General features: G+C 46.2%; 7 pseudogenes; all 7 read right to left on the bottom strand.

Annotated features, from left to right (window-relative positions):
- Positions 1-6,428: 6,428 nt before the first annotated feature.
- LOC146500232 (trace amine-associated receptor 13c-like) lies at positions 6,429-8,258 on the bottom strand (annotated as a pseudogene).
- A 10,660-nt stretch (positions 8,259-18,918) lies between these two features.
- Positions 18,919-20,272, bottom strand: LOC146500231 (trace amine-associated receptor 13c-like; annotated as a pseudogene).
- A 938-nt stretch (positions 20,273-21,210) lies between these two features.
- Positions 21,211-22,597, bottom strand: LOC146500230 (trace amine-associated receptor 13c-like; annotated as a pseudogene).
- A 15,517-nt stretch (positions 22,598-38,114) lies between these two features.
- LOC146500229 (trace amine-associated receptor 13c-like) lies at positions 38,115-39,472 on the bottom strand (annotated as a pseudogene).
- Positions 39,473-40,410: 938 nt separating this feature from the next.
- Positions 40,411-41,683, bottom strand: LOC146500228 (trace amine-associated receptor 13c-like; annotated as a pseudogene).
- An 11,219-nt stretch (positions 41,684-52,902) lies between these two features.
- On the bottom strand, positions 52,903-54,258 carry LOC146500227 (trace amine-associated receptor 13c-like; annotated as a pseudogene).
- Positions 54,259-55,197: 939 nt separating this feature from the next.
- LOC146500226 (trace amine-associated receptor 13c-like) lies at positions 55,198-57,028 on the bottom strand (annotated as a pseudogene).
- Positions 57,029-65,263: the final 8,235 nt, after the last annotated feature.

The following is a 65,263-nucleotide window of genomic DNA, read 5'->3' as shown; positions in this document are numbered from 1 at the left end:
TCCTTTAAGCTTCTTTTTCGGGTGGGGACAAAGTGACAGGTCAAACTGTAAAATTTTGAGCCAGAGATTGGCCTGTCTGTCGTCCCAATTTTGTTAATCTATCCTTTTGCTGCTGTACTCAGGTTTCCAGGTTGAGAGAAATCCACCTGTATTAAGAGACTAAAACATTCATTTACTATTTTTCTTACAACATCCATTTGGTTCATCTGCCTAGATTTTACTCTCTCTTGGTGCATAGTTCACACAGTCAGGCAGTTGCCTTTTATGGGCATGCAAGTTTCCCGTCACTCACCCCCAGCAGCTGCAACGCCGTCTCTCCTATATCAAAACCCAGCCAAACATTAAACATTCACCGTAGTCATTCAAAACTTTATTTATAATATTATAATCAGCAACATCAGCGTTGTAATTACAGGCATGTATCATTGTTTGCAAATCATACTTATAAAACTCAATAACACGCTAAACAGGAAGTCCTCTGTGGGCTTCACAGCAGCCACCTCATTTGCATGTTCACACACTGTCTAAAAATAGCTCGCAGCGCTGCAGCGCGCTGTCGTCACACACAGCCTCGTTTCACACTCAACTCTCTATCTTATATTTACAAAGACGTCTTATATTTACAATCACTCTCAGGCCTTTTTTGTGATCAATTAACTTTTTTGTGATCAATTAACCAGTATCTGTCCAACAGTTTCTGGCCTCATCTCTAAAGTCCCTAACTCAATTTAAAAGTGTCCAACACCCAAGGTCCAACCTTTGCTGCCCAAAAAAGCGCAGATACCGTTCCAAACAGTAAGGAGACTCGAACTCCTAGCTTATTCCAGGATGCCCATACCCCACAGTCAAGCCAAACTGAACTAACCCTGTTCGCCGACAGGTCAAGGTCGCGTGTCCGCGGCCAGGAGGGAGCGTAACCTCCAGGCAATGCGCCTCTTAACAGTCCAACTGTCGTTCTTAAAAAATTTATAATAATTTGAAACAACAGTCAACACACTAAGACAAGAGTATGACTGAGGCCGGTCCAACCATGACCAATGGGGACTTTAATCCACTAAATAACCAATTCCCTATCCAACTAAATTCTCTCAGCAGTCCAACTGCTATTTATTTTCACTCAGCAGTCCAACTGCTATTTATTATCATTACTTCAGCTTCAATTCTCATGAGATTTTTTCATCAAAATCAAAACAGACACTCACCGGCAACTTTTACTGAATAGACATTTAATTTTATCGTCCAATTCAGCACACTTCGGATAAAACCAACAGGCCTGTGCCTACCTCTTTCATAAAGGCGCCTGTCCACTCAGTTCGATTGCCGGATAATGTCTGCCCGTCTGACCACCTCGGACCGTCCAAGCCTCCAAAACTTCCACCCCAATACCACAGTACGAGCCCCCAAAACTGTTACGGATTCAAATATTGGGGATGGATACAAGAGGAAAACCAAAATAACCACGCTGGTCCGGCCGGGTCAAGTCAAACGATGATTTAATGAACACACGCGTGGGAGATGGACACCATACAGCAGACAGCATCAGATCTCAAAATGGTGGAGCCTTGATCAAACTCTTATAGCCTCTAGTGGCCCCCACCTAATCATAAAAGCCTAAACATTCACATTCTTTCTCTCACACAGCGCCTAAGCTACGACCTTGGCTCCCTGTTTATCTGCTCCTGCTGAGATGGGGCAGTATGCTCTGTTCTCTTCTAACCAGACAAATAAGGCGATGACTTTCTGGAACAGTATTTCTTATAACTCAGCAGTATAATGCATCATAAAACAATATCATTCATTCACAATAAATCAACAGTCTAATGTAATGCAAATCAGTTTACCAAATGTAATAGTTATCACCTTCTTCTAATTCAGGAGAATAATGCAAACTAAAACTACATAATAATTCACAATCTTTAATTAGGGGTCTAACATTGCATAAAGTAATATTATAATCCGACAGTAGAAAGAACTAACGGCACTATAAAACAGAGACTCAGAAAATGTATGGAAGAAACAGGAAGACCATGGCCTGAATGTATAGGCCTAGTAAAAATGTGGATGAGACTAACGCAAGGATCTAAGAAACTCACACCATTTGAAATCATTCATGGCAGGCCATTTCCACTGCCCATAACAAGTGAACCTATCGCTAAATCTGTAAGAGAAACCACGCTGGCAGAGTGGATGACAAAACTGTTAGAAAATAAAGACATTGTTCTGAACAGTAAGCTGCCGTATGAATCCTCTCCAGTCTCTTGCAGGTTGAAGCCAGGCGATTGGATCCTGATAAGGGTGCTGCAAAGGAAGAACTGGAGCTCTCCCCGCTGGGAAGGCCCCTACCAGGTGTTATTAACAACACCCACAGCTTGTAAGATCGCAGAAAGACCCTCTTGGATCCACCAGAGCCACTGTAAGAAAGTGAGTGACAATCTAACCTAAGACGCCAGCACCCCGACTCCCTGGTGATCTATAAGTGGAGGGAGGGCTGATCAGGTAAATCCCACCCTCTACTTCTCCCCTGTAGTCTACTCACCAGAGGGGATTTGGTGTGCCAGGTCATCATGAAGCACTTTCTCATCATCATCCCGGCCCTGCTGCTCGCAGCATGGACCCTGATGCACCTAACAGGGGACCCCACGACCGCACTGCACAAGAGAGCATGGTCACATGACAACTCGCACTTAACTGACATGACGCAAGATCACATCCACCCATGGATGAACAACGCATGGTACCGGTATGTTCATGACGTCACTAAGGCAGGTAACAAAGACGGTGAATGCTACATCTGTTCCCACATGCCCACAACAGCACAACATGCCACACTGCATGGTAAACCTATGAACATGACTCAAGTAAAATGTGCAGCAAGCTTCGCTAGCATTGGCCACCAATATTCTGGAATCGTCCTAAACCACAGCAACCCCCTTGCCATAGGACTCCGCAAAGGCACATGTGACGAACTGTTTTGGATCAACTTCAATGTCACAAGCAGGAGCGCCTCAATGCATTTCCCTGTGTTCTTGGACAACCCAACAAAGTGGAACCATAGCACTTGCTACCGACAGACAAACGGAACCAGAGCCCTTGGAACCACCACAAACTGTGAAGGGACAGTTACACACAGAGACGGAGCTCCCGTAAAAAACAACTGTCCATCTAACGGCACATACTGGGTACAAGGAATGGCCTGGTTATGTGGACAACGCGCATATTTCGTACTACCACCTGGCTGGACAGGTACGTGCGCTCCTATATTTATATCAGATCACACCTTTAAGGTCTCTGTGGTAAACAACAGCATGTCCAGCAGAAGGCGAAAGAGAGACACTGGTGACATAAAACCACACGACCCAATCTGGGGAAGCAACGTTCCAGATGAATTCAAAATATGGACTACAGGACAGAAAGTTCTCCACGCCCTTTTCCCATGGATAGGGACTGGAAAACATACTTTAAGAATAGAGACATTAGAATATCGATTTGGGCTGTTCTTGAACGCATCCATGAAGATTAATAAAGGCCAGAATGACGAAATAAAAGCAATACGAATAGTGGTGATGCAACACAGAGTAGCCCTAGATATGCTTTTAGCCGAAAAAGGTGGTTTGTGTGTCCTTTTCAATAACACTTGCTGTACCTATATACCGGATAATGTGAACTCTGAAAACATGACAAGCGCTTTACGTGCACTCGAACAGCTTCAAAAAGCTCAAAACGCTGATTATGCTGTAACATCATCCACCTGGTTAGATTGGCTGTTCGGAGGTGGGTGGCGACAGAAAATTACTGCTATGCTGACAGTTGTTGGCATTTTTCTTTTACTAATTTGTGTATTTGTTTCATGCATAATCCCATATATCCGCTCAATGCTTTCTAAAATGATAAGCACATCACTTGCAGCCTATGTCGCAGTGCCAGAAGACGACGTTAACTATGACAATGATGATAGTGATGACTATGATGTAGACTCTGATACAAGTGTCTAAGTTGCCCATAAAAACCAGCAAATGCATTCTATGACGAACTAACTGAAAATACATGTTGTAAGAAGTTATGTTCTGATAAATGATATGTGTTTTGCTGTACAATTCAAATCTGCTAAAACAGGAGGGAATGTTAAAAGATTTTGAATTTTATTACCTTATCATCTTTATTCAACTGTGATAATTGCTTATGTTTAGCGTTATTTGAATTTCGCAGTAATGCCTGTACATAGCGTGTCAGCATTTCTTTAACTGGAACAAAGTGACCACATGAAGAAGTTGCTCAAGTTTAGACAACAACCACTACAAGATCGTTAATCAACTTGTTCATCTTTGTCTTGCAAGGCTGCACCCTGTGCAGCCTCGTATGCAATCACCAGATAAGAAGTTGTTTTTTCCTTAACTTGTACTCCACCCATGAGTAAGACAGTATATAATAAAGTGTGAGCAGATGCCTGGCGCGCATTCCTGCACGACTCTGTAGTTGACGGATCGTGCTCAGGAACCGCCCATGTACATGAATTAACTCTGAGTTTGTGATTCTTTGCTTCCTGAGGTTTTCTCTTAACAATCAGTTAAAGTCTTTATTGTGGAGTCTGACAGCAGTGGGGAGGAAAGACCTGCGAAATCTTTCCGTCCCACACCGTGGGTGCCACAGTCTCCCACTGAAGGAGCTGCTCAGTGCTGTCAGAGTTTCCTGTATGGGGTGGGAGATGTTGTCCAACAGGGATGACAGCTTAGCCGCCATTCTCCTGTCACTCACCACCTCCACTGGGTCCAGAGGGCATCCTAGAACAGAGCTGGCCCTTCGGATCAGCCTGTTCAGTCTCTTCCTGTCCCCAGGAGAGATGTTGCCGCCCCAGCAGACCACACCATAAAAGATAGCAGAGGCCACCACAGAGTCATAGAAGGTCTGCAGGAGTGGGCCCTCCACTCCAAACGACCGGAGTCTCCGCAGCAGGTACAGCCTGCTCTGCCCTTTCTTATAGAGGGCGTCTGAGTTATGAATCCAGTCCAATCTGTTGTTCAGATGAACACCAAGGTACCTGTAGCTGTCCACAGCCTCAATGTCCATACCTTGGATGTTCAGTGGTTGCAGTGGAGAATGCTTGTGCCTGCGGAAGTCTACCACCAGCTCCTTGGTTTTACTGGCGTTGATCTGGAGGTAGTTCAGCTGGCACCAGTTCACAAAGTCTTGAGTCAGTTCTCTGTACTCCTTGTCGTCCCCATCAATGATGAGGCCGACTTTTGCAGAGTCATCAGAGAACTTCTGCAGGAAGCCCTGGGTGGAGTTGTGGGAGAAGTCTGCAGTGTAGATGGTGAAGAGGAACGGAGCCAGAACCGTTCCCTGTGGGGCCCCCGTACTGCAGACGACCCTGTCCGACACACAGCCCTGAGTCCTAACATACTGTGGTCAGTCGGTGAGGTAGTCCAAAATCCAGGATATATATGACAATTGATTAGTATATTTGGTAATACTGAAGCTTAAAGAAACTTTGTTCAATTCTAAACTACCATTCGCTTTAATTTTCCACCAAAATCTCCGGCGTCTGACGTCAGTTACAACATGAGTCGCTTACCTTGTTCATCACTTCCGTCACTTACCTCTCCGTCAGTTTTTTCAGTTTGTGTTATTCTACTTGAATTAAATTTGTGTGTAGCACATTTTCACTTGAACATTTATTGTAACGCAATCCCTCAATAATTCAAATTCATATTAAAAGTTTCTGTTACTTTTTAAAAACTCTGCTGTCAATCACCATTTATTTCTTTTATGAAACGTATTTTATTAAATCACACATTTGGTAAGTCAGACTCTCAAATTAGTGTCTTCAGAGTGTTGCTTCAACCGCACACACATACACCCACACACACACTCTGATAATTTTCAATCACATAAAGCTGGATATTAAGACTTTTTTTTAGCATCTGTTAGCTGTGATGTAAAGGTACCAAAGGGGGCATTGCAGTCTCTTTCTACCCCAGGTCTCAAGATACACTCCACATAGGAGTCATCAGTCACACAGGGCTAAAGACTGGTTTGCAGCTGCCTGGTAACAAGGCAAACTTGAAAAGCTGGAATCTTCCCTCTGAGTAGCCACAGCAACATTTTGGTGATTAAAGCAATCATGTTGTGGTTTTTGTGACACTGTTTTCAACCAGTCTGACCCAGTGATAGCCGGCAACCAATCGGCAAATAGTATCAGAATGCACATTTTGTTGCTAGTGACAGGGGGTTGCCAGTGGGTTGTTAACCCTTTTCTAGGCCTCTATAATTGAAACCAGCACTATTTGACAACCAGTGTTGGGGTTATTACTCAAGAAATGTAATGTATGGCATATTACTTGTTAAATGTCGTAAAAATTTATGTAGTACATTACTGATAGAGAAAGTAATTTGGTATACCATTTGGTACATTAAGGGAAGATTTCTTTTTTCTACAGTATGCTGACCTCACAGGAGCCAGGCTGCAGTATCTGTAGAGTGACAACTAATTTCACAGCTTTTCTAAACCAGGGGTAGAACATAGCGTAAATCAAAGGATTTAGACAGGAGTTAAAATAATACAGATAGATCACAATGGATGCAGATGAGCTGTTGAACAACTCGTTTCCTAAAAGTGAAACAATGTAATATGGGCAGAAACCTAATAGAAACACAAGAACAAGAACACCCAGTGTCCTGGCTGCTTTTATCTCTGATTTCTTTGCTGTTAGAGTCACTGAGAGCTGCAGTGTGACAGCTGTAACATGAGAGCGCATGGCACGGGCCTGAGACACAGCCACAACAAATACTCTCATATAAAGAAATACGATGACAGTAACTGGAGCAATAAAAGTTAAAACAATATCAGTGGTTCCTACAATGTAGTCTATGACAAATACACATTCTCCATAACAGGAAGTATGTCGTTCTCGTTAAAGCAGGTCGTTCTTTATAAATAGTATGTTGTAAAAAACAGAGCAGAGCCAACACAGACAGACGCAGAGTTTCACTCTTCTCTCTGTGATTCTGGTTGGGTAATGCAGAGGGTCACAAATAGCCACATAGCGGTCGACTGATATCAGCACCATGTTGCCCACTGAGGCAGAGGCAATGATGTAGGATGCATAATTATACAGTGAACATGTGAGCTGACCAAGAAACCAACACGCTGTATTTCGCAGGATTTCTCCAGGCATAAACAGAAGACCAATGAGAAAGTCAGTGACAGCCAGAGAAAGGAGCAGGATGTTAGTGGGTGTGTGGAGCTGCCTAGAAAGACAGGAAGATATAATTTTTTAAAAAGTCAACAGAAAGAAACTATTCAAACAGGTATAACAAATCAGGTATAGACTTGTAAAGCCACAGCAGCAGGTAAAAAATATGAAACTCTGCCTGAAGTGGGAGACTGCAATGATGATGAGCAGGTTGAGAATCACAGTCAGCAGAGACATTGAGGACACAACAGTATAAATGAGCAAAACTTGAGACAGAGGAGTTGTAGGTTTCTTGCGGGAGATGTTGAAGAGTTGTGGAAAGCAGAGCTCTGCTCCATCCTGAGTATCCATCTCCACAGACCTGCACAGAGCTCCAGCTCTGGCAGAGTTATGACTAGAATTAGTCATATAACTGATCCCCACACCACATCCTCTCAACTCCTCCCCTCTTCTTTCTTTCAGTTTTTATTGGACATTGATTTCCCCCTTCGCTTCGTCTTGGCCAAAAGGTTCACTATTTTCTTCCTGTAGTCCTGCCTCTCTCTCTTTTCTACATTCCTTTTGGATATGTTGTACTTGTGTTTTTTTTATTGTGTCCTAATCTCTCTTTCTCTGTTCATTCTAGGTCAGAAATGGAAGTCTCAGTAATTTAATTCACTCAACTTGTCAATCGGTAGGCCCACAAAACCCCTATACAGGATGTCGATTTCAGCTCGCTGATTTAAAAAAAAGGGTCCTAATCCCTGATCCTATGAGTCTTGCCCAGTGGACAATGCAGAATTCTGATGCTGATGTGGGTGAGGGCACTCGCCCAGTACTGGCTACCTCGAAATCAGCCAGGTGTTTTCCATACTAACCCTGATAAGACGTAACCTGAGTAGCTTATTTAACATGGCACTTGTTATTTCTGGTATTATTTTAGTAGCTTGGAAGGAAGGGTAACCTATGGGAGCTATTTGCACTAATAAAAAAGAATCCTCATTGTTACAGCAATAAAGGATGAATGTGGAAACATACTTACCACCCCAAATTATATTAGTATTCAGTTCAGTCATTTTATGAAAATTTGTATACTTCTGAAGCCTGTAATGCAGCCTTAGTGGAAGATTTTTTTTTGTAATTTGGCTATGGACACTCTCATTTGGATAAATCCAAATTGAAGAATGACATTACGCCATCAGAAATAAAAGAGTGTGGTGAGGCCTGGTCGCCGGTGTCGTGCGGACGCACCTGCACAGCATCCGCTATCACGCCCGCCGTGTTTAAAACCACGGGGAAGCAGGGGTTGAGAGAGTTGTGGTGTGATGTTATGTGCGGCTGGCAGCTTGTGAGCTGCAGTATGAATGACTAAAGATGGCTCTGATTAACAATTTCTGGAGTGGTGGAGGAGTGAGAGGGTCCGTGCCCGCTGGAGGAGGGGGAGCTGCTACAGCTGGAGATGGAGGAGACACACGAGGGTCCTCTCCAACCGGGAGTGGTGGAGGAACTGTGTGGGAAAATGGTGGTCCCCATGTCAGGGGAGCCTTCTCGACCTGGGTCCGAGGTCGAGGCGCGAGTTGCTCCAGAGTGACAAATGCCGGCCCAGCCGCCTGAGCGGGAGCTCACGGCCGTCCCTGCAGGGTCGTGCCGGCTCGCCAGGTGGCCTCCGGACCAGCATTGTCGTCGCTGCTGGAGGCGGGGCCGGACTCCAGACCAGCGTTGCTGCCACCACGGGAGGCGTGGGCAGCCTACAGAAGGGACACGGCCCTGTCGCCATGTTGGAAGCTGGCTGGGGGGAGTAGGTTCGGCCAGATGGCTCCCCAGCCTCAATCGGGCGATGGGGGTGTGTGGTGAGGCTCTGATTAATGATTTCTGGACCCACCGTGTCTCATTCACACCACAATAAGGCTATCAAAAAATTTAAATATGGTATGGTCCGGTCCATATAGATTTCCCATCTAGCAAGAAACAGTTATAGGGTCTGCCGTCGTATCTTTACTGTAAACATACCACGGCAGACACAATGAGAAATGCAATAGTATTCATCACGCTACTTGCACGACGCTTCATACTTTTCAATTGGTAATAAGCTTCCCCTCCAGCTCATAAGCTATGGATAGAGGATATTATGTTCCATCTGAAGCTTGAACATTTGAAAAATACTTTTAACGACTCTCTTCAGAAATACAGTATAGACAGTACAGACTTGGCAGTGATTTCTTTTGTACTTTAAGACAGAATTCTTACGGCAGCTCTGCTTCTTTCTTATTTTCCTCTTTACTTCTCTTAACCTTTAACTTAGGTCTTAGTAATTAGATTCTGCTATCATGCACTACCATTTCGTGCGAGTTCTGGTCATTTTTTTCTGTCTTTTACCTGTGTTTGGAGACCTGGCGCATGGCTCCTTTGTTTATATTAGGGATCAGCTGTTAGCACTGTGCCCTGCAGCTGCAGCTGTGCTACTGGCGGACAGACCTGACATCCCCAGTGAGGTGAGGAGGAAGAAAAGGGGGTGTCGTGCCTGGAGGGAGCGTTGTCGCATCGGAGACGTTACAGACATCTCTCCCTTTTTTGATCATGGGAAATGTGAGATCACTCCCTAATAAGATGGAAGAGCTATAACGATGCCAACCTGGTCAGTCTCTCCCTCCCCCAGGAAGATCTGATCACAACATGGTGCACCTTGTTCCTGTATATGAGCCTTTAGTGTGCAGGGAGCGACCAATTGCCCGCACAGTGCAGAGATGGTCGGGCGCGAGAGCGCCAGAGCCGAAGGTCACAGCGTACCAGGGTCCTACCCTGGCCACAATTGGTATGCTGTCTGGACTGGCCTTGCACAGTGCAGAGATGGTCGGAGGAGAGCGAGGAGGCTTTTAAGGACTGTTTTGAGTCTACTGTGTGGGAGGTGCTTTGTGACAACCACGGGGAAGACATCGACAGCCTTGTGACCTGCCTTACAGGCTACATTAACTTCTGTGTGGATAACATCATACCCACCAGGACCATGCAGTGTTTCTCCAACAACAAACCTTGCATTACCCCAGAAATTAAAGCTGTCCTCAAGCAGAAGAGGAGGGCCTTCAAAGCTGGAGACAAGAAGGAGCTGAAAATGGTGCAGAGAGAGCTGATCAGGAATGGGAAGGACAGCTACAGGCAGAAGATGGAAAACAAGTTTCAGCAGAATAATGTTAGTGAAGTCTGGAGAGGCCTTAGAACCATCATTGGCCACACAGATCAAAACTCTCTGCCTGTGGGGGATATGAGGTGGGCAAATGAACTGAATCACTTTTTTAACAGATTTGATTAATCCAGGAGACAGTCTTCAACATCAGCTGAACACTCACCCACTGCAGCTGTTCCCCCTCTGACACCTCAGTCACTTCACACCTCCTCTACTCACCCTGCTCACTACTCCCCACCCCCCAACCACAGCATCCAGCACACGACTAGAGCCTGTCTCTTTCGACCATCCAAGTTAGGAGGGAACTGAGGAGGATCAGAGCCAGTAAGGCAGCGGGTCCAGATGGCATCGGCTCAAGGGTTATCAAGTCCTGCACAGATCGTATGTGTGGGATGATGGAGCACATCTTCAACCTGAGCTTGAGGCTGGGGAGAGCTCCACAGCTCTGGAGATCTTCTTATGTTGTACCAGTGCCAAAGACTCCACGTCCCAAGGACCTCAACAGCTACAGGCCAGTGGTTCTGACATCCCACCTGATGAAGATACTGGCAAGCTTCGACCTGGCACAGCTTCACATCAGTGGACCCGCTTCAGTTTGCCTACCAACCTGGCACTGGAGTCACTGATGATGCCGTCAATCACCTCCTACATCATTTCCTCTCTTACCTGGGGACCACTGGGAGCACTGTGAGATCATGTTCTTTGATTTCTCCAGTGCCTTTAACACCATTCTTCACACAGTTCTGAAGGGCAAGTTGGGGAACACAGGAGTGGACAATCACCTCACAACATGGATGGTGGACTACCTCCCCGACCGACCACATTATGTGAGAACTCAGGGCTGTGTGTCGGACAGGGTCCTCTCCAGTACAGGGGTCCCACAGGGAACATTTCTGGCTCCGTTCCTCTTCACCATCTACACTGCAGACTTCTCCCACAACTCCACCCAGTGCTTCCTGCAGAAGTTCTCTGATTACTCTGCAATAGTCGGCCTCATCACTGATGGGGATGAGAGGGAGTACAGAGAACTGACCCAAGACTTTGTGGTCTGGTACCAGCAGAACTACCTACAGATCAACACTAGTAAAACCAAGAAGCTGGTGGTAGACTTCCACAGGCACAAACATCCTCCACTGCAACTACTAAGCATCCAAGATATGGACATTGAGGCTGTGGATAGCTACAAGTACCTTGGTGTTCATCTGAAAAACAAACTGGACTAGACTCACAATTCAGATGCCCTCTACAGAAAAGGGCAGAGCAGGCTGTACCTGCTGCAGAGCCTGGCCCTCTTTACCCAGTGGAGGTGGTGAGAATGATGGCTAAGCTGTCATCCATGTTGGACAACATCTCCCACCCCATGCAGGAGACTCTGACAGCAGTGAGTAGCTCCTTCAGTGGCAGGCTGCAGCACTCATGATGTGGGACCTAGAGATTTCACAGGTGTTTCTTTCCAACCGCTGTCAGACTCTAAAACATGGTCTCTGTAGATGACCACACATGTGCAGACAGACACACACAAACATCCAATACACCATGATAGCTGTCAAAAGAAAATTGTACACGGTGTGATCAGCTTCATGAAATGTGTCTATTTTTTGGGTCATTAAGCAATCCACATGTCTACGTGACTTTTCACATAAACTCTTGTGTGATAAACTTATTTAGCAACTAACAGCTTCCTCTTTTCTAAGAACATACAGATTTAGAAAAGGGGAACCTCAGCTCTGAGTTCTTAGAATAACTTTGTTATCTTTGTACACACACAAGCTTGTATAAATAAAGAACGCAGACAGTGACAGAGCGCGAGTCCGTGAGTGTCTCCTGCAAATACGAGCGCTCTGTGACCGTCCTCGCGAGTAAAGACAACTGCAGTGTTTGTGTTTTCTAACTCAGGTGTCTTAGCTGAAGAATTGTGGGGTGATTCTTAGAAATCCCCTGTCAATAGCCTTCGCTCAGTCTCCCTTATATGCAATATTATGTGCAATATTTATGTGCTATACCGAGTGCAATTTTTTTCACTTTTTGATTGCAGCCATTTCCCAACTCTCTGTGAATGGTATCAGTGGGTTTTGGTCAGTGATTGTTGATCAACGGTCATGAGAATTTGCATAATTAAGATTAAGGAACTGACCTCCCAGCCCATTGTTCCTCAGTGGGCTGGTTTCAGTTATTATGCAATTGTACCGTTTATAAGATTGGGAAAACCTGCAGGCAGCTGAGACTGAAGAAGTCACTTGGATGAGTGATGAAACATTTCTCCCACAAAACGCTACGTCAAGATGAACAGAATCAACTTTTGGAAATTTACTTTCTTGGATAATTGAGGTAATACCTTACTATAACAGGGTATTTTATTTTATTTTGTTGGTACCTTATTCGATGGTATATAGTATTTTATTCTTGTATGTTATTCTTTTTTATCTTAATCTATTCTATTGTGTTTTTCTTAAAGTTTACGGCTCTTAAACTTGTACTCTCCCCCCTGCTTTTGAATCTTTTAAACCAATAAAAAGATGTAAATAACAATAAGAATAACACCAGACTTTTACCGTTATTGTTTTTACAAAAGTGGAAAAGTCCACAATGTAGGTTTTAATTGCAGGAAATTTTATTAAAGGAATTTAGTAAAGCTAAACCAAAACCAAATAATGAAAATCACAAAAAATATTGAACTCAATTAAACTTTACTCATCTTAGAAACTCTGAGTTTAATCTTATCTTTGGTGAGGAGAAGTTGAAGGAAAGATAATATAGCCAGGCCTACAGATGTGTTCATCCCTGTGTTCAAATCCGCTGGGTCTCACTGCTCTCATGACACACTCCACACGGGAGTCATCAGTAACACAGAACTGAAGACTGGTTTTTGCTGTGTGACGACCCACTGCACCCTGCCTTCCTTTTGGCTCATGTGTGTCTTGTTTGCAGGCATTGGAGAGGCAGAGTTCCCGTTTACAATCAGTGACACTGGCAACACCTGGGCCAGCGTGCCAGGAATCTATATAAAAAGCCTTTAGGGCATAGTTTGGGTTGGTCCTGAGACACCAGGTTGGATTCTAGCTGCGTTAGGCTTGGTTTTTGCTTTTGACACTATTACATGCATCATCTTCCACTCATCCATTCCTTCACACACTACTGATGGTACTGATTACACACACCACTGTTTGTTTTTGACAGTAGGGTTTCTTTTCTGTTTTATTTGTTTTAAAAGAATAAAGCAGCTTGGAATACATTCCTAGCCATGTCTGGGGTTTTCTTTGTCATGACTGTACGGCCTGGTTCGTGACAAGTGGGGGCTCGTCCATTTGCATTTGATTTGTTGGTTGCCGATTTGGATTAGGGTCCCAGTATGGTGGGTTTGTTGATTGATTTGTGTGGTGCCTCAGGTTAGTGTGGCATCAAGCAGGTGTGACCTCTTAGCAGTGATTGTAGGGTTCTCTGGGGTGGTAAGTGTTTTGTGGAGTCTCCCTTTGTAGGTGCAGCGGCGTGTTCCTTTTGGACTCGTTGTTTTGTTTTTGGTTTGTTTTTTTGTGTGATGTGCGGTTAGAGCATTTGTCTCAGGGACACTTCCAGGGCTGTCAGGTGAGTACCCAGCTTGCTGGGGGCCTAACCGGGTTACTGGGTTGAGTGTTTAAAGAGCCCATCGCTAATCTGCATGAAGACTAGGGTTATGGTGTAGGTAAGTTGGGGTAGGCAGGTTAGTATGGGGGAGATTTCCACTTTAGCGAGAAATGTTTGTCTTTAGGGGCACGATTTGACCTGGAGAACCACTGTTTTTTGTTTTTTTTCTCCTGATTGTGTTTTGTTTGTTTTTTTCTTCCTCCTCTTTCCTTTGCTGCGCTCTTTGAGCCTTGCAGCATCATGGCGGGTATAGAGGAGTTTGTTGCTGCACCTTGTGAGAATTTCCTGGATTGCTGTACTAAGGACCAGCTGTTGAAGGTTGCGGATGAGTATGATCTTGATTTGAGTGGGCTTGGGGATAAACATCGCAAAGATACTGTGAAATCTGCGGTTAAGTTACAGTTAGTTGAAAAGGGTGTTTTGGTGGCTGGGCAACAGAAAACTGGTCAGCCAGTAACTGTGCCGTTGAGTTTTTCCAGGAAACCTAACTATTCAGCAGCAAAAGGAGCTGATGTTATTGCAAATTTCTTTTGAAAAGGAAAAGCAACAGTTGGAGCCGGAGAAATAGAAGATGGACATGGAAAAAACAAATCTGGAGGCTGACAAGCACGTGGAGATTGAAAGGTTGCGATGGGAGACTGAGCAGGCAAAGACAGATTTGCAGAATACTCGTCTAACTTTGGTTAAAGAGGGTAAGCTTTCAGGGAACGTCTTGTTGGATGAAGGACGTTCATCTTTTTCATCTCCTGATATGGTGAGAAATTTGCGTCTCTTACCTAAGTTTAATGAGGAAGACCCTGATGTTTTTTTCTCATTGTTTGAACGTGTCGCAGAGGCAGGAAAGTGGTCAGATTCTGAACAGATTCTGCTTTTGCAGTGTGTGTTGTGTGGGAGGGCGCAAGAGGCATATGCGTCATTGGGCAGTGATGGTTTGACGTACAAGTCTGTTAAGGATGCTGTGTTGAAGGCGTATGAGTTGGTCCCTGAAGCTTATTGTCAACGGTTTAGGACATGGGAGAAGAAGGTTGCTCAGTCGCATTTGGAGTTTGTGAAGGAGATAACGAACCATTTTAACCGCTGGTGTGTGGCTTCTGGGGTCAATGATTTTGGGGGCTTGTGTGATTTAATAATTATGGAACAGTTTAAGAACACTCTGCCTTGGCAGGTGGCCACATATTTGACGGTATGCAGGGTTAAATCTGTTTTGGAGGCTGCCTGTTTGGCTGATGAATATGTTCTTGCTCATAAGAACCAGTATGAGTATTTTGGGAAGCCTGTGGAACATCAAAGTGGTGCTAAGTCACTTGATGTTTCTGTTAGGGTTCCAGTTCAGGTGTCCAGGACAGGTTCAAGCTCAGGCAGGGATGTGTGTAATTATTGTCAGGAGTCTGGTCATTGGAAGGTGAATTGTCCCGTACTCCTGGCGAGAAACCGCTCTGGGGGGGTGGGGTAAACAGGTGAATCCTATTGCACTAGCTGCAAGCATTCCTGTTCCTTTGGGTTTGGACAGAGGGTATGGTGAGAACATGGAATGTGACATGTTTGACGGGCCTAGGAAGTCTTTGATGTCTTTTGTCCGTGGTGGGTTTGTTACCCTGCCTGGGGTGGACACGAAAGTCTCAGTTAGGATCTTGAGAGACACTGGCGCTGTCAACTCTTATGCTGTGGGGTCCATTCTCCCATTTTCAGATGAGACGGCTACTGGGGATAAGATGCTTATGCGAGGAATGGGGATGATGGTGGTTCCGGTTCCGGTGAATAGGTTGAATATTGAGTGCGAATTGGTACATGGTGAGGTTTTAGTGGGGGTTAGGCCTGCATTGCGGGTGGAAGGGGTGGATATCATTCTAGGTAATGATTTGGCTGGAGGTTGTGTGTGGGGAAAGGTGTCATCAGCACCAGTAGTTACGGATTCGCCTTCTAGGTTAGATCGGTTGGATAGTGCCAGCAGTCGTCACTTCTCTTACCTGGCCTGTGCTGTTACACGGGCAATGAGTAAAGGTGAGTGTACAGAAGCCGCTGTTGAGGATGAACCTGTTTTACTGACTTTGCCAGCTTCGCCTCTGGATGTCCCCCGCAGTGAGTTGATGAGTGCGCAGAGGGCTGACCCAAACTTGGAACGGCAGTTGGAGTCTGTGTTGTCAGCTCCGGAGGTGAAAAGTGGGGCTGGTGGCTATTTTTTGCAGGATGGTGTTCTGGTGAGTAAGTGGGTGCCCCATGGGGAGGACTTTGTGGGGGATCCAGTGTTCCAGGTAGTAATTCCATCAAAGTATCGTGGTCAGGTGTTGAACCTAGCTCATGATAGGTCAGGGCACTTGGGTGTGCGTAAGACATATGATAGAGTTTTGCGTAATTTATTTTGGCCACATTTGAAGAAGGATGTATCATTACACATCAGAAACTGCAAAATTTGTCAGTTGGCTGGTAAGCCAAATCAGGTTGTTAAACCTGCTCCATTGCAGCCGATTCCTGCTTTTAGCCAGCCTTTCAAGTACCTGCTTATTGATTGCGTTGGGCCATTGCCACATGCCAAGTCTGGTAGTCAGTATGTTATATCGGTTATGTGCCAAAGCACCCAATATCCAGCAGCATACCCCTTGTGGACAATTACAGCTAAGCCGGTGATGAAGGCCTTGATGCAGTTTATTTCTGTTTGGCATCCCTAGGGTCGACCAGGGATCTAATTTCTCTTCCCGTTTGATGTGTTGAAAATGTTGGGGGTCAAACATAATCAGTCATCGGCCTATCATGCACAGAGTCAGGGAACATTTTGAACATTTTCACCAGACGCTCAAGTTCCTTCTGCGAGCATATTGTGTTGAGCTGGGGGGTGACTGGGAAGAGGGGCTTCCATGGTTGCTTTTAGCTGCACGGGAGGTGGTGCAGGAAAGTACTGGGTTTAGCCCAAATGACTTAGTGTTTGGCCATACTGTGAGGGGCCCACTGTCTCTGTTTAAGGATGGGTGGATGGAAGCAGACCCACCCATGAATATGATTGACTATGTGAATGGCTTTAGACACAGGTTATATGTTGCAGGTGAGCTGGCAAGAGGCACGTTGGCAATCCTGCTTTGGCAGTTAATGAAGTAAGTGTCATCACAAGGGAAGGTTCCGATGCAGATGTCGAACCGGATGAGGGGTTGTTGTCTGGGCACCTGAAGAATTCGGAAACCCTTGAGAACTTAGGGGGTGTCTTCTGGGGCATTTACCTAACACCCAGGCAGCTGAACTTGAAGGTCTTCTTATGAAGTATTCAGGTTTATGTGGTGATGTGCCTTCTCGTACAGACTGGGTGGAGTATGATATTGATGTAGGGGAGGTGCAGCCTATTCGGCAGCATTTCTATAGAGTTTCTCCTAAGCGTGAGTATCTGGATGCTGAGGTAGTGTACATGGTTAAGCATGACATCGCTGAGCCTTCTTCATCTAGTTGGGCGTCTCCGTGTTTGTTAGTACCTAAGAGTAGTAACACACCAAGGTTCTGTACTGACTTTCGAAAAGTTAACCGGGTTACCAAACCTGACTACTTTCCATTGCCTCATATAGAGGACTGTGTGGACCAAGTTGGTGCAGCCAAGTATGTCAGCAAGTTTGATCTGCTGAAAGGCTATTGGCAGGTTCCCCTGTCCAAGAGAGCGCAGGAAGTGGCAACATTTATTATTCCATCAGGGCTGTATTCTTAGAAAGTAATGCCGTTTGGGTTGAGGAATGCACCAGCCACATTTCAGCGTCTTATGAATCGTGTTGTGGCTGGGTTGGCGGGTTGCGCTGTATATTTAGATGACTTGGTCGTCTACAGTGACTCTTGGGCTTCTCATGTACAGAGAATTAGGGCTCTGTTTGACCGTTTGATGGAGGCAAACCTCACAGTAAATCTTGCGAAATGTGATTTTGCTCGGGCTACTGTAACTTACCTGGGTCGGGTGAAACCTGGCAACATGACTACAAAAAAACAACGCTGTGGTCCCTGAATCTAAAGAAAAGCCACACACTGAGCAGCAGGTATATTCTTGCCTCGATGTCCACCTTTTTTGTAGCGTTTGTGTTGCATATTAATTACGTCACAGGGCGCTCGGACGCGCTGCTATTATAATAACCACGCAGGTTAGGTTGTACTGGATTTTAATGTAAAACCAGTCAATCTGAGGCGATCAGTGGTTAGTCAATCCGAGGTAAGTACTAATGGAAAAAGGGGCTTATGTATGGAAGAGGTCAGGAGGGAGGTACAACAGTACAACTTTAGAAACATTTTGACAACATGGTGGATATGCCATGGTGTCATGGTTTTGTACTGTGTTGCAAAAAGTGGTGCTGGTGCTTTCATACCCTCCACAACATTTGAACCATTACATTGTTGCAATAGACAAAAACAGGCAAAACTATGAAAGCTATAGTGTTTACAGTTATTTTCTGCTGTTTTAACATAAAAAAGATACAATTATCCATTACTCGTTTCTTTTTTTGTAAGAAATATGACCGAAAACACAATTAGCTAGCAGCTAATTCCTGATGCCACAGTTGTATTCTGTTTCTGACGATATTTCAGGCAGTATGTGAAGAACACATTTGAACAGACAATGATATCATTTACAAAATGATATCATTGTCTGTTCAAAGGTGAAGAACACCTTTGAACAATGATCTTTTACAAAATGAAAAAAAGACATGAACCATGAAACAGTTTCTGAATATTGTGACCAATTAATGATTATATTTGAATAAAAAACAAACAAACGAGAAAAAAACACTTCCCTTTTATTTCTATGGCATTAATAGTGGCCTCAACAGGAGAATACAGCACCTTCCCTCTGTTTCCCTCTCTTAATTGCAGAATCAGACAAAAATACAGAATTATTTCAAAAATGATTACAGAAACTGTCATTGATCTGGATAAACATAAATATCCTGGATATGTAATAATTTCAAATTTTTAGAATATGCCTAGAAGGTGAACAATACACCTTATTCTCCTTGTTCTCTTAAAGAGACAGAAAGGGTTTTAACAACTGGTTGTTCAGTTTTTATCATAAACATCTTTTTGGAAAGATCTCTTTCTTCTACAGTATGCTGACCTCACAGGAGCCAGGCTGCAGTATCTGTAGAGTGACAACTAATTTCACAGCTTTTCTAAACCAGGGGTAGAACATAGCGTAAATCAAAGGATTTAGACAGGAGTTAAAATAATACACATAGAACACAATGGATGCAGATGAGCTGTTGATCAACTCGTTTCCTAAAAGTGAAACAATGTAATATGGGCAGAAACCTAATAGAAACACAAGAACAAGAACACCCAGTGTCCTGGCTGCTTTTATCTCTGATTTCTTTGCTGTTAGAGTCACTGAGAGCTGCAGTGTGACAGCTGTAACATGAGAGCGCATGGCACGGGCCTGAGACACAGCCACCACAAACACTCTCATATACAGAAATACGATGACAGTAACTGGAGCAATAAAAGTTAAAACAATATCAGTGGTTCCTACAATGTAGTCTATGACAAATACACATTCTCCATAACAGGAAGTATGTCGTTCTCGTTGAAGCAGGTCGTTCTTTATAAATAGTATGTTGTAAAAAAACAGAGCAGAGCCAACACAGACAGACGCAGAGTTTCACTCTTCTCTCTGTGATTCTGGTGGGGTAATGCAGAGGGTCACAAATAGCCACATAGCGGTCGACTGATATCAGCACCATAATGCCCACTGAGGCAGAGGTAATGATGTAGAATACATAACTAAACACTAAACATGTAAGCTGACCAAGAAACCAACAAGATGTGTCTCGTAGGATTTTGCCGGCATCATCAACAGACCAATGAGAAAGTCTGAGACAGCCAGAGAGAGGAGGAGGATGTTAGTGGGTGTGTGGAGCTGTCTGAAAGAAGAGAGAGAAACATCAACAAGTCATTATTTCTATACTAAAACAATCTAAACAAACAAAATTATTACAGCTGTCCTATCCGAAGTGTAGACAGTTGAAAGGGTAGAAGATAGAATCTATAGATTTGCACATTATTGTCCGATAATAGTCTACCCATAAGATATAAATTAACTTAAATTTAGTCGTAATTAGTAGTAGAGTTGTAGTAGTAGTAGCCACAGCAGAAGTTTAAAAAAAGTAAATCTCTGCCTGAAGTGGGAGACTGAGACAATGACGAGAAGGTTGAGAGCCACAGTTAGCAGAGAGACTGAAAACACCACAACGTAAAAGAGCAAAACTTGAGACAGAGATGTTTTAGGCTTCTTGCAGGAGGTGTTGAAGAGTTGTGGAAAGCAGAGCTCTGCTTCATTCTGGGTCTCCATCTTCACACACCTGCAGAGAGCTGCAGCTCTGGTCGGTGTTGTGACCAGAATTAGTAATATAACTGATCCCCACACTTTCTCTCAACTCCTCCCCCCTTCCCTTCGTCTTGGCCAATAGCTTCACTATTTTCTTCCTGTAGTCCTGCCTCTCTCTTTTCTACCCTCCTTTCAGGTGAACATTTATTGTAACGCAATCCCTCAATAATTCAAATTCATATTAAAAGTTTCTGTTACTTTTTAAAAACTCTGCTGTCAATCACCATTTATTTCTTTTATGAAACGTATTTTATTAAATCACACATTTGGTAAGTCAGACTCTCAAATTAGTGTCTTCAGAGTTTTGCTTCAACCGCACACACATACACCCACACACACACTCTGATAATTTTCAATCACATAAAGCTGGATATTAAGACTTTTTTTTAGCATCTGTTAGCTGTGATGTAAAGGTACCAAAGGGGGCATTGCAGTCTCTTTCTACCCCAGGTCTCAAGATACACTCCACATAGGAGTCATCAGTCACACAGGGCTAAAGACTGGTTTGCAGCTGCCTGGTAACAAGGCAACTTGAAAAGCTGGAATCTTCCCTCTGAGTAGCCACAGCAACATTTTGGTGATTAAAGCAATCATGTTGTGGTTTTTGTGACACTGTTTTCAACCAGTCTGACCCAGTGATAGCCGGCAACCAATCGGCAAATAGTATCAGAATGCACATTTTGTTGCTAGTGACAGGGGGTTGCCAGTGGGTTGTTAACCCTTTTCTAGGCCTCTATAATTGAAACCAGCACTATTTGACAACCAGTGTTGGGGTTATTACTCAAGAAATGTAATGTATGGCATATTACTTGTTAAATGTCGTAAAAATTTATGTAGTACATTACTGATAGAGAAAGTAATTTGGTATACCATTTGGTACATTAAGGGAAGATTTCTTTTTTCTACAGTATGCTGACCTCACAGGAGCCAGGCTGCAGTATCTGTAGAGTGACAACTAATTTCACAGCTTTTCTAAACCAGGGGTAGAACATAGCGTAAATCAAAGGATTTAGACAGGAGTTAAAATAATACAGATAGATCACAATGGATGCAGATGAGCTGTTGAACAACTCGTTTCCTAAAAGTGAAACAATGTAATATGGGCAGAAACCTAATAGAAACACAAGAACAAGAACACCCAGTGTCCTGGCTGCTTTTATCTCTGATTTCTTTGCTGTTAGAGTCACTGAGAGCTGCAGTGTGACAGCTGTAACATGAGAGCGCATGGCACGGGCCTGAGACACAGCCACAACAAATACTCTCATATAAAGAAATACGATGACAGTAACTGGAGCAATAAAAGTTAAAACAATATCAGTGGTTCCTACAATGTAGTCTATGACAAATACACATTCTCCATAACAGGAAGTATGTCGTTCTCGTTAAAGCAGGTCGTTCTTTATAAATAGTATGTTGTAAAAAACAGAGCAGAGCCAACACAGACAGACGCAGAGTTTCACTCTTCTCTCTGTGATTCTGGTTGGGTAATGCAGAGGGTCACAAATAGCCACATAGCGGTCGACTGATATCAGCACCATGTTGCCCACTGAGGCAGAGGCAATGATGTAGGATGCATAATTATACAGTGAACATGTGAGCTGACCAAGAAACCAACACGCTGTATTTCGCAGGATTTCTCCAGGCATAAACAGAAGACCAATGAGAAAGTCAGTGACAGCCAGAGAAAGGAGCAGGATGTTAGTGGGTGTGTGGAGCTGCCTAGAAAGACAGGAAGATATAATTTTTTAAAAAGTCAACAGAAAGAAACTATTCAAACAGGTATAACAAATCAGGTATAGACTTGTAAAGCCACAGCAGCAGGTAAAAAATATGAAACTCTGCCTGAAGTGGGAGACTGCAATGATGATGAGCAGGTTGAGAATCACAGTCAGCAGAGACATTGAGGACACAACAGTATAAATGAGCAAAACTTGAGACAGAGGAGTTGTAGGTTTCTTGCGGGAGATGTTGAAGAGTTGTGGAAAGCAGAGCTCTGCTCCATCCTGAGTATCCATCTCCACAGACCTGCACAGAGCTCCAGCTCTGGCAGAGTTATGACTAGAATTAGTCATATAACTGATCCCCACACCACATCCTCTCAACTCCTCCCCTCTTCTTTCTTTCAGTTTTTATTGGACATTGATTTCCCCCTTCGCTTCGTCTTGGCCAAAAGGTTCACTATTTTCTTCCTGTAGTCCTGCCTCTCTCTCTTTTCTACATTCCTTTTGGATATGTTGTACTTGTGTTTTTTTTATTGTGTCCTAATCTCTCTTTCTCTGTTCATTCTAGGTCAGAAATGGAAGTCTCAGTAATTTAATTCACTCAACTTGTCAATCGGTAGGCCCACAAACCCCTATACAGGATGTCGATTTCAGCTCGCTGATTTAAAAAAAAGGGTCCTAATCCCTGATCCTATGAGTCTTGCCCAGTGGACAATGCAGAATTCTGATGCTGATGTGGGTGAGGGCACTCGCCCAGTACTGGCTACCTCGAAATCAGCCAGGTGTTTTCCATACTAACCCTGATAAGACGTAACCTGAGTAGCTTATTTAACATGGCACTTGTTATTTCTGGTATTATTTTAGTAGCTTGGAAGGAAGGGTAACCTATGGGAGCTATTTGCACTAATAAAAAAGAATCCTCATTGTTACAGCAATAAAGGATGAATGTGGAAACATACTTACCACCCCAAATTATATTAGTATTCAGTTCAGTCATTTTATGAAAATTTGTATACTTCTGAAGCCTGTAATGCAGCCTTAGTGGAAGATTTTTTTTTGTAATTTGGCTATGGACACTCTCATTTGGATAAATCCAAATTGAAGAATGACATTACGCCATCAGAAATAAAAGAGTGTGGTGAGGCCTGGTCGCCGGTGTCGTGCGGACGCACCTGCACAGCATCCGCTATCACGCCCGCCGTGTTTAAAACCACGGGGAAGCAGGGGTTGAGAGAGTTGTGGTGTGATGTTATGTGCGGCTGGCAGCTTGTGAGCTGCAGTATGAATGACTAAAGATGGCTCTGATTAACAATTTCTGGAGTGGTGGAGGAGTGAGAGGGTCCGTGCCCGCTGGAGGAGGGGGAGCTGCTACAGCTGGAGATGGAGGAGACACACGAGGGTCCTCTCCAACCGGGAGTGGTGGAGGAACTGTGTGGGAAAATGGTGGTCCCCATGTCAGGGGAGCCTTCTCGACCTGGGTCCGAGGTCGAGGCGCGAGTTGCTCCAGAGTGACAAATGCCGGCCCAGCCGCCTGAGCGGGAGCTCACGGCCGTCCCTGCAGGGTCGTGCCGGCTCGCCAGGTGGCCTCCGGACCAGCATTGTCGTCGCTGCTGGAGGCGGGGCCGGACTCCAGACCAGCGTTGCTGCCACCACGGGAGGCGTGGGCAGCCTACAGAAGGGACACGGCCCTGTCGCCATGTTGGAAGCTGGCTGGGGGGAGTAGGTTCGGCCAGATGGCTCCCCAGCCTCAATCGGGCGATGGGGGTGTGTGGTGAGGCTCTGATTAATGATTTCTGGACCCACCGTGTCTCATTCACACCACAATAAGGCTATCAAAAAATTTAAATATGGTATGGTCCGGTCCATATAGATTTCCCATCTAGCAAGAAACAGTTATAGGGTCTGCCGTCGTATCTTTACTGTAAACATACCACGGCAGACACAATGAGAAATGCAATAGTATTCATCACGCTACTTGCACGACGCTTCATACTTTTCAATTGGTAATAAGCTTCCCCTCCAGCTCATAAGCTATGGATAGAGGATATTATGTTCCATCTGAAGCTTGAACATTTGAAAAATACTTTTAACGACTCTCTTCAGAAATACAGTATAGACAGTACAGACTTGGCAGTGATTTCTTTGTTACTTTAAGACAGAATTCTTACGGCAGCTCTGCTTCTTTCTTATTTTCCTCTTTACTTCTCTTAACCTTTAACTTAGGTCTTAGTAATTAGATTCTGCTATCATGCACTACCATTTCGTGCGAGTTCTGGTCATTTTTTTCTGTCTTTTACCTGTGTTTGGAGACCTGGCGCATGGCTCCTTTGTTTATATTAGGGATCAGCTGTTAGCACTGTGCCCTGCAGCTGCAGCTGTGCTACTGGCGGACAGACCTGACATCCCCAGTGAGGTGAGGAGGAAGAAAAGGGGGTGTCGTGCCTGGAGGGAGCGTTGTCGCATCGGAGACGTTACAGACATCTCTCCCTTTTTGATCATGGGAAATGTGAGATCACTCCCTAATAAGATGGAAGAGCTATAACGATGCCAACCTGGTCAGTCTCTCCCTCCCCCAGGAAGATCTGATCACAACATGGTGCACCTTGTTCCTGTATATGAGCCTTTAGTGTGCAGGGAGCGACCAATTGCCCGCACAGTGCAGAGATGGTCGGGCGCGAGAGCGCCAGAGCCGAAGGTCACAGCGTACCAGGGTCCTACCCTGGCCACAATTGGTATGCTGTCTGGACTGGCCTTGCACAGTGCAGAGATGGTCGGAGGAGAGCGAGGAGGCTTTTAAGGACTGTTTTGAGTCTACTGTGTGGGAGGTGCTTTGTGACAACCACGGGGAAGGACATCGACAGCCTGTGGACCTGCCTTACAGGCTACATTAACTTCTGTGTGGATAACATCATACCCACCAGGACCATGCAGTGTTTCTCCAACAACAAACCTTGCATTACCCCAGAAATTAAAGCTGTCCTCAAGCAGAAGAGGAGGGCCTTCAAAGCTGGAGACAAGAAGGAGCTGAAAATGGTGCAGAGAGAGCTGATCAGGAATGGGAAGGACAGCTACAGGCAGAAGATGGAAAACAAGTTTCAGCAGAATAATGTTAGTGAAGTCTGGAGAGGCCTTAGAACCATCATTGGCCACACAGATCAAAACTCTCTGCCTGTGGGGGATATGAGGTGGGCAAATGAACTGAATCACTTTTTTAACAGATTTGATTAATCCAGGAGACAGTCTTCAACATCAGCTGAACACTCACCCACTGCAGCTGTTCCCCCTCTGACACCTCAGTCACTTCACACCTCCTCTACTCACCCTGCTCCACTACTCCCCACCCCCCAACCACAGCATCCAGCACACGACTAGAGCCTGTCTCTTTCGACCATCCAAGTTAGGAGGGAACTGAGGAGGATCAGAGCCAGTAAGGCAGCGGGTCCAGATGGCATCGGCTCAAGGGTTATCAAGTCCTGCACAGATCGTATGTGTGGGATGATGGAGCACATCTTCAACCTGAGCTTGAGGCTGGGGAGAGCTCCACAGCTCTGGAGATCTTCTTATGTTGTACCAGTGCCAAAGACTCCACGTCCCAAGGACCTCAACAGCTACAGGCCAGTGGTTCTGACATCCCACCTGATGAAGATACTGGCAAGCTTCGACCTGGCACAGCTTCACATCAGTGGACCCGCTTCAGTTTGCCTACCAACCTGGCACTGGAGTCACTGATGATGCCGTCAATCACCTCCTACATCATTTCCTCTCTTACCTGGGGACCACTGGGAGCACTGTGAGATCATGTTCTTTGATTTCTCCAGTGCCTTTAACACCATTCTTCACACAGTTCTGAAGGGCAAGTTGGGAACACAGGAGTGGACAATCACCTCACAACATGGATGGTGGACTACCTCCCCGACCGACCACATTATGTGAGAACTCAGGGCTGTGTGTCGGACAGGGTCCTCTCCAGTACAGGGGTCCCACAGGGAACATTTCTGGCTCCGTTCCTCTTCACCATCTACACTGCAGACTTCTCCCACAACTCCACCCAGTGCTTCCTGCAGAAGTTCTCTGATTACTCTGCAATAGTCGGCCTCATCACTGATGGGGATGAGAGGGAGTACAGAGAACTGACCCAAGACTTTGTGGTCTGGTACCAGCAGAACTACCTACAGATCAACACTAGTAAAACCAAGAAGCTGGTGGTAGACTTCCACAGGCACAAACATCCTCCACTGCAACTACTAAGCATCCAAGATATGGACATTGAGGCTGTGGATAGCTACAAGTACCTTGGTGTTCATCTGAAAAAACAAACTGGACTAGACTCACAATTCAGATGCCCTCTACAGAAAAGGGCAGAGCAGGCTGTACCTGCTGCAGAGCCTGGCCCTCTTTACCCAGTGGAGGTGGTGAGAATGATGGCTAAGCTGTCATCCATGTTGGACAACATCTCCCACCCCATGCAGGAGACTCTGACAGCAGTGAGTAGCTCCTTCAGTGGCAGGCTGCAGCACTCATGATGTGGGACCTAGAGATTTCACAGGTGTTTCTTTCCAACCGCTGTCAGACTCTAAAACATGGTCTCTGTAGATGACCACACATGTGCAGACAGACACACACAAACATCCAATACACCATGATAGCTGTCAAAAGAAAATTGTACACGGTGTGATCAGCTTCATGAAATGTGTCTATTTTTTGGGTCATTAAGCAATCCACATGTCTACGTGACTTTTCACATAAACTCTTGTGTGATAAACTTATTTAGCAACTAACAGCTTCCTCTTTTCTAAGAACATACAGATTTAGAAAAGGGGAACCTCAGCTCTGAGTTCTTAGAAATAACTTTGTTATCTTTGTACACACACAAGCTTGTATAAATAAAGAACGCAGACAGTGACAGAGCGGCGAGTCCGTGAGTGTCTCCTGCAAATACGAGCGCTCTGTGACCGTCCTCGCGAGTAAAGACAACTGCAGTGTTTGTGTTTTCTAACTCAGGTGTCTTAGCTGAAGAATTGTGGGGTGATTCTTAGAAATCCCCTGTCAATAGCCTTCGCTCAGTCTCCTTATATGCAATATTATGTGCAATATTTATGTGCTATACCGAGTGCAATTTTTTTCACTTTTTGATTGCAGCCATTTCCCAACTCTCTGTGAATGGTATCAGTGGGGTTTTGGTCAGTGATTGTTGATCAACGGTCATGAGAATTTGCATAATTAAGATTAAGGAACTGACCTCCCAGCCCATTGTTCCTCAGTGGGCTGGTTTCAGTTATTATGCAATTGTACCGTTTATAAGATTGGGAAAACCTGCAGGCAGCTGAGACTGAAGAAGTCACTTGGATGAGTGATGAAACATTTCTCCCACAAAACGCTACGTCAAGATGAACAGAATCAACTTTTTGGAAATTACTTTCTTGGATAATTGAGGTAATACCTTACTATAACAGGGTATTTTATTTTATTTTGTTGGTACCTTATTCGATGGTATATAGTATTTTATTCTTGTATGTTATTCTTTTTATCTTAATCTATTCTATTGTGTTTTTCTTAAAGTTTACGGCTCTTAAACTTGTACTCTCCCCCTGCTTTTGAATCTTTAAACCAATAAAAAGATGTAAATAACAATAAGAATAACACCAGACTTTTACCGTTATTGTTTTTACAAAAGTGGAAAAGTCCACAATGTAGGTTTTAATTGCAGGAAATTTTATTAAAGGAATTTAGTAAAGCTAAACCAAAACCAAATAATGAAAATCACAAAAAATATTGAACTCAATTAACTTTACTCATCTTAGAAACTCTGAGTTTAATCTTATCTTGGTGAGGAGAAGTTGAAGGAAAGATAATATAGCCAGGCCTACAGATGTGTTCATCCCTGTGTTCAAATCCGCTGGGTCTCACTGCTCTCATGACACACTCCCACACGGGAGTCATCAGTAACACAGAAATGAAGACTGGTTTTTGCTGTGTGACGACCCACTGCACCCTGCTTCCTTTTGGCTCATGTGTGTCTTGTTTGCAGGCATTGGAGAGGCAGAGTTCCCGTTTACAATCAGTGACACTGGCAACACCTGGGCCAGCGTGCCAGGAATCTATATAAAAAGCCTTTAGGGCATAGTTTGGGTTGGTCCTGAGACACCAGGTGGATTCTAGCTGCGTTAGGCTTGGTTTTTGCTTTGACACTATTACATGCATCATCTTCCACTCATCCATTCCTTCACACACTACTGATGGTACTGATTACACACACCACTGTTTGTTTTGACAGTAGGGTTTCTTTTCTGTTTTATTTGTTTTAAAAGAATAAAGCAGCTTGGAATACATTCCTAGCCATGTCTGGGGTTTTCTTTGTCATGACTGTACGGCCTGGTTCGTGACAAGTGGGGGCTCGTCCAGTTGCATTGATTTGTTGGTTGCCGATTTGGATTAGGGTCCCAGTATGGTGGGTTTGTTGATTGATTTGTGTGGTGCCTCAGGTTAGTGTGGCATCAAGCAGGTGTGACCTCTTAGCAGTGATTGTAGGGTTCTCTGGGGTGGTAAGTGTTTTGTGGAGTCTCCCTTTGTAGGTGCAGCGGCGTGTTCCTTTTGGACTCGTTGTTTTGTTTTTGGTTTGTTTTTTTGTGTGATGTGCGGTTAGAGCATTTGTCTCAGGGACACTTCCAGGGCTGTCAGGTGAGTACCCAGCTTGCTGGGGGCCTAACCGGGTTACTGGGTTGAGTGTTTAAAGAGCCCATCGCTAATCTGCATGAAGACTAGGGTTATGGTGTAGGTAAGTTGGGGTAGGCAGGTTAGTATGGGGGAGATTTCCACTTTAGCGAGAAATGTTTGTCTTTAGGGGCACGATTTGACCTGGAGAACCACTGTTTTTTTTTTTTTTCTCCTGATTGTGTTTGTTTGTTTTTTTCTTCCTCCTCTTTCCTTTGCTGCGCTCTTTGAGCCTTGCAGCATCATGGCGGGTATAGAGGAGTTTTGTTGCTGCCACCTTGTGAGAATTTCCTGGATTGCTGTACTAAGGACCAGCTGTTGAAGGTTGCGGATGAGTATGATCTTGATTTGAGTGGGCTTGGGGATAAACATCGCAAAGATACTGTGAAATCTGCGGTTAAGTTACAGTTAGTTGAAAAGGGTGTTTTGGTGGCTGGGCAACAGAAAACTGGTCAGCCAGTAACTGTGCCGTTGAGTTTTTCCAGGAAACCTAACTATTCAGCAGCAAAAGGAGCTGATGTTATTGCAAATTTCTTTTGAAAAGGAAAAGCAACAGTTGGAGCCGGAGAAATAGAAGATGGACATGGAAAACAAATCTGGAGGCTGACAAGCACGTGGAGATTGAAAGGTTGCGATGGGAGACTGAGCAGGCAAAGACAGATTTGCAGAATACTCGTCTAACTTTGGTTAAAGAGGGTAAGCTTTCAGGGAACGTCTTGTTGGATGAAGGACGTTCATCTTTTTCATCTCCTGATATGGTGAGAAATTTGCGTCTCTTACCTAAGTTTAATGAGGAAGACCCTGATGTTTTTTTCTCATTGTTTGAACGTGTCGCAGAGGCAGGAAAGTGGTCAGATTCTGAACAGATTCTGCTTTTGCAGTGTGTGTTGTGTGGGAGGGCGCAAGAGGCATATGCGTCATTGGGCAGTGATGGTTTGACGTACAAGTCTGTTAAGGATGCTGTGTGAAGGCGTATGAGTTGGTCCCTGAAGCTTATTGTCAACGGTTTAGGACATGGGAGAAGAAGGTTGCTCAGTCGCATTTGGAGTTTGTGAAGGAGATAACGAACCATTTTAACCGCTGGTGTGGCTTCTGGGGTCAATGATTTTGGGGCTTGTGTGATTAATAATTATGGAACAGTTTAAGAACACTCTGCCTTGGCAGGTGGCCACATATTTGACGGTATGCAGGGTTAATCTGTTTTGGAGGCTGCCTGTTTGGCTGATGAATATGTTCTTGCTCATAAGAACCAGTATGAGTATTTTGGGAAGCCTGTGGAACATCAAAGTGGTGCTAAGTCACTTGATGTTTGTCAGGCGTTGTGTGGAGGCGAGGAAGAACGAACCCAAACGCAGGACTCACAGTAGGTGAAGACTGGTGGATGTTTATTATAAGGAGTGGAGAAACAGAGGGTGAACGGACACTGACTGGCTGGAACACTGAATGGCTGACTGACTGAGAGAACAGGGGAGGACGCATCACACGAACATCATCAATGACACGACAAAGAACGAATAGAAACAGAAGACTTAAATACACAGACTGATGAGGATGATAATGAGAGACCGGTGAGTACACAGCTGAACATAATCTGGCTAACGGCACGAGACGAGCTAAACACAGGAACAAACAGGAAGTGACGAAATAAACTGAACGTGAACAAAACGGAAAGCACTGGGTCACCGACCCAGGAACCCTGACAGTACCCCCCCCTCCAAAGACCGGCACCCGACGGCCAAAAGAAAGAAAAACCAGAACAGGGCGGGCGGAGGGGCCCAGGACGGAGGGACGGAGTCCACAGAGAGACAAACAGGTCAGGGGGCGGCCGCGTGGCCGGCGGCCGAGACGACACAGTTCAGGCGGGCGGCCGCGTGGCCGGCGGCCGAGACGAGACAGTTCAGGCGGGCGCCGCGAGGCCGGCGGCCGAGACGAGACAGTTCAGGCGGGCGCCGCGAGGCCGGCGGCGGAGCCGAGACAGTTCAGGCGGGCGGCCGCGAGGAAGACGCGGCGGCCACTGAGCTGGTCCGGTGGCGGCCGCGAGGAAGACGGCGGCGGCCACTGAGCTGGTCCGTGGGCGGCCGCGAGGAAGACGGCGGCGGCCACTGAGCTGGTCCGGTGGGCGCCGCGAGGAAGCGGCGGCGGCCACTGAGCTGGTCCGGTGGGCGGCCGCGAGGAAGACGGCGGCGGCCACTGAGCTGGTCCGGTGGGCGGCCGCGGGGAAGGAGAGGGGGGGGGAGACGGCGGCGGCCACTGAGCTGCGGGGGGTCCGGCGGGCGGCCGCGAGGAAGGCGGCAGCGGCGCTGAGCAGGTCCGGTGGCGCGACCGGGGGAAGGCGGCGGCCGCGGCGGCGATGACGCCCAGAACGTGGCTGGGGCGACGGTGCGGCAGCCGCAGACCAGGCGAAGCAGAGGCTGGCGACGAGGCTGAGGCCGGACAGGCGAAGCTGAAGCTGAAGCTGGTCCGGACCAGGCGAAGCAGAAGCTGGCGATGAGGCTGAGGCCGGACCAGGCGAAGCAGAATCTGGCGATGAGGCCGAGGCGGACCAGGCGAAGCAGAATCTGGCGATGAGCAGAGTCCGGACCAGGCGAAGCGAAGCTGAAGCGAGTCCGGACCAGGCGAAGCTGAAGCGAAGCTGAATCTGCGTCCGGACCAGGCGAAGCCGAAGCTGAATCTGCGTCCGGACCAGGCGAAGCCGAAGCAGAAGCTGAAGCTGCGTCCGGACCAGGCGAAGCAGAAGCAGAAGCTGAAGCTGCGTCCGGACCAGGCGAAGCAGAAGCTGAAGCTGCGTCGGACCAGGCGAAGCGAAGCAGAAGCTGAAGCTGCGTCCGGACCAGGCGCAGAGAGCAGAAGCTGAAGCTGCGTCCGGCCCAGGCGAAGCAGACGCTGAAGCTGAAGCTGCGTCCGGCCCAGGCGAAGCAGACGCTGAAGCTGAGTCCGAGGCTGGCCCAGGCGAAGCAGACGCTGAAGCTGAGTCCGAGGCTGGCCCAGGCGAAGCAGACGCTGAGGCTGAGCTGGACCAGCGACGGCACGGGAGCGTGCCGGGGTGACGGAGCCACAGCTTTAGGGCCAGCGGGCGCGGAAGCCCCTGGCTGGAGACAGGCAGGGCCAGCGGGCGCGGAGGCCCCTGGCTGGAGACAGGCAGGGCCAGCGGGCGCGGAGGCCCCTGGCTGGAGACAGGCAGGGCCAGCGGGCGCGGAGGCCCCTGGCTGGAGACAGGCAGGGCCAGCGGGCGCGGAGGCCCCTGGCTGGAGACAGGCAGGGCCAGCGGGCGCGGAGGCCCCTGGCTGGAGACAGGCAGGGCCAGCGGGCGCGGAGGCCCCTGGCTGGAGACAGGCAGGGCCAGCGGGCGCGGAGCCCCTGGCTGGAGACAGGCAGGGCCAGCGGGCGCGGAAGCCCCTGGCTGGAGACAGGCAGGGCCAGCGGGCGCGGAAGCCCCTGGCTGGAGACGGCCGGGCCAGCGGGCGCGGAGGCCCCTGGCGGGAGAGCGGCCGGGCCAGCGGGCGCGGAGGCCCCTGGCGGGAGAGCGGCCGGGCCAGCGGGCGCGGAGGCCCCTGGCTGGCAAGCAGGAGGGCCAGCGGGCGCGGAGGCCCCTGGCGGGAGAGCGGCCGGGCCAGCGGGCGCGGAGGCCCCTGGCGGGAGAGCGGCCGGGCCAGCGGGCGCGGAGGCCCCTGGCTGGCAAGCAGGAGGGCTCACAGCTGGCTCTGGGTGCTGTGGCTGCAGGTCCGGGAACTGGACTGACTGGACGGGAGGCGACTGGACTGACTGGACGGGCTGGAGGACGGGAGGCGACTGGACTACAGACTGGACAGACTGGAGGACGGGAGGCGACTGGACTACAGACTGGACAGACTGGAGGACGGGAGGCGACTGGACTACAGACTGGACAGACTGGAGGACGGGAGGCGACTGGACTACAGGGGACTGGAGGACGGGAGGAGACTGGACTACAGGGGACTGGAGGACGGGAGGAGACTGGACTACAGGGGACTGGAGGACGGGAGGAGACTGGACTACAGGGGACTGGAGGACGGGAGGAGACTGGACTACAGGGGACTGGGTGAAGGCTGAAGAGCAGGTGAGTGAACTGACTGGAGTGGAAGCTGAACAGCAGGTGAGTGAACTGACTGGAGTGGAAGCTGAACAGCAGGTGAGTGAACTGACTGGAGTGGGGAAGCTAAGGGATGAACAGAGGTTGGCGATGCTAATGGCTGAGCTAATGACAGAGTTACCGAGGGGGATAAGATTGCGGCCTGGGCTAATAAGGCTGGTGCCTGAGCAGGGGACACTTCAGCTAGCCTAACCAGGGACAGTGCGAGGGCGTGAAAGGTTGGATCGGGAGGTGGATGAAGAGGTGAAGTAGTAGGTGGGCCGGTTAGCTCTTCCAAGCCTCCAGGGAGGTCAGGCTGGGTTGAGGCTGCCCTCAGCCTGGGCGCTGGGACAGGCACGGGAGGTGGCTGGACACCAGTCACCCCCACCCGGGAAACAAGAGTGGATGTGGAGGTAGACTGCGTCGCAGCTGCCTTCCTCCTGGGAGCTGGCACCGGTGTGGGTGTAGGCCGGGCCCTAGACATCTGAGGGGGTGAAATGGCTGAAGAAGAAGGCCAAATCTGGGCTGCCGTGCTGGTGGGGAATGGCTGAGTGACGGGTGTGGAAATGGTGACGGGTGTGTGCTACTGGCAGGTTTATCAGAGTTCGGTCTGTTTTTCTGCCACCACGATTTACAGTCTTTGCGGGAGCACAGCAGAAAAACTCTTCCCAGTCTACATCATCCAGGAGGGAATCCCCATGGATCGGTGGTGGATCTGTTATGTGTTTTATGTGAATAATCAGATGAGGATGTGGAAAACAGTTAGTGGAACTCACCACCGGGAGTGGTTGAAAATAGTCCATATTATGGCGGCGTGTGCGCCGCTTTCTTCGGGAAGAGGAAGCGGCGGGGGTAAACAGCTGAGCCTCTGGCGCGGTAGCCTCCATTGAGTCGAGGTGGGAGGCGTAGCCGCGGTGCCGTGGCGAAGGTGGAGGTCCGGCGAATGAGGCGGCGGGTGTGCGAACGAGGAGCGGAGCGGCGAGAGAGGGAGCGGCCGAAACGCGGCACGAAACGTCCGCTCTCCGCGGCAAATGCTCCGCGGCAGGTGTGGCAGCAGGTGGGGGAACGCGGCGTCTCCGAGGCCCGCCCAGAGCCAGGCGAGTCCCCTCGAAGACGTGCTCTCGCTCCGCGAAGAGCCGCTGTTTTCCCCTGACCAACTCTGCCCAACGGTGAAGCGCTGCCACCTGCCGCTCGTTGAGGTCCGAGTCCGCTGGGTCCCAATCGTGTCTTCGTGGCACGGGTCGTGTCATTCTGTCAGGCGTTGTGTGGAGGCGAGGAAGAACGAACCCAAACGCAGGACTCACAGGTAGGTGAAGACTGGTGGATGTTTATTATAAGGAGTGGAGAACAGAGGGTGAACGGACACTGACTGGCTGGAACACTGAATGGCTGACTGACTGAGAGAACAGGGGAGGACGACATCACACGAACATCATCAATGACACGACAAAGAACGAATAGAAACAGAAGACTTAAATACACAGACTGATGAGGATGATAATGAGAGACCGGTGAGTACACAGCTGAACATAATCTGGCTAACGGCACGAGACGAGCTAACACAGGAACAAACAGGAAGTGACGAAATAAACTGAACGTGAACAAAACGGAAAGCACTGGGTCACCGACCCAGGAACCCTGACAAGTTTCTGTTAGGGTTCCAGTTCAGGTGTCCAGGACAGGTTCAAGCTCAGGCAGGGATGTGTGTAATTATTGTCAGGAGTCTGGTCATTGGAAGGTGAATTGTCCCGTACTCCTGGCGAGAAACCGCTCTGGGGGGGTGGGGTAAACAGGTGAATCCTATTGCACTAGCTGCAAGCATTCCTGTTCCTTTGGGTTTGGACAGAGGGTATGGTGAGAACATGGAATGTGACATGTTTGACGGGCCTAGGAAGTCTTTGATGTCTTTTGTCCGTGGTGGGTTTGTTACCCTGCCTGGGGTGGACACGAAAGTCTCAGTTAGGATCTTGAGAGACACTGGCGCTGTCAACTCTTATGCTGTGGGGTCCATTCTCCCATTTTCAGATGAGACGGCTACTGGGGATAAGATGCTTATGCGAGGAATGGGGATGATGGTGGTTCCGGTTCCGGTGAATAGGTTGAATATTGAGTGCGAATTGGTACATGGTGAGGTTTTAGTGGGGGTTAGGCCTGCATTGCGGGTGGAAGGGGTGGATATCATTCTAGGTAATGATTTGGCTGGAGGTGTGTGTGGGGAAAGGTGTCATCAGCACCAGTAGTTACGGATTCGCCTTCTAGGTTAGATCGGTTGGATAGTGCCAGCAGTCGTCACTTCTCTTACCTGGCCTGTGCTGTTACACGGGCAATGAGTAAAGGTGAGTGTACAGAAGCCGCTGTTGAGGATGAACCTGTTTTACTGACTTTGCCAGCTTCGCCTCTGGATGTCCCCCGCAGTGAGTTGATGAGTGCGCAGAGGGCTGACCCAAACTTGGAACGGCAGTTGGAGTCTGTGTTGTCAGCTCCGGAGGTGAAAAGTGGGGCTGGTGGCTATTTTTTGCAGGATGGTGTTCTGGTGAGTAAGTGGGTGCCCCATGGGGAGGACTTTGTGGGGGATCCAGTGTTCCAGGTAGTAATTCCATCAAAGTATCGTGGTCAGGTGTTGAACCTAGCTCATGATAGGTCAGGGCACTTGGGTGTGCGTAAGACATATGATAGAGTTTTGCGTAATTTATTTTGGCCACATTTGAAGAAGGATGTATCATTACACATCAGAAACTGCAAAATTTGTCAGTTGGCTGGTAAGCCAAATCAGGTTGTTAAACCTGCTCCATTGCAGCCGATTCCTGCTTTTAGCCAGCCTTTCAAGTACCTGCTTATTGATTGCGTTGGGCCATTGCCACATGCCAAGTCTGGTAGTCAGTATGTTATATCGGTTATGTGCCAAAGCACCCAATATCCAGCAGCATACCCCTTGTGGACAATTACAGCTAAGCCGGTGATGAAGGCCTTGATGCAGTTTATTTCTGTTTGGCATCCCTAGGGTCGACCAGGGATCTAATTTCTCTTCCCGTTTGATGTGTTGAAAATGTTGGGGGTCAAACATAATCAGTCATCGGCCTATCATGCACAGAGTCAGGGAACATTTTGAACATTTCACCAGACGCTCAAGTTCCTTCTGCGAGCATATTGTGTTGAGCTTGGGGGGTGACTGGGAAGAGGGGCTTCCATGGTTGCTTTTAGCTGCACGGGAGGTGGTGCAGGAAAGTACTGGGTTTAGCCCAAATGACTTAGTGTTTGGCCATACTGTGAGGGGCCCACTGTCTCTGTTTAAGGATGGGTGGATGGAAGCAGACCCACCCATGAATATGATTGACTATGTGAATGGCTTTAGACACAGGTTATATGTTGCAGGTGAGCTGGCAAGAGGCACGTTGGCAATCCTGCTTTGGCAGTTAATGAAGTAAGTGTCATCACAAGGGAAGGTTCCGATGCAGATGTCGAACCGGATGAGGGGTTGTTGTCTGGGCACCTGAAGAATTCGGAAACCCTTGAGAACTTAGGGGGTGTCTTCTGGGGCATTTACCTAACACCCAGGCAGCTGAACTTGAAGGTCTTCTTATGAAGTATTCAGGTTTATGTGGTGATGTGCCTTCTCGTACAGACTGGGTGGAGTATGATATTGATGTAGGGGAGGTGCAGCCTATTCGGCAGCATTTCTATAGAGTTTCTCCTAAGCGTGAGTATCTGGATGCTGAGGTAGTGTACATGGTTAAGCATGACATCGCTGAGCCTTCTTCATCTAGTTGGGCGTCTCCGTGTTTGTTAGTACCTAAGAGTAGTAACACACCAAGGTTCTGTACTGACTTTCGAAAAGTTAACCGGGTTACCAAACCTGACTACTTTCCATTGCCTCATATAGAGGACTGTGTGGACCAAGTTGGTGCAGCCAAGTATGTCAGCAAGTTTGATCTGCTGAAAGGCTATTGGCAGGTTCCCCTGTCCAAGAGAGCGCAGGAAGTGGCAACATTTATTATTCCATCAGGGCTGTATTCTTAGAAAGTAATGCCGTTTGGGTTGAGGAATGCACCAGCCACATTTCAGCGTCTTATGAATCGTGTTGTGGCTGGGTTGGCGGGTTGCGCTGTATATTTAGATGACTTGGTCGTCTACAGTGACTCTTGGGCTTCTCATGTACAGAGAATTAGGGCTCTGTTTGACCGTTTGATGGAGGCAAACCTCACAGTAAAATCTTGCGAAATGTGATTTTGCTCGGGCTACTGTAACTTACCTGGGTCGGGTGAAACCTGGCAACATGACTACAAAAAACAACGCTGTGGTCCCTGAATCTAAAGAAAAGCCACACACTGAGCAGCAGGTATATTCTTGCCTCGATGTCCACCTTTTTTGTAGCGTTTGTGTTGCATATTAATTACGTCACAGGGCGCTCGGACGCGCTGCTATTATAATAAACCACGCAGGTTAGGTTGTACTGGATTTTAATGTAAAACCAGTCAATCTGAGGCGATCAGTGGTTAGTCAATCCGAGGTAAGTACTAATGGAAAAAGGGGCTTATGTATGGAAGAGGTCAGGAGGGAGGTACAACAGTACAACTTTAGAAACATTTTGACAACATGGTGGATATGCCATGGTGTCATGGTTTTGTACTGTGTTGCAAAAAGTGGTTGCTGGTGCTTTCATACCCTCCACAACATTTGAACCATTACATTGTTGCAATAGACAAAAACAGGCAAAACTATGAAAGCTATAGTGTTTACAGTTATTTTCTGCTGTTTTAACATAAAAAAGATACAATTATCCATTACTCGTTTCTTTTTTTTGTAAGAAATATGACCGAAAACACAATTAGCTAGCAGCTAATTCCTGATGCCACAGTTGTATTCTGTTTCTGACGATATTTCAGGCAGTATGTGAAGAACACATTTGAACAGGACAATGATATCATTTACAAAATGATATCATTGTCTGTTCAAAGGTGAAGAACACCTTTGAACAATGATCTTTTACAAAATGAAAAAAAGACATGAACCATGAAACAGTTTCTGAATATTGTGACCAATTAATGATTATATTTGAATAAAAAACAAACAAACGAGAAAAAAAACACTTCCCTTTTATTTCTATGGCATTAATAGTGGCCTCAACAGGAGAATACAGCACCTTCCCTCTGTTTCCCTCTCTTAATTGCAGAATCAGACAAAAATACAGAATTATTTCAAAAATGATTACAGAAACTGTCATTGATCTGGATAAACATAAATATCCTGGATATGTAATAATTTCAAATTTTTAGAATATGCCTAGAAGGTGAACAATACACCTTATTCTCCTTGTTCTCTTAAAGAGACAGAAAGGGTTTTAACAACTGGTTGTTCAGTTTTTATCATAAACATCTTTTTGGAAAGATCTCTTTCTTCTACAGTATGCTGACCTCACAGGAGCCAGGGCTGCAGTATCTGTAGAGTGACAACTAATTTCACAGCTTTTCTAAACCAGGGGTAGAACATAGCGTAAATCAAAGGATTTAGACAGGAGTTAAAATAATACACATAGAACACAATGGATGCAGATGAGCTGTTGATCAACTCGTTTCCTAAAAGTGAAACAATGTAATATGGGCAGAAACCTAATAGAAACACAAGAACAAGAACACCCAGTGTCCTGGCTGCTTTTATCTCTGATTTCTTTGCTGTTAGAGTCACTGAGAGCTGCAGTGTGACAGCTGTAACATGAGAGGCGCATGGCACGGGCCTGAGACACAGCCACCACAAACACTCTCATATACAGAAATACGATGACAGTAACTGGAGCAATAAAAGTTAAAACAATATCAGTGGTTCCTACAATGTAGTCTATGACAAATACACATTCTCCATAACAGGGAAGTATGTCGTTCTCGTTGAAGCAGGTCGTTCTTTATAAATAGTATGTTGTAAAAAACAGAGCAGAGCCAACACAGACAGACGCAGAGTTTCACTCTTCTCTCTGTGATTCTGGTGGGGTAATGCAGAGGGTCACAAATAGCCACATAGCGGTCGACTGATATCAGCACCATAATGCCCACTGAGGCAGAGGTAATGATGTAGATACATAACTAAACACTAAACATGTAAGCTGACCAAGAAACCAACAAGATGTGTCTCGTAGGATTTTTGCCGGCATCATCAACAGACCAATGAGAAAGTCTGAGACAGCCAGAGAGAGGAGGAGGATGTTAGTGGGTGTGTGGAGCTGTCTGAAAGAAGAGAGAGAAACATCAACAAGTCATTATTTCTATACTAAAACAATCTAAACAAACAAAAATTATTACAGCTGTCCTATCCGAAAGTGTAGACAGTTGAAAGGGTAGAAGATAGAATCTATAGATTTGCACATTATTGTCCGATAATAGTCTACCCATAAGATATAAATTAACTTAAATTTAGTCGTAATTAGTAGTAGAGTTGTAGTAGTAGTAGCCACAGCAGAAGTTTAAAAAAAGTAAATCTCTGCCTGAAGTGGGAGACTGAGACAATGACGAGAAGGTTGAGAGCCACAGTTAGCAGAGAGACTGAAAACACCACAACGTAAAAGAGCAAAACTTGAGACAGAGATGTTTTAGGCTTCTTGCAGGAGGTGTTGAAGAGTTGTGGAAAGCAGAGCTCTGCTTCATTCTGGGTCTCCATCTTCACACACCTGCAGAGAGCTGCAGCTCTGGTCGGTGTTGTGACCAGAATTAGTAATATAACTGATCCCCACACTTTCTCTCAACTCCTCCCCCCTTCCCTTCGTCTTGGCCAATAGCTTCACTATTTTCTTCCTGTAGTCCTGCCTCTCTCTTTTCTACCCTCCTTTCAGGTGAACATTTATTGTAACGCAATCCCTCAATAATTCAAATTCATATTAAAAGTTTCTGTTACTTTTAAAAACTCTGCTGTCAATCACCATTTATTTCTTTTATGAAACGTATTTTATTAAATCACACATTTGGTAAGTCAGACTCTCAAATTAGTGTCTTCAGAGTTTTGCTTCAACCGCACACACATACACCCACACACACACTCTGATAATTTTCAATCACATAAAGCTGGATATTAAGACTTTTTTTTAGCATCTGTTAGCTGTGATGTAAAGGTACCAAAGGGGGCATTGCAGTCTCTTTCTACCCCAGGTCTCAAGATACACTCCACATAGGAGTCATCAGTCACACAGGGCTAAAGACTGGTTTGCAGCTGCCTGGTAACAAGGCAAACTTGAAAAGCTGGAATCTTCCCTCTGAGTAGCCACAGCAACATTTTGGTGATTAAAGCAATCATGTTGTGGTTTTTGTGACACTGTTTTCAACCAGTCTGACCCAGTGATAGCCGGCAACCAATCGGCAAATAGTATCAGAATGCACATTTTGTTGCTAGTGACAGGGGGTTGCCAGTGGGTTGTTAACCCTTTTCTAGGCCTCTATAATTGAAACCAGCACTATTTGACAACCAGTGTTGGGGTTATTACTCAAGAAATGTAATGTATGGCATATTACTTGTTAAATGTCGTAAAAATTTATGTAGTACATTACTGATAGAGAAAGTAATTTGGTATACCATTTGGTACATTAAGGGAAGATTTCTTTTTTCTACAGTATGCTGACCTCACAGGAGCCAGGCTGCAGTATCTGTAGAGTGACAACTAATTTCACAGCTTTTCTAAACCAGGGGTAGAACATAGCGTAAATCAAAGGATTTAGACAGGAGTTAAAATAATACAGATAGATCACAATGGATGCAGATGAGCTGTTGAACAACTCGTTTCCTAAAAGTGAAACAATGTAATATGGGCAGAAACCTAATAGAAAACACAAGAACAAGAACACCCAGTGTCCTGGCTGCTTTTATCTCTGATTTCTTTGCTGTTAGAGTCACTGAGAGCTGCAGTGTGACAGCTGTAACATGAGAGCGCATGGCACGGGCCTGAGACACAGCCACAACAAATACTCTCATATAAAGAAATACGATGACAGTAACTGGAGCAATAAAAGTTAAAACAATATCAGTGGTTCCTACAATGTAGTCTATGACAAATACACATTCTCCATAACAGGAAGTATGTCGTTCTCGTTAAAGCAGGTCGTTCTTTATAAATAGTATGTTGTAAAAAACAGAGCAGAGCCAACACAGACAGACGCAGAGTTTCACTCTTCTCTCTGTGATTCTGGTTGGGTAATGCAGAGGGTCACAAATAGCCACATAGCGGTCGACTGATATCAGCACCATGTTGCCCACTGAGGCAGAGGCAATGATGTAGGATGCATAATTATACAGTGAACATGTGAGCTGACCAAGAAACCAACACGCTGTATTTCGCAGGATTTCTCCAGGCATAAACAGAAGACCAATGAGAAAGTCAGTGACAGCCAGAGAAAGGAGCAGGATGTTAGTGGGTGTGTGGAGCTGCCTAGAAAGACAGGAAGATATAATTTTTTAAAAAGTCAACAGAAAGAAACTATTCAAACAGGTATAACAAATCAGGTATAGACTTGTAAAGCCACAGCAGCAGGTAAAAAATATGAAACTCTGCCTGAAGTGGGAGACTGCAATGATGATGAGCAGGTTGAGAATCACAGTCAGCAGAGACATTGAGGACACAACAGTATAAATGAGCAAAAACTTGAGACAGAGGAGTTGTAGGTTTCTTGCGGGAGATGTTGAAGAGTTGTGGAAAGCAGAGCTCTGCTCCATCCTGAGTATCCATCTCCACAGACCTGCACAGAGCTCCAGCTCTGGCAGAGTTATGACTAGAATTAGTCATATAACTGATCCCCACACCACATCCTCTCAACTCCTCCCCTCTTCTTTCTTTCAGTTTTTATTGGACATTGATTTCCCCCTTCGCTTCGTCTTGGCCAAAAGGTTCACTATTTTCTTCCTGTAGTCCTGCCTCTCTCTCTTTTTCTACATTCCTTTTGGATATGTTGTACTTGTGTTTTTTTTTATTGTGTCCTAATCTCTCTTTCTCTGTTCATTCTAGGTCAGAAATGGAAGTCTCAGTAATTTAATTCACTCAACTTGTCAATCGGTAGGCCCACAAAACCCCTATACAGGATGTCGATTTCAGCTCGCTGATTTAAAAAAAAGGGTCCTAATCCCTGATCCTATGAGTCCTTGCCCAGTGGACAATGCAGAATTCTGATGCTGATGTGGGTGAGGGCACTCGCCCAGTACTGGCTACCTCGAAATCAGCCAGGTGTTTTCCATACTAACCCTGATAAGACGTAACCTGAGTAGCTTATTTAACATGGCACTTGTTATTTCTGGTATTATTTTAGTAGCTTGGAAGGAAGGGTAACCTATGGGAGCTATTTGCACTAATAAAAAAGAATCCTCATTGTTACAGCAATAAAGGATGAATGTGGAAACATACTTACCACCCCAAATTATATTAGTATTCAGTTCAGTCATTTTATGAAAATTTGTATACTTCTGAAGCCTGTAATGCAGCCTTAGTGGAAGATTTTTTTTTGTAATTTGGCTATGGACACTCTCATTTGGATAAATCCAAATTGAAGAATGACATTACGCCATCAGAAATAAAAGAGTGTGGTGAGGCTGGTCGCCGGTGTCGTGCGGACGCACCTGCACAGCATCCGCTATCACGCCCGCCGTGTTTAAAACCACGGGGAAGCAGGGGTTGAGAGAGTTGTGGTGTGATGTTATGTGCGGCTGGCAGCTTGTGAGCTGCAGTATGAATGACTAAAGATGGCTCTGATTAACAATTTCTGGAGTGGTGGAGGAGTGAGAGGGTCCGTGCCCGCTGGAGGAGGGGGAGCTGCTACAGCTGGAGATGGAGGAGACACACGAGGGTCCTCTCCAACCGGGAGTGGTGGAGGAACTGTGTGGGAAAATGGTGGGTCCCCATGTCAGGGGAGCCTTCTCGACCTGGGTCCGAGGTCGAGGCGCGAGTTGCTCCAGAGTGACAAATGCCGGCCCAGCCGCCTGAGCGGGAGCTCACGGCCGTCCCTGCAGGGTCGTGCCGGCTCGCCAGGTGGCCTCCGGACCAGCATTGTCGTCGCTGCTGGAGGCGGGGCCGGACTCCAGACCAGCGTTGCTGCCACCACGGGAGGCGTGGGCAGCCTACAGAAGGGACACGGCCCTGTCGCCATGTTGGAAGCTGGCTGGGGGGAGTAGGTTCGGCCAGATGGCTCCCCAGCCTCAATCGGGCGATGGGGGTGTGTGGTGAGGCTCTGATTAATGATTTCTGGACCCACCGTGTCTCATTCACACCACAATAAGGCTATCAAAAAATTTAAATATGGTATGGTCCGGTCCATATAGATTTCCCATCTAGCAAGAAACAGTTATAGGGTCTGCCGTGGTATGTTTACAGTAAACATACCACGGCAGACACAATGAGAAATGCAATAGTATTCATCACGCTACTTGCACGACGCTTCATACTTTTCAATTGGTAATAAGCTTCCCCTCCAGCTCATATGCTATGGATAGAGGATATTATGTTCCATCTGAAGCTTGAACATTTGAAAAATACTTTTAAACGACTCTCTTCAGAAATACAGTATAGACAGTACAGACTTGGCAGTGATTTCTTTTGTACTTTAAGACAGAATTCTTACGGCAGCTCTGCTTCTTTCTTATTTTCCTCTTTACTTCTCTTAACCTTTAACTTAGGTCTTAGTAATTAGATTCTGCTATCATGCACTACCATTTCGTGCGAGTTCTGGTCATTTTTTTCTGTCTTTTACCTGTGTTTGGAGACCTGGCGCATGGCTCCTTTGTTTATATTAGGGATCAGCTGTTAGCACTGTGCCCTGCAGCTGCAGCTGTGCTACTGGCGGACAGACCTGACATCCCCAGTGAGGTGAGGAGGAAGAAAAGGGGGGTGTCGTGCCTGGAGGGAGCGTTGTCGCATCGGAGACGTTACAGACATCTCTCCCTTTTTTGATCATGGGAAATGTGAGATCACTCCCTAATAAGATGGAAGAGCTATAACGATGCCAACCTGGTCAGTCTCTCCCTCCCCCAGGAAGATCTGATCACAACATGGTGCACCTTGTTCCTGTATATGAGCCTTTAGTGTGCAGGGAGCGACCAATTGCCCGCACAGTGCAGAGATGGTCGGGCGCGAGAGCGCCAGAGCCGAAGGTCACAGCGTACCAGGGTCCTACCCTGGCCACAATTGGTATGCTGTCTGGACTGGCCTTGCACAGTGCAGAGATGGTCGGAGGAGAGCGAGGAGGCTTTTAAGGACTGTTTTGAGTCTACTGTGTGGGAGGTGCTTTGTGACAACCACGGGGAAGACATCGACAGCCTTGTGACCTGCCTTACAGGCTACATTAACTTCTGTGTGGATAACATCATACCCACCAGGACCATGCAGTGTTTCTCCAACAACAAACCTTGCATTACCCCAGAAATTAAAGCTGTCCTCAAGCAGAAGAGGAGGGCCTTCAAAGCTGGAGACAAGAAGGAGCTGAAATGGTGCAGAGAGAGCTGATCAGGAATGGGAAGGACAGCTACAGGCAGAAGATGGAAAAACAAGTTTCAGCAGAATAATGTTAGTGAAGTCTGGAGAGGCCTTAGAACCATCATTGGCCACACAGATCAAAACTCTCTGCCTGTGGGGGATATGAGGTGGGCAAATGAACTGAATCACTTTTTTAACAGATTTGATTAATCCAGGAGACAGTCTTCAACATCAGCTGAACACTCACCCACTGCAGCTGTTCCCCCTCTGACACCTCAGTCACTTCACACCTCCTCTACTCACCCTGCTCACTACTCCCACCCCCCAACCACAGCATCCAGCACACGACTAGAGCCTGTCTCTTTCGACCATCCAAGTTAGGAGGGAACTGAGGAGGATCAGAGCCAGTAAGGCAGCGGGTCCAGATGGCATCGGCTCAAGGGTTATCAAGTCCTGCACAGATCGTATGTGTGGGATGATGGAGCACATCTTCAACCTGAGCTTGAGGCTGGGGAGAGCTCCACAGCTCTGGAGATCTTCTTATGTTGTACCAGTGCCAAAGACTCCACGTCCCAAGGACCTCAACAGCTACAGGCCAGTGGTTCTGACATCCCACCTGATGAAGATACTGGCAAGCTTCGACCTGGCACAGCTTCACATCAGTGGACCCGCTTCAGTTTGCCTACCAACCTGGCACTGGAGTCACTGATGATGCCGTCAATCACCTCCTACATCATTTCCTCTCTTACCTGGGGACCACTGGGAGCACTGTGAGATCATGTTCTTTGATTTCTCCAGTGCCTTTAACACCATTCTTCACACAGTTCTGAAGGGCAAGTTGGGGAACACAGGAGTGGACAATCACCTCACAACATGGATGGTGGACTACCTCCCCGACCGACCACATTATGTGAGAACTCAGGGCTGTGTGTCGGACAGGGTCCTCTCCAGTACAGGGGTCCCACAGGGAACATTTCTGGCTCCGTTCCTCTTCACCATCTACACTGCAGACTTCTCCCACAACTCCACCCAGTGCTTCCTGCAGAAGTTCTCTGATTACTCTGCAATAGTCGGCCTCATCACTGATGGGGATGAGAGGGAGTACAGAGAACTGACCCAAGACTTTGTGGTCTGGTACCAGCAGAACTACCTACAGATCAACACTAGTAAAACCAAGAAGCTGGTGGTAGACTTCCACAGGCACAAACATCCTCCACTGCAACTACTAAGCATCCAAGATATGGACATTGAGGCTGTGGATAGCTACAAGTACCTTGGTGTTCATCTGAAAAACAAACTGGACTAGACTCACAATTCAGATGCCCTCTACAGAAAAGGGCAGAGCAGGCTGTACCTGCTGCAGAGCCTGGCCCTCTTTACCCAGTGGAGGTGGTGAGAATGATGGCTAAGCTGTCATCCATGTTGGACAACATCTCCCACCCCATGCAGGAGACTCTGACAGCAGTGAGTAGCTCCTTCAGTGGCAGGCTGCAGCACTCATGATGTGGGACCTAGAGATTTCACAGGTGTTTCTTTCCAACCGCTGTCAGACTCTAAAACATGGTCTCTGTAGATGACCACACATGTGCAGACAGACACACACAAACATCCAATACACCATGATAGCTGTCAAAAGAAAATTGTACACGGTGTGATCAGCTTCATGAAATGTGTCTATTTTTGGGTCATTAAGCAATCCACATGTCTACGTGACTTTTCACATAAACTCTTGTGTGATAAACTTATTTAGCAACTAACAGCTTCCTCTTTTCTAAGAACATACAGATTTAGAAAAGGGGAACCTCAGCTCTGAGTTCTTAGAATAACTTTGTTATCTTTGTACACACACAAGCTTGTATAAATAAAGAACGCAGACAGTGACAGAGCGCGAGTCCGTGAGTGTCTCCTGCAAATACGAGCGCTCTGTGACCGTCCTCGCGAGTAAAGACAACTGCAGTGTTTGTGTTTTCTAACTCAGGTGTCTTAGCTGAAGAATTGTGGGGTGATTCTTAGAAATCCCCTGTCAATAGCCTTCGCTCAGTCTCCCTTATATGCAATATTATGTGCAATATTTATGTGCTATACCGAGTGCAATTTTTTTCACTTTTGATTGCAGCCATTTCCCAACTCTCTGTGAATGGTATCAGTGGGTTTTGGTCAGTGATTGTTGATCAACGGTCATGAGAATTTGCATAATTAAGATTAAGGAACTGACCTCCCAGCCCATTGTTCCTCAGTGGGCTGGTTTCAGTTATTATGCAATTGTACCGTTTATAAGATTGGGAAAACCTGCAGGCAGCTGAGACTGAAGAAGTCACTTGGATGAGTGATGAAACATTTCTCCCACAAAACGCTACGTCAAGATGAACAGAATCAACTTTTGGAAATTTACTTTCTTGGATAATTGAGGTAATACCTTACTATAACAGGGTATTTTATTTTATTTTGTTGGTACCTTATTCGATGGTATATAGTATTTTATTCTTGTATGTTATTCTTTTTTATCTTAATCTATTCTATTGTGTTTTTCTTAAAGTTTACGGCTCTTAAACTTGTACTCTCCCCCCTGCTTTTGAATCTTTTAAACCAATAAAAAGATGTAAATAACAATAAGAATAACACCAGACTTTTACCGTTATTGTTTTTACAAAAGTGGAAAAGTCCACAATGTAGGTTTTAATTGCAGGAAATTTTATTAAAGGAATTTAGTAAAGCTAAACCAAAACCAAATAATGAAAATCACAAAAAAATATTGAACTCAATTAAACTTTACTCATCTTAGAAACTCTGAGTTTAATCTTATCTTTGGTGAGGAGAAGTTGAAGGAAAGATAATATAGCCAGGCCTACAGATGTGTTCATCCCTGTGTTCAAATCCGCTGGGTCTCACTGCTCTCATGACACACTCCACACGGGAGTCATCAGTAACACAGAACTGAAGACTGGTTTTTGCTGTGTGACGACCCACTGCACCCTGCCTTCCTTTTGGCTCATGTGTGTCTTGTTTGCAGGCATTGGAGAGGCAGAGTTCCCGTTTACAATCAGTGACACTGGCAACACCTGGGCCAGCGTGCCAGGAATCTATATAAAAAGCCTTTAGGGCATAGTTTGGGTTGGTCCTGAGACACCAGGTTGGATTCTAGCTGCGTTAGGCTTGGTTTTTGCTTTTGACACTATTACATGCATCATCTTCCACTCATCCATTCCTTCACACACTACTGATGGTACTGATTACACACACCACTGTTTGTTTTTGACAGTAGGGTTTCTTTTCTGTTTTATTTGTTTTTAAAAGAATAAAGCAGCTTGGAATACATTCCTAGCCATGTCTGGGGTTTTCTTTGTCATGACTGTACGGCCTGGTTCGTGACAAGTGGGGGCTCGTCCATTTGCATTTGATTTGTTGGTTGCCGATTTGGATTAGGGTCCCAGTATGGTGGGTTTGTTGATTGATTTGTGTGGTGCCTCAGGTTAGTGTGGCATCAAGCAGGTGTGACCTCTTAGCAGTGATTGTAGGGTTCTCTGGGGTGGTAAGTGTTTTGTGGAGTCTCCCTTTGTAGGTGCAGCGGCGTGTTCCTTTTGGACTCGTTGTTTTGTTTTTGGTTTGTTTTTTTGTGTGATGTGCGGTTAGAGCATTTGTCTCAGGGACACTTCCAGGGCTGTCAGGTGAGTACCCAGCTTGCTGGGGGCCTAACCGGGTTACTGGGTTGAGTGTTTAAAGAGCCCATCGCTAATCTGCATGAAGACTAGGGTTATGGTGTAGGTAAGTTGGGGTAGGCAGGTTAGTATGGGGAGATTTCCACTTTAGCGAGAAATGTTTGTCTTTAGGGGCACGATTTGACCTGGAGAACCACTGTTTTTTGTTTTTTTTCTCCTGATTGTGTTTTGTTTGTTTTTTTCTTCCTCCTCTTTCCTTTGCTGCGCTCTTTGAGCCTTGCAGCATCATGGCGGGTATAGAGGAGTTTGTTGCTGCACCTTGTGAGAATTTCCTGGATTGCTGTACTAAGGACCAGCTGTTGAAGGTTGCGGATGAGTATGATCTTGATTTGAGTGGGCTTGGGGATAACATCGCAAAGATACTGTGAAATCTGCGGTTAAGTTACAGTTAGTTGAAAAGGGTGTTTTGGTGGCTGGGCAACAGAAAACTGGTCAGCCAGTAACTGTGCCGTTGAGTTTTTCCAGGAAACCTAACTATTCAGCAGCAAAAGGAGCTGATGTTATTGCAAATTTCTTTTGAAAAGGAAAAGCAACAGTTGGAGCCGGAGAAATAGAAGATGGACATGGAAAAACAAATCTGGAGGCTGACAAGCACGTGGAGATTGAAAGGTTGCGATGGGAGACTGAGCAGGCAAAGACAGATTTGCAGAATACTCGTCTAACTTTGGTTAAAGAGGGTAAGCTTTCAGGGAACGTCTTGTTGGATGAAGGACGTTCATCTTTTTCATCTCCTGATATGGTGAGAAATTTGCGTCTCTTACCTAAGTTTAATGAGGAAGACCCTGATGTTTTTTTCTCATTGTTTGAACGTGTCGCAGAGGCAGGAAAGTGGTCAGATTCTGAACAGATTCTGCTTTTGCAGTGTGTGTTGTGTGGGAGGGCGCAAGAGGCATATGCGTCATTGGGCAGTGATGGTTTGACGTACAAGTCTGTTAAGGATGCTGTGTTGAAGGCGTATGAGTGGTCCCTGAAGCTTATTGTCAACGGTTTAGGACATGGGAGAAGAAGGTTGCTCAGTCGCATTTGGAGTTTGTGAAGGAGATAACGAACCATTTTAACCGCTGGTGTGTGGCTTCTGGGGTCAATGATTTTGGGGGCTTGTGTGATTTAATAATTATGGAACAGTTTAAGAACACTCTGCCTTGGCAGGTGGCCACATATTTGACGGTATGCAGGGTTAAATCTGTTTTGGAGGCTGCCTGTTTGGCTGATGAATATGTTCTTGCTCATAAGAACCAGTATGAGTATTTTGGGAAGCCTGTGGAACATCAAAGTGGTGCTAAGTCACTTGATGTTTCTGTTAGGGTTCCAGTTCAGGTGTCCAGGACAGGTTCAAGCTCAGGCAGGGATGTGTGTAATTATTGTCAGGAGTCTGGTCATTGGAAGGTGAATTGTCCCGTACTCCTGGCGAGAAACCGCTCTGGGGGGGTGGGGTAAACAGGTGAATCCTATTGCACTAGCTGCAAGCATTCCTGTTCCTTTGGTTTGGACAGAGGGTATGGTGAGAACATGGAATGTGACATGTTTGACGGGCCTAGGAAGTCTTTGATGTCTTTTGTCCGTGGTGGGTTTGTTACCCTGCCTGGGGTGGACACGAAAGTCTCAGTTAGGATCTTGAGAGACACTGGCGCTGTCAACTCTTATGCTGTGGGGTCCATTCTCCCATTTTCAGATGAGACGGCTACTGGGGATAAGATGCTTATGCGAGGAATGGGGATGATGGTGGTTCCGGTTCCGGTGAATAGGTTGAATATTGAGTGCGAATTGGTACATGGTGAGGTTTTAGTGGGGGTTAGGCCTGCATTGCGGGTGGAAGGGGTGGATATCATTCTAGGTAATGATTTGGCTGGAGGTTGTGTGTGGGGAAAGGTGTCATCAGCACCAGTAGTTACGGATTCGCCTTCTAGGTTAGATCGGTTGGATAGTGCCAGCAGTCGTCACTTCTCTTACCTGGCCTGTGCTGTTACACGGGCAATGAGTAAAGGTGAGTGTACAGAAGCCGCTGTTGAGGATGAACCTGTTTTACTGACTTTGCCAGCTTCGCCTCTGGATGTCCCCCGCAGTGAGTTGATGAGTGCGCAGAGGGCTTGACCCAAACTTGGAACGGCAGTTGGAGTCTGTGTTGTCAGCTCCGGAGGTGAAAAGTGGGGCTGGTGGCTATTTTTTGCAGGATGGTGTTCTGGTGAGTAAGTGGGTGCCCCATGGGGAGGACTTTGTGGGGGATCCAGTGTTCCAGGTAGTAATTCCATCAAAGTATCGTGGTCAGGTGTTGAACCTAGCTCATGATAGGTCAGGGCACTTGGGTGTGCGTAAGACATATGATAGAGTTTTGCGTAATTTATTTTGGCCACATTTGAAGAAGGATGTATCATTACACATCAGAAACTGCAAAATTTGTCAGTTGGCTGGTAAGCCAAATCAGGTTGTTAAACCTGCTCCATTGCAGCCGATTCCTGCTTTTAGCCAGCCTTTCAAGTACCTGCTTATTGATTGCGTTGGGCCATTGCCACATGCCAAGTCTGGTAGTCAGTATGTTATATCGGTTATGTGCCAAAGCACCCAATATCCAGCAGCATACCCCTTGTGGACAATTACAGCTAAGCCGGTGATGAAGGCCTTGATGCAGTTTATTTCTGTTTGGCATCCCTAGGGTCGACCAGGGATCTAATTTCTCTTCCCGTTTGATGTGTTGAAAATGTTGGGGGTCAAACATAATCAGTCATCGGCCTATCATGCACAGAGTCAGGGAACATTTTGAACATTTTCACCAGACGCTCAAGTTCCTTCTGCGAGCATATTGTGTTGAGCTGGGGGGTGACTGGGAAGAGGGGCTTCCATGGTTGCTTTTAGCTGCACGGGAGGTGGTGCAGGAAAGTACTGGGTTTAGCCCAAATGACTTAGTGTTTGGCCATACTGTGAGGGGCCCACTGTCTCTGTTTAAGGATGGGTGGATGGAAGCAGACCCACCCATGAATATGATTGACTATGTGAATGGCTTTAGACACAGGTTATATGTTGCAGGTGAGCTGGCAAGAGGCACGTTGGCAATCCTGCTTTGGCAGTTAATGAAGTAAGTGTCATCACAAGGGAAGGTTCCGATGCAGATGTCGAACCGGATGAGGGGTTGTTGTCTGGGCACCTGAAGAATTCGGAAACCCTTGAGAACTTAGGGGGGTGTCTTCTGGGGCATTTACCTAACACCCAGGCAGCTGAACTTGAAGGTCTTCTTATGAAGTATTCAGGTTTATGTGGTGATGTGCCTTCTCGTACAGACTGGGTGGAGTATGATATTGATGTAGGGGAGGTGCAGCCTATTCGGCAGCATTTCTATAGAGTTTCTCCTAAGCGTGAGTATCTGGATGCTGAGGTAGTGTACATGGTTAAGCATGACATCGCTGAGCCTTCTTCATCTAGTTGGGCGTCTCCGTGTTTGTTAGTACCTAAGAGTAGTAACACACCAAGGTTCTGTACTGACTTTCGAAAAGTTAACCGGGTTACCAAACCTGACTACTTTCCATTGCCTCATATAGAGGACTGTGTGGACCAAGTTGGTGCAGCCAAGTATGTCAGCAAGTTTGATCTGCTGAAAGGCTATTGGCAGGTTCCCCTGTCCAAGAGAGCGCAGGAAGTGGCAACATTTATTATTCCATCAGGGCTGTATTCTTAGAAAGTAATGCCGTTTGGGTTGAGGAATGCACCAGCCACATTTCAGCGTCTTATGAATCGTGTTGTGGCTGGGTTGGCGGGTTGCGCTGTATATTTAGATGACTTGGTCGTCTACAGTGACTCTTGGGCTTCTCATGTACAGAGAATTAGGGCTCTGTTTGACCGTTTGATGGAGGCAAACCTCACAGTAAATCTTGCGAAATGTGATTTTGCTCGGGCTACTGTAACTTACCTGGGTCGGGTGAAACCTGGCAACATGACTACAAAAAACAACGCTGTGGTCCCTGAATCTAAAGAAAAGCCACACACTGAGCAGCAGGTATATTCTTGCCTCGATGTCCACCTTTTTTGTAGCGTTTGTGTTGCATATTAATTACGTCACAGGGCGCTCGGGACGCGCTGCTATTATAATAACCACGCAGGTTAGGTTGTACTGGATTTTAATGTAAAACCAGTCAATCTGAGGCGATCAGTGGTTAGTCAATCCGAGGTAAGTACTAATGGAAAAAGGGGCTTATGTATGGAAGAGGTCAGGAGGGAGGTACAACAGTACAACTTTAGAAACATTTTGACAACATGGTGGATATGCCATGGTGTCATGGTTTTGTACTGTGTTGCAAAAAGTGGTGCTGGTGCTTTCATACCCTCCACAACATTTGAACCATTACATTGTTGCAATAGACAAAAACAGGCAAAACTATGAAAGCTATAGTGTTTACAGTTATTTTCTGCTGTTTTAACATAAAAAAGATACAATTATCCATTACTCGTTTCTTTTTTTGTAAGAAATATGACCGAAAACACAATTAGCTAGCAGCTAATTCCTGATGCCACAGTTGTATTCTGTTTCTGACGATATTTCAGGCAGTATGTGAAGAACACATTTGAACAGACAATGATATCATTTACAAAATGATATCATTGTCTGTTCAAAGGTGAAGAACACCTTTGAACAATGATCTTTTACAAAATGAAAAAAGACATGAACCATGAAACAGTTTCTGAATATTGTGACCAATTAATGATTATATTTGAATAAAAAACAAACAAACGAGAAAAAAACACTTCCCTTTTATTTCTATGGCATTAATAGTGGCCTCAACAGGAGAATACAGCACCTTCCCTCTGTTTCCCTCTCTTAATTGCAGAATCAGACAAAAATACAGAATTATTTCAAAAATGATTACAGAAACTGTCATTGATCTGGATAAACATAAATATCCTGGATATGTAATAATTTCAAATTTTTAGAATATGCCTAGAAGGTGAACAATACACCTTATTCTCCTTGTTCTCTTAAAGAGACAGAAAGGGTTTTAACAACTGGTTGTTCAGTTTTTATCATAAACATCTTTTTGGAAAGATCTCTTTCTTCTACAGTATGCTGACCTCACAGGAGCCAGGCTGCAGTATCTGTAGAGTGACAACTAATTTCACAGCTTTTCTAAACCAGGGGTAGAACATAGCGTAAATCAAAGGATTTAGACAGGAGTTAAAATAATACACATAGAACACAATGGATGCAGATGAGCTGTTGATCAACTCGTTTCCTAAAAGTGAAACAATGTAATATGGGCAGAAACCTAATAGAAACACAAGAACAAGAACACCCAGTGTCCTGGCTGCTTTTATCTCTGATTTCTTTGCTGTTAGAGTCACTGAGAGCTGCAGTGTGACAGCTGTAACATGAGAGCGCATGGCACGGGCCTGAGACACAGCCACCACAAACACTCTCATATACAGAAATACGATGACAGTAACTGGAGCAATAAAAGTTAAAACAATATCAGTGGTTCCTACAATGTAGTCTATGACAAATACACATTCTCCATAACAGGAAGTATGTCGTTCTCGTTGAAGCAGGTCGTTCTTTATAAATAGTATGTTGTAAAAAAACAGAGCAGAGCCAACACAGACAGACGCAGAGTTTCACTCTTCTCTCTGTGATTCTGGTGGGGTAATGCAGAGGGTCACAAATAGCCACATAGCGGTCGACTGATATCAGCACCATAATGCCCACTGAGGCAGAGGTAATGATGTAGAATACATAACTAAACACTAAACATGTAAGCTGACCAAGAAACCAACAAGATGTGTCTCGTAGGATTTTTGCCGGCATCATCAACAGACCAATGAGAAAGTCTGAGACAGCCAGAGAGAGGAGGAGGATGTTAGTGGGTGTGTGGAGCTGTCTGAAAGAAGAGAGAGAAACATCAACAAGTCATTATTTCTATACTAAAACAATCTAAACAAACAAAATTATTACAGCTGTCCTATCCGAAAGTGTAGACAGTTGAAAGGGTAGAAGATAGAATCTATAGATTTGCACATTATTGTCCGATAATAGTCTACCCATAAGATATAAATTAACTTAAATTTAGTCGTAATTAGTAGTAGAGTTGTAGTAGTAGTAGCCACAGCAGAAGTTTAAAAAAAGTAAATCTCTGCCTGAAGTGGGAGACTGAGACAATGACGAGAAGGTTGAGAGCCACAGTTAGCAGAGAGACTGAAAACACCACAACGTAAAAGAGCAAAACTTGAGACAGAGATGTTTTAGGCTTCTTGCAGGAGGTGTTGAAGAGTTGTGGAAAGCAGAGCTCTGCTTCATTCTGGGTCTCCATCTTCACACACCTGCAGAGAGCTGCAGCTCTGGTCGGTGTTGTGACCAGAATTAGTAATATAACTGATCCCCACACTTTCTCTCAACTCCTCCCCCCTTCCCTTCGTCTTGGCCAATAGCTTCACTATTTTCTTCCTGTAGTCCTGCCTCTCTCTTTTCTACCCTCCTTTCAGGTGAACATTTATTGTAACGCAATCCCTCAATAATTCAAATTCATATTAAAAGTTTCTGTTACTTTTTAAAAACTCTGCTGTCAATCACCATTTATTTCTTTTATGAAACGTATTTTATTAAATCACACATTTGGTAAGTCAGACTCTCAAATTAGTGTCTTCAGAGTTTTGCTTCAACCGCACACACATACACCCACACACACACTCTGATAATTTTCAATCACATAAAGCTGGATATTAAGACTTTTTTTTAGCATCTGTTAGCTGTGATGTAAAGGTACCAAAGGGGGCATTGCAGTCTCTTTCTACCCCAGGTCTCAAGATACACTCCACATAGGAGTCATCAGTCACACAGGGCTAAAGACTGGTTTGCAGCTGCCTGGTAACAAGGCAAACTTGAAAAGCTGGAATCTTCCCTCTGAGTAGCCACAGCAACATTTTGGTGATTAAAGCAATCATGTTGTGGTTTTTGTGACACTGTTTTCAACCAGTCTGACCCAGTGATAGCCGGCAACCAATCGGCAAATAGTATCAGAATGCACATTTTGTTGCTAGTGACAGGGGGTTGCCAGTGGGTTGTTAACCCTTTTCTAGGCCTCTATAATTGAAACCAGCACTATTTGACAACCAGTGTTGGGGTTATTACTCAAGAAATGTAATGTATGGCATATTACTTGTTAAATGTCGTAAAAATTTATGTAGTACATTACTGATAGAGAAAGTAATTTGGTATACCATTTGGTACATTAAGGGAAGATTTCTTTTTTCTACAGTATGCTGACCTCACAGGAGCCAGGCTGCAGTATCTGTAGAGTGACAACTAATTTCACAGCTTTTCTAAACCAGGGGTAGAACATAGCGTAAATCAAAGGATTTAGACAGGAGTTAAAATAATACAGATAGATCACAATGGATGCAGATGAGCTGTTGAACAACTCGTTTCCTAAAAGTGAAACAATGTAATATGGGCAGAAACCTAATAGAAACACAAGAACAAGAACACCCAGTGTCCTGGCTGCTTTTATCTCTGATTTCTTTGCTGTTAGAGTCACTGAGAGCTGCAGTGTGACAGCTGTAACATGAGAGCGCATGGCACGGGCCTGAGACACAGCCACAACAAATACTCTCATATAAAGAAATACGATGACAGTAACTGGAGCAATAAAAGTTAAAACAATATCAGTGGTTCCTACAATGTAGTCTATGACAAATACACATTCTCCATAACAGGAAGTATGTCGTTCTCGTTAAAGCAGGTCGTTCTTTATAAATAGTATGTTGTAAAAAACAGAGCAGAGCCAACACAGACAGACGCAGAGTTTCACTCTTCTCTCTGTGATTCTGGTTGGGTAATGCAGAGGGTCACAAATAGCCACATAGCGGTCGACTGATATCAGCACCATGTTGCCCACTGAGGCAGAGGCAATGATGTAGGATGCATAATTATACAGTGAACATGTGAGCTGACCAAGAAACCAACACGCTGTATTTCGCAGGATTTCTCCAGGCATAAACAGAAGACCAATGAGAAAGTCAGTGACAGCCAGAGAAAGGAGCAGGATGTTAGTGGGTGTGTGGAGCTGCCTAGAAAGACAGGAAGATATAATTTTTTAAAAAAGTCAACAGAAAGAAACTATTCAAACAGGTATAACAAATCAGGTATAGACTTGTAAAGCCACAGCAGCAGGTAAAAAATATGAAACTCTGCCTGAAGTGGGAGACTGCAATGATGATGAGCAGGTTGAGAATCACAGTCAGCAGAGACATTGAGGACACAACAGTATAAATGAGCAAAACTTGAGACAGAGGAGTTGTAGGTTTCTTGCGGGAGATGTTGAAGAGTTGTGGAAAGCAGAGCTCTGCTCCATCCTGAGTATCCATCTCCACAGACCTGCACAGAGCTCCAGCTCTGGCAGAGTTATGACTAGAATTAGTCATATAACTGATCCCCACACCACATCCTCTCAACTCCTCCCCTCTTCTTTCTTTCAGTTTTTATTGGACATTGATTTCCCCCTTCGCTTCGTCTTGGCCAAAAGGTTCACTATTTTCTTCCTGTAGTCCTGCCTCTCTCTCTTTTCTACATTCCTTTTGGATATGTTGTACTTGTGTTTTTTTTATTGTGTCCTAATCTCTCTTTCTCTGTTCATTCTAGGTCAGAAATGGAAGTCTCAGTAATTTAATTCACTCAACTTGTCAATCGGTAGGCCCACAAAACCCCTATACAGGATGTCGATTTCAGCTCGCTGATTTAAAAAAAAGGGTCCTAATCCCTGATCCTATGAGTCTTGCCCAGTGGACAATGCAGAATTCTGATGCTGATGTGGGTGAGGGCACTCGCCCAGTACTGGCTACCTCGAAATCAGCCAGGTGTTTTCCATACTAACCCTGATAAGACGTAACCTGAGTAGCTTATTTAACATGGCACTTGTTATTTCTGGTATTATTTTAGTAGCTTGGAAGGAAGGGTAACCTATGGGAGCTATTTGCACTAATAAAAAAGAATCCTCATTGTTACAGCAATAAAGGATGAATGTGGAAACATACTTACCACCCCAAATTATATTAGTATTCAGTTCAGTCATTTTATGAAAATTTGTATACTTCTGAAGCCTGTAATGCAGCCTTAGTGGAAGATTTTTTTTTGTAATTTGGCTATGGACACTCTCATTTGGATAAATCCAAATTGAAGAATGACATTACGCCATCAGAAATAAAAGAGTGTGGTGAGGCCTGGTCGCCGGTGTCGTGCGGACGCACCTGCACAGCATCCGCTATCACGCCCGCCGTGTTTAAAACCACGGGGAAGCAGGGGTTGAGAGAGTTGTGGTGTGATGTTATGTGCGGCTGGCAGCTTGTGAGCTGCAGTATGAATGACTAAAGATGGCTCTGATTAACAATTTCTGGAGTGGTGGAGGAGTGAGAGGGTCCGTGCCCGCTGGAGGAGGGGGAGCTGCTACAGCTGGAGATGGAGGAGACACACGAGGGTCCTCTCCAACCGGGAGTGGTGGAGGAACTGTGTGGGAAAATGGTGGTCCCCATGTCAGGGGAGCCTTCTCGACCTGGGTCCGAGGTCGAGGCGCGAGTTGCTCCAGAGTGACAAATGCCGGCCCAGCCGCCTGAGCGGGAGCTCACGGCCGTCCCTGCAGGGTCGTGCCGGCTCGCCAGGTGGCCTCCGGACCAGCATTGTCGTCGCTGCTGGAGGCGGGGCCGGACTCCAGACCAGCGTTGCTGCCACCACGGGAGGCGTGGGCAGCCTACAGAAGGGACACGGCCCTGTCGCCATGTTGGAAGCTGGCTGGGGGGAGTAGGTTCGGCCAGATGGCTCCCCAGCCTCAATCGGGCGATGGGGGTGTGTGGTGAGGCTCTGATTAATGATTTCTGGACCCACCGTGTCTCATTCACACCACAATAAGGCTATCAAAAAATTTAAATATGGTATGGTCCGGTCCATATAGATTTCCCATCTAGCAAGAAACAGTTATAGGGTCTGCCGTCGTATCTTTACTGTAAACATACCACGGCAGACACAATGAGAAATGCAATAGTATTCATCACGCTACTTGCACGACGCTTCATACTTTTCAATTGGTAATAAGCTTCCCCTCCAGCTCATAAGCTATGGATAGAGGATATTATGTTCCATCTGAAGCTTGAACATTTGAAAAATACTTTTAACGACTCTCTTCAGAAATACAGTATAGACAGTACAGACTTGGCAGTGATTTCTTTTGTACTTTAAGACAGAATTCTTACGGCAGCTCTGCTTCTTTCTTATTTTCCTCTTTACTTCTCTTAACCTTTAACTTAGGTCTTAGTAATTAGATTCTGCTATCATGCACTACCATTTCGTGCGAGTTCTGGTCATTTTTTTCTGTCTTTTACCTGTGTTTGGAGACCTGGCGCATGGCTCCTTTGTTTATATTAGGGATCAGCTGTTAGCACTGTGCCCTGCAGCTGCAGCTGTGCTACTGGCGGACAGACCTGACATCCCCAGTGAGGTGAGGAGGAAGAAAAGGGGGTGTCGTGCCTGGAGGGAGCGTTGTCGCATCGGAGACGTTACAGACATCTCTCCCTTTTTTGATCATGGGAAATGTGAGATCACTCCCTAATAAGATGGAAGAGCTATAACGATGCCAACCTGGTCAGTCTCTCCCTCCCCCAGGAAGATCTGATCACAACATGGTGCACCTTGTTCCTGTATATGAGCCTTTAGTGTGCAGGGAGCGACCAATTGCCCGCACAGTGCAGAGATGGTCGGGCGCGAGAGCGCCAGAGCCGAAGGTCACAGCGTACCAGGGTCCTACCCTGGCCACAATTGGTATGCTGTCTGGACTGGCCTTGCACAGTGCAGAGATGGTCGGAGGAGAGCGAGGAGGCTTTTAAGGACTGTTTTGAGTCTACTGTGTGGGAGGTGCTTTGTGACAACCACGGGGAAGACATCGACAGCCTTGTGACCTGCCTTACAGGCTACATTAACTTCTGTGTGGATAACATCATACCCACCAGGACCATGCAGTGTTTCTCCAACAACAAACCTTGCATTACCCCAGAAATTAAAGCTGTCCTCAAGCAGAAGAGGAGGGCCTTCAAAGCTGGAGACAAGAAGGAGCTGAAAATGGTGCAGAGAGAGCTGATCAGGAATGGGAAGGACAGCTACAGGCAGAAGATGGAAAACAAGTTTCAGCAGAATAATGTTAGTGAAGTCTGGAGAGGCCTTAGAACCATCATTGGCCACACAGATCAAAACTCTCTGCCTGTGGGGGATATGAGGTGGGCAAATGAACTGAATCACTTTTTTAACAGATTTGATTAATCCAGGAGACAGTCTTCAACATCAGCTGAACACTCACCCACTGCAGCTGTTCCCCCTCTGACACCTCAGTCACTTCACACCTCCTCTACTCACCCTGCTCACTACTCCCCACCCCCCAACCACAGCATCCAGCACACGACTAGAGCCTGTCTCTTTCGACCATCCAAGTTAGGAGGGAACTGAGGAGGATCAGAGCCAGTAAGGCAGCGGGTCCAGATGGCATCGGCTCAAGGGTTATCAAGTCCTGCACAGATCGTATGTGTGGGATGATGGAGCACATCTTCAACCTGAGCTTGAGGCTGGGGAGAGCTCCACAGCTCTGGAGATCTTCTTATGTTGTACCAGTGCCAAAGACTCCACGTCCCAAGGACCTCAACAGCTACAGGCCAGTGGTTCTGACATCCCACCTGATGAAGATACTGGCAAGCTTCGACCTGGCACAGCTTCACATCAGTGGACCCGCTTCAGTTTGCCTACCAACCTGGCACTGGAGTCACTGATGATGCCGTCAATCACCTCCTACATCATTTCCTCTCTTACCTGGGGACCACTGGGAGCACTGTGAGATCATGTTCTTTGATTTCTCCAGTGCCTTTAACACCATTCTTCACACAGTTCTGAAGGGCAAGTTGGGGAACACAGGAGTGGACAATCACCTCACAACATGGATGGTGGACTACCTCCCCGACCGACCACATTATGTGAGAACTCAGGGCTGTGTGTCGGACAGGGTCCTCTCCAGTACAGGGGTCCCACAGGGAACATTTCTGGCTCCGTTCCTCTTCACCATCTACACTGCAGACTTCTCCCACAACTCCACCCAGTGCTTCCTGCAGAAGTTCTCTGATTACTCTGCAATAGTCGGCCTCATCACTGATGGGGATGAGAGGGAGTACAGAGAACTGACCCAAGACTTTGTGGTCTGGTACCAGCAGAACTACCTACAGATCAACACTAGTAAAACCAAGAAGCTGGTGGTAGACTTCCACAGGCACAAACATCCTCCACTGCAACTACTAAGCATCCAAGATATGGACATTGAGGCTGTGGATAGCTACAAGTACCTTGGTGTTCATCTGAAAAACAAACTGGACTAGACTCACAATTCAGATGCCCTCTACAGAAAAGGGCAGAGCAGGCTGTACCTGCTGCAGAGCCTGGCCCTCTTTACCCAGTGGAGGTGGTGAGAATGATGGCTAAGCTGTCATCCATGTTGGACAACATCTCCCACCCCATGCAGGAGACTCTGACAGCAGTGAGTAGCTCCTTCAGTGGCAGGCTGCAGCACTCATGATGTGGGACCTAGAGATTTCACAGGTGTTTCTTTCCAACCGCTGTCAGACTCTAAAACATGGTCTCTGTAGATGACCACACATGTGCAGACAGACACACACAAACATCCAATACACCATGATAGCTGTCAAAAGAAAATTGTACACGGTGTGATCAGCTTCATGAAATGTGTCTATTTTTTGGGTCATTAAGCAATCCACATGTCTACGTGACTTTTCACATAAACTCTTGTGTGATAAACTTATTTAGCAACTAACAGCTTCCTCTTTTCTAAGAACATACAGATTTAGAAAAGGGGAACCTCAGCTCTGAGTTCTTAGAATAACTTTGTTATCTTTGTACACACACAAGCTTGTATAAATAAAGAACGCAGACAGTGACAGAGCGCGAGTCCGTGAGTGTCTCCTGCAAATACGAGCGCTCTGTGACCGTCCTCGCGAGTAAAGACAACTGCAGTGTTTGTGTTTTCTAACTCAGGTGTCTTAGCTGAAGAATTGTGGGGTGATTCTTAGAAATCCCCTGTCAATAGCCTTCGCTCAGTCTCCCTTATATGCAATATTATGTGCAATATTTATGTGCTATACCGAGTGCAATTTTTTTCACTTTTTGATTGCAGCCATTTCCCAACTCTCTGTGAATGGTATCAGTGGGTTTTGGTCAGTGATTGTTGATCAACGGTCATGAGAATTTGCATAATTAAGATTAAGGAACTGACCTCCCAGCCCATTGTTCCTCAGTGGGCTGGTTTCAGTTATTATGCAATTGTACCGTTTATAAGATTGGGAAAACCTGCAGGCAGCTGAGACTGAAGAAGTCACTTGGATGAGTGATGAAACATTTCTCCCACAAAACGCTACGTCAAGATGAACAGAATCAACTTTTGGAAATTTACTTTCTTGGATAATTGAGGTAATACCTTACTATAACAGGGTATTTTATTTTATTTTGTTGGTACCTTATTCGATGGTATATAGTATTTTATTCTTGTATGTTATTCTTTTTTATCTTAATCTATTCTATTGTGTTTTTCTTAAAGTTTACGGCTCTTAAACTTGTACTCTCCCCCCTGCTTTTGAATCTTTTAAACCAATAAAAAGATGTAAATAACAATAAGAATAACACCAGACTTTTACCGTTATTGTTTTTACAAAAGTGGAAAAGTCCACAATGTAGGTTTTAATTGCAGGAAATTTTATTAAAGGAATTTAGTAAAGCTAAACCAAAACCAAATAATGAAAATCACAAAAAATATTGAACTCAATTAAACTTTACTCATCTTAGAAACTCTGAGTTTAATCTTATCTTTGGTGAGGAGAAGTTGAAGGAAAGATAATATAGCCAGGCCTACAGATGTGTTCATCCCTGTGTTCAAATCCGCTGGGTCTCACTGCTCTCATGACACACTCCACACGGGAGTCATCAGTAACACAGAACTGAAGACTGGTTTTTGCTGTGTGACGACCCACTGCACCCTGCCTTCCTTTTGGCTCATGTGTGTCTTGTTTGCAGGCATTGGAGAGGCAGAGTTCCCGTTTACAATCAGTGACACTGGCAACACCTGGGCCAGCGTGCCAGGAATCTATATAAAAAGCCTTTAGGGCATAGTTTGGGTTGGTCCTGAGACACCAGGTTGGATTCTAGCTGCGTTAGGCTTGGTTTTTGCTTTTGACACTATTACATGCATCATCTTCCACTCATCCATTCCTTCACACACTACTGATGGTACTGATTACACACACCACTGTTTGTTTTTGACAGTAGGGTTTCTTTTCTGTTTTATTTGTTTTAAAAGAATAAAGCAGCTTGGAATACATTCCTAGCCATGTCTGGGGTTTTCTTTGTCATGACTGTACGGCCTGGTTCGTGACAAGTGGGGGCTCGTCCATTTGCATTTGATTTGTTGGTTGCCGATTTGGATTAGGGTCCCAGTATGGTGGGTTTGTTGATTGATTTGTGTGGTGCCTCAGGTTAGTGTGGCATCAAGCAGGTGTGACCTCTTAGCAGTGATTGTAGGGTTCTCTGGGGTGGTAAGTGTTTTGTGGAGTCTCCCTTTGTAGGTGCAGCGGCGTGTTCCTTTTGGACTCGTTGTTTTGTTTTTGGTTTGTTTTTTTGTGTGATGTGCGGTTAGAGCATTTGTCTCAGGGACACTTCCAGGGCTGTCAGGTGAGTACCCAGCTTGCTGGGGGCCTAACCGGGTTACTGGGTTGAGTGTTTAAAGAGCCCATCGCTAATCTGCATGAAGACTAGGGTTATGGTGTAGGTAAGTTGGGGTAGGCAGGTTAGTATGGGGGAGATTTCCACTTTAGCGAGAAATGTTTGTCTTTAGGGGCACGATTTGACCTGGAGAACCACTGTTTTTTGTTTTTTTTCTCCTGATTGTGTTTTGTTTGTTTTTTTCTTCCTCCTCTTTCCTTTGCTGCGCTCTTTGAGCCTTGCAGCATCATGGCGGGTATAGAGGAGTTTGTTGCTGCACCTTGTGAGAATTTCCTGGATTGCTGTACTAAGGACCAGCTGTTGAAGGTTGCGGATGAGTATGATCTTGATTTGAGTGGGCTGGGGATAAACATCGCAAAGATACTGTGAAATCTGCGGTTAAGTTACAGTTAGTTGAAAAGGGTGTTTTGGTGGCTGGGCAACAGAAAACTGGTCAGCCAGTAACTGTGCCGTTGAGTTTTTCCAGGAAACCTAACTATTCAGCAGCAAAAGGAGCTGATGTTATTGCAAATTTCTTTTGAAAAGGAAAAGCAACAGTTGGAGCCGGAGAAATAGAAGATGGACATGGAAAACAAATCTGGAGGCTGACAAGCACGTGGAGATTGAAAGGTTGCGATGGGAGACTGAGCAGGCAAAGACAGATTTGCAGAATACTCGTCTAACTTTGGTTAAAGAGGGTAAGCTTTCAGGGAACGTCTTGTTGGATGAAGGACGTTCATCTTTTTCATCTCCTGATATGGTGAGAAATTTGCGTCTCTTACCTAAGTTTAATGAGGAAGACCCTGATGTTTTTTTCTCATTGTTTGAACGTGTCGCAGAGGCAGGAAAGTGGTCAGATTCTGAACAGATTCTGCTTTTGCAGTGTGTGTTGTGTGGGAGGGCGCAAGAGGCATATGCGTCATTGGGCAGTGATGGTTTGACGTACAAGTCTGTTAAGGATGCTGTGTTGAAGGCGTATGAGTTGGTCCCTGAAGCTTATTGTCAACGGTTTTAGGACATGGGAGAAGAAGGTTGCTCAGTCGCATTTGGAGTTTGTGAAGGAGATAACGAACCATTTTAACCGCTGGTGTGTGGCTTCTGGGGTCAATGATTTTGGGGGCTTGTGTGATTTAATAATTATGGAACAGTTTAAGAACACTCTGCCTTGGCAGGTGGCCACATATTTGACGGTATGCAGGGTTAAATCTGTTTTGGAGGCTGCCTGTTTGGCTGATGAATATGTTCTTGCTCATAAGAACCAGTATGAGTATTTTGGGAAGCCTGTGGAACATCAAAGTGGTGCTAAGTCACTTGATGTTTGTCAGGCGTTGTGTGGAGGCGAGGAAGAACGAACCCAAACGCAGGACTCACAGGTAGGTGAAGACTGGTGGATGTTTATTATAAGGAGTGGAGAAACAGAGGGTGAACGGACACTGACTGGCTGGAACACTGAATGGCTGACTGACTGAGAGAACAGGGGGAGGACGACATCACACGAACATCATCAATGACACGACAAAGAACGAATAGAAACAGAAGACTTAAATACACAGACTGATGAGGATGATAATGAGAGACCGGTGAGTACACAGCTGAACATAATCTGGCTAACGGCACGAGACGAGCTAACACAGGAACAAACAGGAAGTGACGAAATAAACTGAACGTGAACAAAACGGAAAGCACTGGGTCACCGACCCAGGAACCCTGACAGTACCCCCCCCTCCAAAGACCGGCACCCGACGGCCAAAAGAAAGAAAAACCAGAACAGGGCGGGCGGAGGGGGCCCAGGACGGAGGGACGGAGTCCACAGAGAGACAAACAGGTCAGGCGGGCGGCCGCGTGGCCGGCGGCCGAGACGACACAGTTCAGGCGGGCGGCCGCGTGGCCGGCGGCCGAGACGAGACAGTTCAGGCGGGCGGCCGCGAGGCCGGCGGCCGAGACGAGACAGTTCAGGCGGGCGGCCGCGAGGCCGGCGGCGGAGACGAGACAGTTCAGGCGGGCGGCCGCGAGGAAGACGGCGGCGGCCACTGAGCTGGTCCGGTGGGCGGCCGCGAGGAAGACGGCGGCGGCCACTGAGCTGGTCCGGTGGGCGGCCGCGAGGAAGACGGCGGCGGCCACTGAGCTGGTCCGGTGGGCGGCCGCGAGGAAGGCGGCGGCGGCCACTGAGCTGGTCCGGTGGGCGGCCGCGAGGAAGACGGCGGCGGCCACTGAGCTGGTCCGGTGGGCGGCCGCGGGGAAGGCGGCGGCGGCCGCGAGGAAGGCGGCAGCGGCCGCTGAGCAGGTCCGGTGGGCGACCGCGGGGAAGGCGGCGGCCGCGGCGGCGATGACGCCCAGAACGTGGCTGGGGCGACGGTGCGGCAGCCGCAGGACCAGGCGAAGCAGAGGCTGGCGACGAGGCTGAGGCCGGACCAGGCGAAGCTGAAGCTGAAGCTGAGTCCGGACCAGGCGAAGCAGAAGCTGGCGATGAGGCTGAGGCCGGACCAGGCGAAGCAGAATCTGGCGATGAGGCCGAGGCCGGACCAGGCGAA

This window comes from Neolamprologus multifasciatus, chromosome 16, assembly GCF_963576455.1.
Source record: "Neolamprologus multifasciatus chromosome 16, fNeoMul1.2, whole genome shotgun sequence".
Classification (NCBI taxonomy): Eukaryota; Metazoa; Chordata; class Actinopteri; order Cichliformes; family Cichlidae; genus Neolamprologus; species Neolamprologus multifasciatus.
The sequence above is the reverse complement of the archived record's forward strand: the minus strand, read 5'-3'. Positions and strand labels throughout refer to the sequence as shown.